General features: G+C 34.0%; 1 pseudogene; it reads left to right on the plus strand.

Annotated features, from left to right (window-relative positions):
• The first annotated feature begins 39,761 nt into the window (after positions 1 to 39,761).
• Positions 39,762 to 55,490, plus strand: LOC109389324 (serine/threonine-protein phosphatase 2A regulatory subunit B'' subunit gamma-like; annotated as a pseudogene).
• The last annotated feature ends 6,805 nt before the right edge of the window (positions 55,491 to 62,295 follow it).

Raw genomic sequence — 62,295 nt, forward strand, 5'->3', positions numbered from 1 at the left:
CCTATAAGATCTGATGTGCTTTTCATTCCCTCACCTCATCTCTCAGTATTCTTCTCCCAATTAACTTAGACTCTCTGGCTTTCTGGCATATCAAGGACCCACCAGATATCTCTGCTTTAGGTCTTCCTTCCGATCTGCCAAACCCTCCCTTCTTGGAATGTTCTTTCCTGAGTTATCCATATAATTTCTTCATCCCTTATTAATTTTTGCCTTTTCTTAAATGTTATCTCCAGAGTGAGACCTTACCTGTCCATTTTATTCAAAATTGCAAAATACCATAGATTTGACCCCATTTACCCTCATCTAACCACCCCTTGACTCTGGGTGGTGAACACACAATGTGATATATAGATAGTGTATTACAGAATTATACACTTGAAACATATAATTTTACTAACCTATGTCACTTCAATAAATTAATAATTTTTTTAAAAATAGCATGTAAAAAAATCCAACATCCATTCCTGATTAAAATATCTAAGCAAAGTAAAATTAGAGGAGAACTTCCTCAACCTGATAAAGGCTTTTCTGAAAAAAAAAAAAAAAAAAAAACAGTGACAAAAAGAAAACAAAAAAAACTATAGTTAACATCATACTTAATTTTGAAACATTGAATGCTTTCCCCAATCAGAAATGAGCCAAGTATGCCTGCTCTTACCACTCATGTTTAGCAAGGTACTGGTTGATCTTGTCAGTGCTATCAAACAAACAAAAAAATAAATAAACATTCATGTTGGAAAATAAGAATTTAATCTGTCTTTAATTACAGGCAAATTGAGCATTATATAGAAAATCTGTTGGGATCTACTAAGAAGTTACTAGAATTAATAAATGAACTTAGCAAAGTTTCAGGAATTAATACATAAAATCAATTATACCTCTATATAATAGTGACAATCAAAATTCAAATTAAAAAATAATTCCAATTACGAAAGCACCAAAAAATATGGAATACTTAAGACTCTATTTGACAAAAGATAGGAAAGACCTGAATTCTGAAAAATTACAAAACATTTTTGAAAGAATTAAAGAAGACCTAAATTAATGGTGAGATATACATATTGATAGATTGGAGGACTGAGTCAATTTAAGATATAAATTTTTCTTAGATTGGTATATAGATTCAATGCAATTTCACTCAAATTAGCAGGAAACTTTTTGGTAGAATTTCTCAAACTGATTTTAAAATGAATCTAAAAAAGCAAAGTACACATATTAATTAAAATAAGTTTGAAAATTAAAAACAAAGATGGGAAACTAAGATTTATTATAAAAGTACAATAGTTAAACAGTGTGATGTTGGTACCAAGATAGATAAATAAAAAATGGAATAGAATTCAATCACACATATATGTATATGATCAGCTGATTTTAAGCAAAGGTATAAAGGCAGTTCAGTGGAGACAGGATAGTCTCTTAAAAATATTGCTGAAATAATTGGTTTATGCAAATTCAATGTGCAAGGGGAAAAAAAAGACATTTGTCGATGCCTGGCACCATATTCAAAATACAAATCAAAATCAATCTTAGACCTAAATAGAAAGCCTAAAATTATAAGAAAAAAATGAAATTATATATCTATATAAAACTATATAAGTGTTCACAGCTAAAAACTGATTACAACCCCATGTCTATCAATAGGTGGCTAGGCAAATGAACTGTTTTATATGCATACAATGGAATACTAGTCAGTAATAAAAATATTGAACTATTTATACAAACTATAATTTGGACCTAAATCAAGGTAATTATGCGATTGAAAGAAGCAAGAAAAAAGAGTGCATACTGTATGATTCTATTTAAATTTCTAGGAAATGTAAAATAATCTATAGACAAAAAACAAATCAGAAGTCACCTAGAGATAGGGTACATTATGATGTAGGGAAGGAAGGATAGAAGGATTAGGAAGTTTCTTGAGGAAATTTTGGAATGATGAATATGTGTAGTCTCTTGATTGTGGTGATGTTTCCATGAGTATGTACACATGTCAGTATTTATCAAATTTAGACTTTAAATATGTGGAATTTATGTAAAATATATCTCCATAAACTATTGTAATTGGAACACATTTGGTGTTTGGAGCATATCAGTTTTTGAACTTTAATTTTTGCATGTTAAGAAACATAAGGTTATCATTACAGAATGGGGAATGACACATGCAGACACCTGAGTATTGCTTCCCAAATTGTGCCCAGCAAGGCAAAATTTTGCTCTAATATGTAGCACTTTTAAATAGTGCATTTGTTAAAAAGACTGTAGGTATCAGATGTGTTCTCATATGATCACACCTCATATGGTACAATCTAGATAAACTAGATAGAAGACGAATGGGTGCGTGGATGGATGGATGGGTGGATGAATAGCTAAATCTATAGTTGAATGTAAGAATGGGGGAATAATTTATAGACATCTAGATAAATAAACCAATAAATGCAAATGTTAGTCTAACCTTGAAGTTTACATTCTTGGGTGTTTACATAATCCAGGTTAAACCAAAGTGTTTTTTTTTTTAATTCCATTGTCATATGGATTTCATTTACAACTGAGAACCCACAAGAGAAATGCAAATGTGATTAAGCTAACCATGTACAACACTTCTGTTTTTATCTTTCTACACATTACCTTTCCTGCAAAATTTTTTTAAATGATGCTATTACTTTAATCGCTTCCATTTGCTTTCTGAATTTTCATTGTGCCAGTTATTCGATTCCACTTATATGATGAAATTTCTGGGCCTCATGGCTATTTTAATGTGATGCCTTTTATAATGTAATTGAGAGAAGTCTCCAATGAATAAAATAAATGGTTTCAAAGGGTTCTTAAGCCCTCACCAGACATCAGCTAAAATGTTAAGAGTGCTTCCAAATCCCACTGGTACTATATTTTCTAACCATGAAAGAAATGTCATTATTGTAAATTCCCAGCTTTTGTCTGAAAATCTTGTATTATATCCCTTGAGTGCCAGTTCAGTTAATTAATTCAAACAATTTCCTCTCTAATCTCTAAAACATTTTCATATTTAAGACATTAAATGAGGTACTTAAGGGGCTCACTCATTGTTGGTCATTAATATGCCAGGGAATTAGAAAAATTACTCTTAGTCTTCAGTAACATGAATAATGTCTTTTTTTTTTTTTCCTTCCAGTGGTTCTGACCTGGACAAGGTTAAAAGCATCGTTTCTCTGTAACTGAATTAAGAAAGTCCTATTTTCCACTTGCTTTAGTTTTAACACATATATGCAAATATTCTTCCTTTTCCTCCAGCAATAACTTTGATATGTAGCTTGATAGGTTATGCCAATTTAGAGATTAAATTAGTTAATAATAACTTTGAAATTAATGATTAGTTTAGAAGAAGAATAACTGCATTTTCCTTGAAACAGTACATAGGTCAGTGCAGTCGGCAATGTGATGGCTCCAGTGACTCTGACACTAATTGGTGATTGTGTTACATGTTAAGATAAAGAATCAGCATGAACAAATTCTCAGGAGGTTTGCAGGAAGAGAAAGCTATTTGTTCAAAAACTTACTTTCCTCTATTTGAACGATTGGTTTAATTTCATAAAAGGCCGGTACATGACCTTCAAGACAAAATTTCATAGCATTTCATGCCATTGACTCTGGATTATCAAAATGAAACAAAGCACAGAAAACAACTTTTTCTTTAAAACAAAATTAACCATCTATTTGTCTAATTGTTCAATCTCCTAAATTAACTGTCTATGGGGGAACAAAAAGGTGAGATAAAAAAGAAAACCATGTTTATAATTGCTCATGATGCTTTGTGTTTATATAGCTCTTACTGAGTCTTCTAAATAATTTTATAGCCATAAATTTAATATTAATGTACACACACACACACACTCCTGGTAAGTGTGATTTAAAGTGTTAAAGAAGCAGCTAGATATTTGGGGTAGAGTAGCAGTATTATGCACAGCAAATTGTACATAGGATAATTGAACCAGAAAATAGTCAATTCAAATAAATTCTAGTGCAGGAACATATTGGGTTGTCAGAAAAGTCATGACACATGTTTGCGACAGATGGCACTGGTTCATTTTTGGAAGTACTAGAGTAATTCGCATCTATGTTATTGCTATGTCATTTCACAGCTGACAGTTCTAGCTTCATTCTAAAGAAAACTGAGCGATTTGGTTGAGTTTTGGAGATTTTACAACAAGTTGAAAATGGAAGACCAAGCAGTGCATTTTTGCCATACTTTACTGGTTTACTTCCATAAAGGGAAGAACGCGCATCAAGCTTGTAAAAAGTTGCATGAAGTTTACGGTGACAATGCTCTACAAGAACATCAGTGCCAACGATGGTTCACGAAATTCCGTGCTGGTGATTTTGATCTCAATGATGCCTCTCGGTCAGGGAGGCCCACCGAGGTTGACGACAACAAAAGAGAGGCACTGATCAAGTCAAACCCACGTTACACAACATGAGAGATTGCAGAAACATTAAACACACATCATTCAAGGGTTCATGACCACCTGAAGAAGCTGGGATATGTAAGCAAGCTTGATATTTGGGTCCCGCATGAATTTAAAGAAGTTCATTTGATGGCGTATATAAGCATCTGCAATATGCTCACTAAACATGAGGAAAATGATCCTTTTTTGAAGCGACTGATAACTGGTAATGAGAAATGGATTGTTTCCAACAATGTGGTATGCAGACAGTCTTGGTCCCGACGTGATGATTCGCCTGAAACGACATCGAAAGCAGACATTCATCAGAGGAAGGTTATGCTCTCAGTGTGGTGGGATTTTAAAGGTGTCATGTTTTTCGAGCTCCTACCAAGGAACCAATCAATTTGAAAGTGTACTGTCGGCAATTGGACAGTTTGAATGAATCCATCATCCAGAAACGTCCAGAGCTTGTTAATTGTAAAGGAGTTGTGTCCCATCGCGACAATGCGAGACCACACTCAAGTTTGATTACCCATCTAAAATGATTGGAGCTTGGATGGGATGTGTTGCCATACTCACCATATTCACCTGACCTTGTGCTGTCAGACTTCCACTTGTTTCACTCTCTTCAAAACTCCTTGTGTGGTATAACATTCAATTCAGATGAGGCTGTAAATCAGCATCTTGTTCAGTTTTTCCCAAATAAAGACAGATCCTTTTATGAACGAGGAATTATGAAGCTCACTGAAAGATGGCAAAGATTATCAAACAAAATGGGCACTATATCATTGCTTGATCTTTGTTCTTTATATAAATAAATGACTTTTGAAAACATAGACAAAATGTGTCATGACATTTCTGACAACTCAGTATCATTGGTCATCTTTTCTCTATCAATTGGAAGTAGTCATGTTTGGCTCTAAACAAAAACTTCCTATTATATTTTTTTCATTTGTAATTTTTAAAGGCTTATTCATTTACACTAGTCATGGCTCAATGTTTTTCTCATCAAAATATTAAAATTTGAAATCTAACATGCATCATTTAATTTTTTATTTGAAACATTTACTCACCTATATATTGTCTTTATTATAGCATTGCTACGGTGAAAATTATGTTTGGGTAAAACAGTGATGTTTTTAGGAGTTTCAAATATGTTGTTTAATCTGTTTCTCATTAGATAATTGGGCTGTTTTATTTAACAATATTACATTATAAGTCACAATTTTCAAAAATTGTTTGAAATATATATTTTTTATTCTCGCCATATATAATTTGTTTTTGTAACTTTTAAGCCTTATACAGATATAAGGATCTCAATTATATTTTCTATTGTCAAACAGTTTTTACATTAAAAAAATATGTATTTTTAAGATTCTCTTCTTTTAGTCGCTAAGAGTAAAGATTAGTGCTAATAATATTTCAATAAAAAACTGGAGCTGTATTTTCCCATTAACTAAAGTAAATCGAATATTTATAAATCAAACATATAAAAAAACCTCATCAGTGTAATCTATTTAAAGGAAAAATTTGAATAACTTTTTAAAAATAAAACTTCTATGTATTTTTTGGTGAAGCTCCTATCTAAATCAAGATATTTAAAAAAATATTTTCCTAAATATTATTCAAATAGGTATAGCCACAAGAGTCTTCATTTAGATGGATGAGCAGTGAAGTCACAATGTCATGAAAGCTTGAAATGTTTTGTGTTGATTTGGAGAAGACAGACATCTGAATGATAAGTTGCCTATTTGCATCTGTGTTACCCTATCTGAGCAACCTATAATTTTCCATCTTATTTTTGCTTTGCTTCTTCCTCCTCAGTTCATGCACTGTTTTATTCTAAAACTGACAATAAAAAAGAACAATGGGATGTTCAAAAAGACTAACAACCATTAAATAATGTAAGGAGTGTGAACCTAAAAACAAAAGGCCAAAGGGAAAGGCAACAGCTTTTATTTGAGATCCAAAAGAATAGCTATTTGGGAAGCGCTGATAAGGCAGAATCCCATATTGTGTTCCATTTAGGAGGTGAAGGCCAGGGTTTTTTTGTAAAAGGGAAGGGGGGGAATAATTACATAAATAGAAGGAAGAAATTTCTAGTAGTGTTAATAAGTCAAGGAAGGGATTTCTATAGGTGCAAGTAAGCTAAGTTCTTAAACTGTATGTAGAAGTGCTAATTCTAAAGAATGTCTTTAATATTCAGTCTGGTAGTTAGATGTCTGCTTTCTTGTAGCTTTTCAGAAAGCTGTTTGGAATATAATATTGCTTTGACCCAGCCAAACGTTATTTTGCCCAGTTTAAACATTCTAAAGGTTTGCAGAGTAACATATGCAAGGCAGTTCCTCTGGGATAGTAGATCTGAGTCCATTTTGAAGTGACTCCATTTATATTATTTTTCACAGGAGAAAGAAATAAAAATAGAAAAGATAAATACAAATTCAAAATGACAGAATTTTCTAAATGTTTTACTGATAGGGATAATAATCAAAATTTAGTTGAACACATTTTAGCATACTGTTCTTCAATAATGAATTAATAGTTTGTTAGATGAATTTCTTAATTATTTAATTTGCATATTTTAATATTCTGTGTGTAATTCTTATTACTTTTAATTTCAAATTAATTATTAATACTACTTATCTAAACTGTACAAGTGTATAAGAAAAACATGGATACTTTCACTGTCACCTCTCTCAACACCCTAATCACCACCTTTTAGGTGGCTTTAACAGCTGCATAATATAACATAGTAGACAGAGTAAATATACTTTATTTATCCATATTGTATTGGGGGTTTTTTTGGTTTTTTTAAATTTGGGAATTGGGGGATGGGAACAGCACTGGGGAATTGGGGGAAGGGGAACAGACAAGTTGCTGTCCTTTTATTCTTCAGTGTAGTTATGAAGGATGTTGCTTCACTGGCCCAAGTTGGCACCATCATTGTGCTCTTCCTGGGTGAGGCAGATCAGTCGCCGGCTTCTGGATAGCTGCTCACTGTGGCTGCTGGCTACAGACGGTAGCCCTTGGCAACCCACTGCAGCAGGGGTTGCAGCCTATGCCGTTCCCAGTGACTCAGGGCAGCCCAGCTCCAAGTTGAGCTGTTGTTCAGCATCTTAGCTGTAGAGGGCGCAGCGTCACTGGCCCTCATATGTGGGATCCGAACCAGGGCCCTCTGGAGTCCCAAGCCAGCTCTTAACCACCGCACCACTCGGCTGGCCCCCCATAGTGTATTGTTCTTAATGCTATTAGATCATGCCAGAATCATTCCCAATAAAATTGTAATAATTCACAGTATCCCTAGCAATGTAGGAAAATATTTAATTTCCCCATTTTCCTGATTTCCTAACAGTAGTAGGTGGCATTGATCATCATGTTTTGTTTGTTGACTTTTGTTTTTGTTTTGTTTTATCCTTAGAATATGAAAATAATGTCCTTTTTTATAGGGTTTATTTGCTCTTTTTAGCCACTAATGAAGTATCTTTTTTTTTAATTTATTGATTATTTGGATTTTTTCTTTTGTGAAACATCAAATTATTTTTCTTTCATTTGTATATATTATATTTCTAAGATTCACCATCATATATAGTATATTTTTTCAATGTTCTTCAGAGAAATAGAACTAATAGGATATATGTGAAGAAGAGATATTTATTTGAGGGAATTGGCTCATATGATTATGGGAGCAGACAAGTCTGAAATTTGTAAGACAGGTTGGCTGGCTGCAAATTGAGATAAGAGCTGAATTTGCAGTATTGAGTCTGAAAACCGTGGGATAGGCCAGCAGGCTGGAAACTCAGGCATGATTTCTACATTACAGTCTTGAGGAATTATCCTTTTTTCTCTGGGTAATCTCAGTTTTTAAAGACTTTAACTGATTGAATGAAGTGCACCCACATTATGGAAGGTACTCTGTTTTACTTAAATAGACTGTAAATGTTAATCACACCTACAAAACTCCTGTACAGTAATATCTAGCATAGTGTTTGACAAAACAGTTGGGCAAGTTGACACAAAAAATTAACCATTATATTTGTATGTCTCTCATCCATTCATTTTGACTGCTGTGTAATAGTCCACTGACTGAATCTTCCAGTTTATTCTTCATCAATTTTTTGCATTTAGGTTGTTTCTGTTTTTGCTACTGTGCATAGTGTTTCTATATATATTCTTGTATGTTTATTCTCTAATAGGTATTACCATATTTCTTTGCTAACTAGCACATTTTTAAAAGGAGGAGGTGTGAGTTAGGGCCCTATAAAATGGCATGACCTGTTAAGAACTTATTCTAATTAAGACAGTATGGAAAGGCACTAAAAGAGATAAATGATTCACTGACTAGAAATGAGAGCCCATATACATGTTGTATTTTAATGACATGTCAGATAAACTGGGAACGTAAGGACTTTCAGTAAATAGAAATGAAAAAAAGATTGTTATCCATATAAAGAAATGAATTGAATTTCAATTTCCTATCTTCAGGAAAAACACACTAAAGAAAATTAAAAGATAAGTTAAAACTGACAATAGATTCTCATGATACACAATTCAAAATATTATCAAGATATATAAAAATACACTCAACAAATTAGTAAGAAGAGCACAACTCAAAAGTACTATGGATAAGGAACATAGTTAAGCATTTCCCAAAGGAAACACATATAAAGCAATGCTAAACATTAAGATTCACTAAAATTACATCAAAATCTCAAAATCACACCCCACACAAATAACATTCTATCATCATTAAATTGTTCATTTTTATAATGTGGTATGTCTTTATCTCATCAATTGATAGAAAATCACTATTATCAAGAATGCTGCTCTTTGCTTGCTATATGTTTTACACATATTTTTCTAGCATATTTATCTTTTTCCCTTTTATCGTTTCCTATAGATTATAATTTTGGTGGTCACTATGATTGAGTTTTGATATTTGATGTAGCCAACATGTCTGTAGTTTTCTCTGTCATCCAGTGTTACACAAATATCCAATTTTAATTATAATAGACTCAAAAACCACCAACTATCTTATTAAATGATGAAATTTTGAATATATGTATTCAATAAAATCTGGTATAAATATTCAGGATGACAACTTTCTTTATTCAATACTGACTTTTTGTTCGGGGTAAGTGAAGACATATGCAGATATATGTAGGTAAGCTACATTCTCATTGAAATTTTAGAAAACATCATTTCACAGATGATGAAATTACTATGTGTTAAGGCACTATTTTAATTATAGCTGTGTTCTGTCATCTGGGGTTTACTGTTCAGAAATACTGTGACTTACTTTGGTGGATCAATTGGAAATTCCAAATATACCCCAGATATCAGCTGAGTTGATTATCTTTGAGATAGAAATAAATTGTCATTAAACTTTTATTGCAGCATATTGAAAAATGCATTACCCTCTACAGGACTTCTCAAAATCCTAAGAGGCATATGTTCTTATAAACATGTATGTCTCATAAATCTTGCTTTTGCTAGATTAATTCAATTAGGCAATCATATACCATTACATTTGGGGTGTTCTTGTGCTCCACCATTTACCCAACTATAAAACTTTGCCCTTTAATTTTTATGTGCGCACTCATACACACACACATACACACATATGCACACACATACACAACCATGTTTAGGTCAACTGTATGTACAGTGTGTTGTAGGGAATGTCAGAAGACAAAGAGAGAGGCAGAGTATATATTATCTCAATTTAAAATGCCATATTCTGATCATTGCCTTCTATTTTCCAGCTCATTGCCTCTAATAGCCCATTTTAAACAACCCTTAAAATAAATCTAGACCTTCCTCAATCCTTAGTTTCTTTCTGGTTTTAACTCTCTATGGCTTGCTTTATACTCTTACTTCAACTCTTACCCACCTTACCTCATAAATAAAATGATCATAATGACCTTTATCATAATGACCTTATGTAAAGCTCTCACATCTTTTGTAGCTTCATAGTACTTACTGGGTTAAATCACAATCCTGGGTGAAGCTAAAATTTTACACTCTCCTTATATGTACTTATACAGGTAAACATAGGTGAGAAAAGCATGTGGATTGCATTCATCTTAAATTCATGATCAAAAACCTCATTTGAGCCTTACGTAGCTGGCAATTAGATGACACTGAACTTAGGTGTTCATATTTCTTCTTTCCTAGTTAATTATTTCATAATTTATCCTCTTTCCTCAAACTTCAGTACTTTATTCCCCATCATCACATCAAATTGGTGACATTGCTGGTTATTTCATTGAATCTCTCATCACAACATCTATCTACTTTTAGTCCATTTCCTTTTTTTGAACTATCCTTTCTAAGGCCAATCACTTTACCTATACAGTACATCTTAATATTTCTTATTTATTCAAATAGTTCCAGTAAACTTTCATTTCCTCCTTCACCTTTAATATTTTACTTTGCTAGATAATTCCTGTAAGGATAAACTTACTAACATTTTTCAACCTTAAAAATTTGGAAATCTTTCCAGTTATGACCAATATGGAGTATATGGACTCATTCTTAAATTCTTTCTGTTACTGATTATAAAAGATAATCATAATCTAGAGACAGTGGCTTACAAAATTTGAACAACTGGCAAGTCTGCAGTCAGTGAAGCAAAGGAAGGAAAGGAGGAAAGTCAGTGATTCATTATGTTAATCCAGGCTTTCTGCAGCAGAGGATTTTGCAGAAAATCATGGAACAGGAAGTACAAACAAGAGGAGGGATTTCCAGTCACAACTGTTGTTCTGGGTGGAGGAAACAAAAAGATGGGAGCTGCCTTGATGCTTTGGATCCTCTCTGGGTAAGGATCCAAAGAAGGGGGTTTGCAGAAAAGTAACCCCATAAATCTGTATAAGAATTCTCATAGTTTCTTGGCTCTCCCTATTCTTGTACACACAAAATGAAATTCTAAGAGGCTTAACACCGAGTAGCCATTTATATGTCTAAATGCCTCCCAGAGATTTCAGAGGTTGCACAAGGCTGAAAATATATTGAGGTTCATGCAGGTCTGAAATAGAGACAACCTCTTCTCAAATGCACATGGGGCATTTTCCAGAATAGATAACGTATTGGCCATCAACAAAGTTTTGACAATTTTCAAAAATTGAATTTTTACAGGGTCTGTTCTCTGACCACTTGTGAAATTTAATTAGAACTCAATTTAAAATTTGCTAGTGGGGCCAGCCAAGTGGCGTGTTGGTTAAGAGCTGGCTTGGGATGCCAGCTCTGTGCAGCAGGGCCCTGGTTTGGATCCCACATGAGGGCCAGTGACACTGCTCTCTACAGCTAAGATGGTGAACAACAGCTCAACCTGGAGCTGGAATGCCATGAATCGCAGGCGACGGCGTAGGCTGCAGCCCCTGCTGCAGTGGGCTGCCATAAGCTGCCGTGAGTGGCCAGCAGCCAGTGTGAGCTGCCAAGAGCCACTGTGAGCAGCTATCCGGAGGCCGGCAACCGATCTGCCTCACCCGGGAAGAGCGCAATGATAATACCAACATGGGCCAGTGAAGTAACGTCCTCAACAACTAGACTGAAGAATAAAAGGACAGCAACTTGTCTGTTCCCCTTTCCCCAATTCCCCAGCACTGTTCCCATCCTCCCAATTCCCCAATAAAAATCTTAAAATAAAGAAAAAATTTGCTAGAAAATGAATTTTAAAATCCAAAAAAAAAAATCAGATTAGATATTAGAAAATATTAGACAACAGCTGAAGAATAATGAAAATACAATATGACAAAACTTGTAAAATGTAGTTGAACTAGTGCTAGGAGGGAATTCATAGCTTTAAGTGAATATATTATAAAATAAGAATTGTTTAAAATAAATTATCTAAGCTGCCAATTCAGAGAACTAGAAAGATAAATAAAATTAAACCCCAAATAAATAGAAGACAAAAATAAAGTAACAACAGTAACAACAAATGAATGAATCAGTTTAAAGTAAAATGAAGAAATCTACAAAGCCATGTTAGAATATTCATAAAGCCGTAAGAAACCCAATTATAAGAAAAAGGAAAATATGAATTGTAAATATTGAAAATTTAGAAAAAAAGATAAACTCACTACAAAAACATTGTAACAGAATTGTCTCATAAAGAAATAGAAAATATAAATAACATATATCTGCTAAAACAATTAATCCATAATTATAAATCTTCACAAAAAGAAAACTTCAGGCCACAATGGCTTCAGTAGGGAATCCATTCAGATACTAAAGGATAAATTAATATAATGTTGTACAAAGCTTTCCAGAGCATACAAAAAATGAGAACAATTATGAAACTAGCATACATTTGATACCAAAACCTTAAATAGACATTAAAAGAAATAAAACTAAGATCATACACTTCTCATGAGTCTTGATACAAATATCATCAACAAACTATTAATAAACAGAATAAAGAGATAAATAAAGAGGATAATATGCCATGAGAAAGTTACATATATTCTAAGACTGAAAATGATTTTACACTTCAAAAGTCATTTAATGTGATTTTTTTTTAAGTAAGGAGAATACATGATTTTCTCCACCTATGCAAAAAATACTATCTCATATTTGTAGATGGTGTGATTGTGTATGTGGAAAATCCAAAAGAATCAAAAACACTTAGAAATAATAAGTAAATTTTGTACTATTTGTGGATATAAGGTTAATATTTTTAAATGGATTTCTACAAAATAGCTAATAAAATTAGAAAGTGAATCTTAAAATATAAATGTACAATAGAGTCAAATGTATTTAATATCTAACCATAAGTATAATGCAAACTGTGCAAACTTCATACTGAATAAAACATTAATATGAGAAATCGATGATCTAAACAAAAACAGGAATCTACCATTTTTTTTCTTCAAAAAGACAGTATAATTAAGGTATTATTTCTACCCAAACAGCTCTATTGATACTATGTGATATCAATCAAAATTCTACATCTGTGTGTGTGTGTGGTGTGTGTAAATTGACCACCTGGTCAATGTTTAATATGGAAATTCAAAAGACCTAGAATTTTCCCAATATTATTGCTAGGTTAATTTTCTATTTCCTACTTTGCATGACAAATAAAACTAATTTGATCTGGCTCACAAATTCAATTTTTTTATTAAATTATTTTTTATTATGAAATACACATTTTTTAGAATTAGTTTCAGTTGTACAACACAGTACAATAGTTATACAAATTCAATTCTTAAGAGGTAAGATGTAAAACTTTTAAATAAATATTCCTGCGAATACCTTCATGGCGTTTTTTGTTTGTTTGTTTTTTTAAAATTTAATTTAATTTTTTATTATTAGTTTTAGGTATACAAAACAATGCAATAGTTATCCTTTTCACCCCTCACAAAGTGACAACCCGCCTTCCTCCAGCCCCAATATCATACATATCTATTACAATTCCATTGATTCCATTACCACACTATACTCCACATCCCATGACTATATATGTATAATTTTAGTTGACATATAATCGTATTCAGCAGCAGCTTCAGATGTACAGTGCGGTGGTTAGGCCTCTACACAGTCCATGAAGTGGTCTCCCTAACAAGACATGAGTCCATCTGGCCCCCTAAAAAATATTTACAACATTATTGATTATATTCCCCAGACTGTCTTTTCTATCCCTGAGGCCATATTGTAGTTACCAATTTATGTTGTCTCGTCCCTTCCCCTTCTCCTTCACCCCCACCCCCTCCCAACTAGCAACCATCAGTTTTTCCTCTGTGTCTCTGAGACTATTTCTATTTACATTTCTCATTTATTCAGTTCTTTAGATTCCACATATAAGTGAGATCATATGGTATTTGTCTTTCTCTGACTGACTTATTTCACTTAGCATAATGTTCTCTGGGTTCATCCATATCATTGTAAATGGTACGATTTCCTTCTTTATAGCTGAGTAATACTTCATTGTGTAAATGTACTACAGTTTCTTAATCCAGTCGTCTACCCATGGGCATTTCGATTGTTTCCAAGTCTTGGCTATTGTAAATAGTGCTGCAGTGAACATAGGGGTGCATATATTTTTTCAAATTAATGTCTTGGTTTTTTCTGGATAAATACCTAAGAGTGGAATTGCTGGGTCATAAGGTAGTTCCATTTCCAGCTTTTTGAGATATCTCCATACTGATTTCCATAGTGGCTGCACCAATCTGCAGTCCCACCAACAGTGCACCAGGGTTCCCTTTTCCCCACAATCTCGCCAGCACTTGTTTGTTGATTTATTGATGATAGCCATTCTGACTGGAGTGAAGTGATGTCTCATTGTGGTTTTTGTTTGCATTTCCCTAATGATTAGTGAGTTTGAACATCTTTTCATATGCCTGTTGGCCATCTGTATGTCCTCTTTAGAGAAATGTCTCTTCATATCCTCTGCCCACTTTTTAATTGGGTTGTTTGCTTTTTTGGTGTTGAGTTGCATGAGTGTTTTATAAATTTTGGACATTAACCCCTTATCAGATATATCGTTGACAAATATCTTCTCCCATTCAGTACGCTTCTTTTTTGTTTTATTGATGGTCTTCTTTGTTGTGAAAAAACTTAAGTTTGATGTAGTCCCATATGTTCATTTTTTTTTTTTACTTCCCTTGCCCGTGGGGATGTATCAGTAAAACTATTGCTCAGGGTAATGTCTGCAAATACCTTCATGGTTTTGATATAGACAAATATTTTTTTCAACAAAACACAAAAATCAATAACAAAAAAATTGTGATAAATTAGCCTTCAGTAAAATGAAGCACAACTGTTCATCAAAAGTCACCATTATGGTAGTTAAGATAAATGTAAATAACAGGCAGGGAAAACATACTAGCAGTACATATATCTGAGGGAGATCTCATGTGCAAAATATATGAAAAATCTAATGCAATTATTAAAAAAAATACAGTCAACCCCATTAAAAATAGACAAAAGTCTTGAACAGACAGTTTGTAAATGTGGATTTCAAAATGGCCAATGGAGAAACATAAAATGTTCCACATCATTATTTATATGAGAAATGCAGCCACCAGAATGGCTCAGTCTGAAAAGTGACATTACTAAGTGCTGATGAGGATGTGAAGCAGATGGAATACTCTTATGTTGTTAGCAGGAGTTAAACTGCTACAACCATTTTGGAAAACTGTGGATATACCTACCGAGGCTAAACATATTTATTCCCTAACACCTGCAAGTTTATTTGAAAATATATTTTAAAAAATAGAAAGTATTAATATCCATGAAAAGATAAGTGCAGGAACCTTCATAGCAGTTTTACTAATAGTTATTTCAAATTGGAAACAACCCAAGCATCCATCAATAGCATAATGTGTGAATAATTTGTGATAGAGTCATAAAATGGAAACCAAACATTTGTGATACTACACAATGAAAACAAATGAACCATGGCTACAAAATCATTTATGAATTTACAAAAATATCCGATATACTTGTTATTAAATTTTATAGTCCTGTGTTTCGTGTCTGTGCTTCAGAACACAGTTTCCTGCCATGTTCCTCAGACTTGGCCTTATGCCTTCTCTCCTGAGGTATTTTTGGAACTTTGGCTTCTTCCAAATCTAACATATAGAGCAACTCAACTCCCTAAATTCCCAAACTCATACCCAGGCCCACAATTTCTTATCCAAATTCATGATTCTCAAGAGAGAAAATGAAAATCCCTTTGTTTAATGATATCTACCTTCCTCAAAGTGAAGTTGCCTAACTGTTATATAATCATGGCTTAATTTAATTTCAAAATATACATAGCTATACACCCCCTCCCCCAGCCTTGCCATCTGCTGGGGTATGTGCATGTCTTCTTGAGAAAATTGTTTCCTTAATTTTTATTCATGGAAATTCATGAAGCAAATCTCTCTTTAAGTTTTGCAATGCAAGGCATAATCGAACTATAACTCAGTGTATATATTTGTTGTATGTAATATATGAGAGGAAGTATGCTGGAGTCAAAAGATTAATTAGGATACTAATTGTTTATAAACTTGAGGTGTAGACTATCTAGATTATCATATACATAATAGGAGCAGAAAGAAAAGGAGTAATAAGTGCTACTAAGATTAGGTAAATTCAAATGATTAGTTTTATAGAGGACTATTTACCCCACTTCTATAATTTAGTAAGAGTCAAGATGGGAGCATATGGAAAGAATGAAAGCATTCCTGTTATTTTCATATCTTGCCTTCTCTAGAGATACATGTGAACCTTTTAACCTTTGAAGTCATCAGTTACAAAGATAGCATGTTAACACCAGATGCCATATCAAAGACATCTTTTCAGGCATATCTAGAGCACATTTTCATAAAACATCAATTTAGGTTCTATCAGTTACCTCTACTCCTGAGAGATTTCATCAGTCACAATGTGTTAGATCATATGACTATACACAAAATGATTGATATTATGCAGATAGAACACATCCAAATATATAGGTTTCATTAGAACAATTTTAAATGACCCATGAGCATTTCATATGGACCTCAAATGCCAAGCATTTTAACATTATTCTACAAATAGGTTTTAACTCAGAGAGAGTTAAATAAACAAAACATAGCACATTAAAGGGTCAAATTAAAAAGAATTTTCTCTCAAAAAATGTATGGCTTTATGAAGTTTACTTAAATAAGCACCAAAGTACAGAATATTTAAACTTTTAATGATTTAAAAATAACACTTCATTTCAAATGATCATACATGTATCATTAAGTACAGAGTGCTCAGTTACCAGAATCAATTCAAAGGAGCCAATATCAGTGGCAATGAAGGAGAAGTCATATTGAAGGGGCTTTGTGAGAATATTCTTATGAAATTCATTTTATTATTCCTGTACATAAAACCCATGAAGACTGCTTCTCTAATTCCTTAATTATCTCTCAATCTCCTGTTTTCATTATCTTTTGAGATGTCAGAGAATCTAGTACCTGTAAGAAATATACGCAAAATTACTTAAGAAAAGAGGTTCTTTGTTTAAGAATATCAAACCTATTAAAAAATCATATTGAGATTTCACAGAAACTAGAAATCCATACAAGAAGGCTTTCCATCTCCTCTTTTCTGAGGCTGCTCCATCCCCCTTTCTGCAGACCACCTACCTTCGTCTGTGGTTTTCTGTGAGTTCGTCTTACACATTGTTTGAGATTGTTGTGAGATAGACGTTTGTCTCAGGACTATATGACTTTATGGATCCAGTGCTCATCAGAGTTTGGCAAGTTCACGTTCTTAAATGTTATTTGCTAGGGGAAAAAATGTAATTGATGTAACTTGTTTCAAAGGTATATAGAGCTTCAGAGCAAGTTTTCTAAGAAATGGTTAAGGTGGTGCAAAATGATGGTCATTTTTAATACCCACGACCCAAATATGTTTCATCTTGGTAGAGCTGTGAAAGGTCTAATTTTGGCCTAATTTTTCTGGTCCCAGAATTTTTATCCATTTTATGTATACATCAGCTTAATTTATCATACCATTCCTTTTTATAGCTCTTTTCCTGAGTATTTGTTAGAAAAGATTTGATTTTTAGATTCATGATTTTTAATCACTATCAACAATTGTTGAGCATTCTTTTAATTAGCAAATTAATTATACATTGGATTTATAACTATGGTTTACTATTACCATAATCATAATTATATTTTGCTTCATGGCAGCCCTCAAATATTCCTGTGGAAAAGCATAATTTAGTGAGGTATCTTATTACAATTCAGATCCAAAAATTTTTTGCTCAACTTATGTTAATGTTATGTCTAATTTTTCAACTACTAATTTTGACAAAATCAGCTAGATAAAAATAAACCCCAAACAAAATGTCATATGCTATGTAAAATGTTAATGGCATAATATAGTTACCAGGTATTTATAGTATTTGTGTTTCAAAGTCTATCAGTTACTTCCATTTGTACTTAATTTTATCATTCATTTGACAATTGCACACTCATTTATGACCTTGCAGCATTATTGGGTGACTCTTCAGGGGTTTTAGCCTTGTTTGCAATGCTGTAATGAGTTGTGAATGATCCTATTAAAGAGAGATGATGGAAGTTTCATTATAAGATGTCAGACCCTGATGAAGAGTTGTAAATAGACAGCCAGGAAAGGGAAGAGCAAATGGGAGATTTTATGACAGAAAACTCATCATTAAAATACTCACAAAAAGACCAGTATCTGGATGCATGATACACGAAAAGCTCTGATGAGAGAGCTAATAGCACTTTCCAGGTAATATTGTGCTCTTTTTCTTTAATTTTCCCTCTTCCCTTTGCCCAACAATAGAGGGACCAGAAATAGCTTTTGAGTGATGAAAGGAAGAAATGAGAGGAAAGCCATTACACTCCCCTGTTTCTCAGTGCCTAACAACACTGAGTCAGGTCAGCTGGTCAAAGGAGAGACCATGAAGTGAATGAGAGGGTACGTTTTTAATTTAAATAATAATGGATAAAATGTCTGCCTTTGATTCACCTCCTCTTTCTGCTCCTTCCTTTTTTTCTTTTCTATTTTACTAGCATCTCAAATGATGTTTGAATGTGTTAGGAACTAAGCTTCCCTACTTGTTAAATGCAAATGACTCCACGAAGAATTTTACTCTTTTATGACCTACCTGCTTCAACTAGTCCCTAGTACACCTAACCATTTTTCAAAATTCAGATTTATGAACTTGAAGCGCCTGAGTAAGAAAGATCCTTGCACCCTGGGGAGGCAATTTCTGACAACCTGATTCTAAATGTAGGACAAGGGTAGAAAAAGAGTACCCTTGAGTACAAAAGAGGTCTCCAGTACGCTTGGGACACTTGGATGATTCTCTCCTGGGCTGTACTGGTACCTCAGATGTGAAATATTATGACCAGTTATTGACACTTCATCCCTTTTACCACATCAGACTTTTCTATGTTGCTAAAGCAGCCAATAATCACATCAGAACTTCTCTTTCAAGCTCTCCTTGAGACTTATGGCAAGCAATAAGGGAAACCTTCCAGAATGGACCCATACTTCTTGAATCATGGGGAAAAAAATCTGAATATAAAAATTAGACTTTAGCTTGACACAAATAATTATTATAGAGATCATAAACCTAAGATCAATATACCAAATCTATGGTACAACATTGTTAAAAATTTTAGCAAATATTTTAAAACAAGAATGTTTTGCATAAAAAAATTGGATTTGGAGATTATCGTGAAACTGTGTTCTTAACAGGCCTACACTCCTATTTGTCAAGAATCAAAAGGGACTGAGTATACCTGTACCTTTTATATGAGCATTTGCTCTCTTTGCCATAGTCCCTAGACTGTCATTATAATTTTTTTTTACAAAGTGTATTTATAGGCGTATTAATCATGGTTCTCCAGAGAAACAAAACCAATATATATGTAAAGAGATTTATTGTAAGGAATTGGCTCATGCAATTATGGAGGCTGAGAAATTCCAAAATCTACAGTTGACAAACTAGAGACTTGGGACAGCCAGTGCTGTAAATTTCAGTCTTAAAGCTGGCAGGCTCAAAATCCAAGAAAAGCTGACTTTTCATTTCAAGTCCAAAAGCAGGAAAAAACCAATGCCCCACCCACAGCAGTTAAGCAGAAATTCCCTGTTACTCAGCCTTTTTGTTCTATCCATATCTTCCACTGACTGGATGAGATACATTCATATTAAAGAGGGCACTCTGCTTTGCTCAGTCTGCTAATTCAAATATTACTCTCATCCAGCAATACCCTTGCACCACACATAATGCTTGACCAAATGTCTGGATACCGTAGTTAACCATCACAATAGGCCTGATCCAGAGTTTACAGTCTCATAAATCTTTGGAGGTATGGCTGGTAATAAGCTCATTCAGGTATAAAGGAGTGACTCAGGCTAAGTCTCAATTCTTGAGGAGCTTATGTTCTAATTAGGTAGTAAATGGAAAATTCATAAGTATAGTAATGTGTAAGCAATACACTTTCTAAATGCATTTGGCCTTATTACAGCTTTCCCAGCCAAGTCTCTGAAAAGTGCGGCATGCCAACCTCATAGCTGCGTAGTGTTAGTCACCATGTTTTCTTGTTGTTTTGCTTTGGGATTGCTTGATTGCTCCATAGCCAATCTTTGGCAACCCTGATAGAAATCTCGTAAATGTCATACTTGAAAGTTTCAGGACATACAATGGTCATATCTAAGTCAGTACCTACCACTGATGGTCCCTTCCAGAATTTATATTCAGTAGAACTTCCAAATCCGGCAATTACAACATGGATAGCAAGGACTCCTGTCAAAACCCAACCATTAACAAAAAACAGCAACACTTTCTGCTCCAATCCTCCAGGAAAATGGGGGAAAAAGAGTGGACCCAGCTCATCTTGTACCAAAAATATCAGGTCAAAATAATAGAGTTTATATATCCAAACAAATGCCTTCATCTAAGAAAATCCCTTAACATGGAGAAGAGACTCTATGATAATACGAACTGGAACCTTATAATTAAGATAAGAGAAAGCAAATTTAAAACAAGTTTCCAATAAATTTATTGAACCTAAAATTTTAATCTGAAAATATATGTTTCACAGAAACACTAGCTTATTTCTGTCTTCTTATGTTAACAGTATAAAGTATTTAGTTTTAAGTATTTTTCATGAAAATTAAGTTTATACATTAGACAGAAATCATAGAATAAAAATGCTAAATTATTTTAACTATTAAATGTATTTTTGCCTTGGGAAGTTTAAGAAAATACTTAGTTTATTTTCTTCATCACTATAGTATTGAAAAATATGCCTAATATCCAGATTATATTGCATTATATTGAGAGATAGTGGTTTTAAAATCTCATATTTTTAAAGTCTGTTTAATATGCTTAACAACATTTGTCTTGGTTGCTCATAGTCAGTTTTTTTCAAGATCTGAGAGTCATTGCCCAAGGTGCCTGGCTTAATTAAAATCTCTTTTGTTTTTTGTTGTACTTGTTTATAAAAATTATATCTAACTTATATAACCACCATAGGAAGATTTTTATTTTTATTTTTTTTGAGCCAAGCATCGTGAATCATTTCCATCCAAAATGACACTACAAACATTATTAAAATAAAAAAGACTGTCATTTTATGTAAGTGTAAAGCATTAGTCATATGTAGAAACACTTGCATTGTTATGTTCCAACTTGAGAGAAACCTGGTGAGATTCCATGTTCCTCAAAGTAATGAGTTTTATAGTTAGAGAAGATGAAACTTTTGTGAGTTTAAAAAATATTGTGTTCCATATGTTTCTTTTTTTTTTTTTATTGGGGAATTGGGGGGATGGGAACAGTGCTGGGGAATTGGGGAAAGGGGAACAGACAAGTTGCTGTCGTTTTGTTCTTCAATCTAGTTGTGGAGGACGTTGCTTCACTGGCCCAAGTTGGCACCATCATTGCGCTCTTCTCTGGCGAGGCAGATCAGTCGCCGGCTTCTGGACGGCCGCTCACTGCGGCTGCTGGCCGCTCACGCTGGCTGCTGGCTACATACGGTAGCCCATGGCAACCCACTGCCACAGGGGCTGCAGCCTACGCCGTCGCCAGCGACTCACGGCAGCCCAGCTCCAGGTTGAGCTGTTGTTCAGCATCTTAGCTGTAGAGGGCAGTGTCACTGGCCCTCATATGTGGGATCCGAACCGGGGTCCTCTGGCATCCCAAGCGAGTTCTTAACCATCGCACCACTCGGCCGGCCCCATATGTTTCTTACTACACCTAAATAGTGGATGTGTTGAAAACCAAGATCCAAAAAAAATTGGATTCCTAGATTCTCGATTTTTCAGGCCACAAACACAGCTGTTGGGATTGGATATTCTTGTCCCCCACTGTTCATTAATGTCAATTTTAGCATCGTGGTAGAAACCTTAGTGTACATTTATACCCATTGTTCTCTCCTGAGCACATGGAGGATGATGCTTGCTTTTATTTATGTGGATCAAATAACTGGTTCTGGCCAATGCAATATATGTAAAAATAGTGTGTCCTTCTGGGCCAAAGTGTTTGACAATATAAGAGCCTCCAGCAGCCACAGAGGCCACATATCTCAGATGGTTCAATTTCAAGGTAACAGAGCTCTCCTATCTGTATATCTGAGTCACTATGTATAACAGAGGCCCCATTGACCTAAGATGGAGATGTTATGTGAACAAGAAATAAATCTTTTTTGGGTTAAACTGCTGGTATTCAGGGGATAAATTGTTACTGTGGAATTATCTATACTAATACAAGTGTGTTTGCTGTATTAGCACTGTTTAAGCATTTAATAAACAGCAAAAGAAATAGCAGCTCTCCTATTGAACATTAAAGATGATTCTATCTACTTTTTCCATGAAAATCCAAATAGTCTATGTCAGTGGAGATTTCTCTTTTGCACCATATTTTCTGTTTTCTAAAATTAGTCTCATAATGATTACTAAGAGAGTGGCCTCTTTAGTCAATGTTATTTTGAATTTATTAGTTTATTTGGGGTCTTTTGGGATTTTATGTTTTATTTTGTTTTTATATCAAATGGGGAAGAAATGTTCATTGCTGTTTTTATTTAAATAATTTTATCTACCTGTTAGGTTGTAAATATACATTTGTGTACCCAGAGCATTATCTTATAAAATATTTTTTCAATATTTAGCCTTTTAATAGAGTCACTGACCCATACTGTGTTTTATAGATCGCTTTACCATGAACAGTCTGACAATCTAGAAGATCTAGATTTTGAATCCTATCTCTCTTCAATGTTAACTACTTTTCTTTTAGAGTTTTCCTTTTTTCCAGGTTTTTCTTTTTTCCTAGGTTCCATGCACCATAGACTCTGATCTTGTTCCTTTCTCTATATGTATCTGAGTCTCCAAGCTTAGCCACCAGTTTCTGCATCTTTTTTTTTCCTTTTAGTCCTTTATGCTATTACCTAATGATAATTTATTTTGTAGGTTTTATGATTGGTATTTTCAAAATAATATTTCTTATAAGAGAATAAATGATGCCTGCAAGGTTATAGATGTTCTAGACCATTTCAGTTAAACTAAGATGGAAGCACATCTACTTGTTAATCAATAAAACAATGCAAATGTATCTTTTTTTGTGATCCATGTATATTTCTCAATAGCTTGTTTCAGCTACCGAAGAGAAATATTTTATTCCTTGTTTTCCAGGACTGGTTGTTTACTCAAGTTAAAAATGACAACTGCTTGAAATATTTCTGAAATCTAAGTAAACCTAAAAGGAAAGGATATTATGCATTCATAATGATGAAGTAATACTTCCCTGATATCATTTACTTACATTCCTCCAGGGAGCCCTTAAATTTGACACTTCATCATAAAACAAGGCAATATATGTGTAAAGCAAGCTTTGTGTTTGAATCAAAGCAATATATTTTGAAAGCTGTGTTAAAGTTGTTTATAAAGCGATGTGGTTATATGGCATAGTCTTTATTCTTAGAAAATTAACTGAAGTGACAGTAGAAGAAAGGAGATGGCAGTAAAGGAGTTCTTGTTGGAAATAGACAGTTATAGTTTAAACTTAATATATCATTTATCAAATTAAATTGATTAATTTCTCTTCTTTCTGTCATATTTTACTTAAGGAAACTACTTTATTTTATAATAAGAGTGTCAATTAGGACAACTCATGAAAGATTGTCAAAATTTTGTTAAGTTAAAATGAAGTTGCAGCTAAAATGGTGCCTTAGTCTGAATTTATGTCCTGGTAGAAAACAATCTAGTCATGCAGTGTCACAGAATTTTAGTGCTTGAGGGGAAAACTAAGAGGTCATCTGTATAACTCTTCACTGAGGCATTGAGGAGACTGAGGTTCAGAAAAGTAAAATGATCTACCCATGCTGTACAATTACTGACTAACTTTTAGCCTTTTGAAACTTTAGTGCTTCTTTTATTGTTTTTTTCTTTGCATTTTATAATTTATTAGTCATCCTCAGATGTTTTTCCTCTTGATGTTGCATACTGTTGGAAATCGGTGTTTTAGTTCTAAGACAAGACACAACATTTGTGTATGCAGTTATGATTATTTTAAATTCTAATGGAATTTTAATAGTATCATCTTTACAACTGGGAAAAGACCTAATCATTTCTTTTTCTACTAAACTCAGGGAAATTTTATCTCCTAGAAAACTGATGCCTGGGCCCTGTGGCTGAGGTGCCTAGTGATTAAAGGTTTTTAGAAAGATTATCTGCCCAAACATTGCTTTCTTGGAAACACACACTTAGGAGGGAGTTGGGCAATAAAGTGCATGCAACGTAGCTTTCCTCTAGGTATTCAGGAAAATATTTTCCTAAAGCTGCGTAGATAGCCTTCTTTACAATGAAGCTTGGATAGTTGGCATGAGCTGGGCAATAATTAAGGTCATTGTTTTCAGTACTATTCCAAGTATTGCTTTGCGTTTACCTAGTTCATATTTCATACTTTGGATTTTCATATGTTACTTATTTTGAATAGGTAGTTTATGGCTTAAAGTAGTACTTTGAACATCACTAACTTCAGACGTTTGTTTGGCCTTTACAGTATATGCAAGGTTTGAGGGAAAACTGGTCACTTGACCAAAATCTTTGTGGTAACTAGAAATGTTTTTTGTTTGTTTTTTTTTTTAGAGACTGTGGTCAAGAGAATATGGGAAAGATGGTGGGTGTTTTAAAAAGAATAGAAGTGATATAATGTCTAGGAAAATATTTGAGTTCCTGGGAAGTTCAGCAATCTGGCATTTTAAGTTCTTGTCAGCCTGCCTTCATGATTTTGTACACACTATATAAGGCTTCTAGAAATTTCTAATAGGCAGCAATAAGAATCCCTACAACCAGTGCAAGGAATGCAAATAAGGTTCATGATTCATTGAGAACAGGATTAAAGCAATTTAATTGAATCTATTATCCTGTGGATGTTAATAGGACAAATGCTGAGAAGTGAAGATTGGGGGACAAAAGGAAAAAAAAGAGGAAAGGTTATAGGTTTTAGGTTTTAGGGAGTTACAAATGAGGGCAATAGTATGAAAGCTGATAGCTCCATTTTGTTTGTGAGAACTCAGTGGTGGCTGTGCATATCGAGTTCCTTCAGCTGGCATGATTATCCACTGGGAATAAAGAGGGAGTTAATGTGTTACTAAATTGTCTCTGGTCTATTCATTCCAGCTCAGTGATGTGTGGGCATTGCATCAGCAGGTACCTAGGATTATCATCATCTTAAAATTATAATGGGAAAAGGAAATTTAAAATAAATTAAAATATTATTTTGTAATGTTTGGAAAAGGTTATGGCTGCACGAATTGTATTCTGCTTGGGGAACTAAGTAAAACCTTATAAATAGTCACCATATAGCCCTTTCTCTCATTTATTACCTACATCTAAGCAATCCCTAAGCCCAATTGATTCTTCTTTCTTAAATATTGATTCACATTGTCACTCACCACCAACTATATTCCCAGGACTGCTGACCTAATTCCCACTGCTGCAGTTCCTTATCAACTCTTGCCTTCAAACTATCTCACTGCTTTTCCCCTTCTCTCCAAGTCATTCTTTATATTTCCTCTAACATGTGATGTTGCTCATTAACATCCAAGATTGATTCTTCATCATGAAGGTCAGTGATTCTCAAATTTTAGTGTACATGAGATTCACCAAAGAATCTTATATTCTGGCTGAGACTAAAGATTCAAAATTATGTGTTGTATAAACAAAGCCACATTTAAGTTTGATATTAAAGGACAAATAGGTGTGAGCTGGGTAGAAAAAGCATAGAAGGCTATTCTAGGCATAAAATATATTCTTTGAAAGAAAAGAGGTGTTCTTTTTAAATTAGGATTTTAATAGGCCTATAACAGATTTTTTACGTCTAACCATAATTAGCAAACATCTAATAAAACTTTATACATATATATCTGTGTGTGTGTGTGTATATATATATATATATATATATATATATATATATATATATTATAAGACAACAAATTAAAGAAATTCATTTAAATTATTTAACTAGTGCAAGAAGACTATACCTGCGGACATCTTGCAACATGTCATATTTTTCAAAAGATTTACCATTATCTGAAGTACATTTTACCTCATTTTAAATTGCTAATCTCAAAACAATATTAATTGGGACTTCTTATGCGACTGTCATCTGACCAGTTTCCCTGTGTAAACGACTATAAAAGTGAATCAATTATAAGTTATGAAATAGCTGTTTTCAGATTTTTAACAAGAAGCAGCACAGGATTGTGATCCCTAATAGAAGTAAAACAAATGAGGCAAGTGTTGGAAGTCAGTCCTCCACAAGTGTCACATTTCTGCACATTCTGTCAACAGAGATACTGACAACTGTTGTTCCAATCCTCCTTTACATGTACATTTGTATAACGAACAGCCTTGGAACCGAGAGATAGTATTTTCCTTCTGGGCAAAGATAGGGCAGTTTTGTTTACAGACCCAATATAAAAGATTGGGGTGTGCTAGGCTCAGGGTTCTTCAGCTGTAAAACTCACTGTGTGTGTAGCATCTGCCTCTACCCACCTCTGAGTCACACCCATAAGACTTTGGAGGTGAGGAAAACTCACATGAACATTAAGTTCCTTGTGCCTTCTGTACCATGAATAATAAAGTCTTTTGACTTTGACCTGAGAGTCTAGTGTCTTCCCCCAGCAATCATGAAACTATGGCAGATTAACTGATTAGCTTGCAAGTAGGGTGAGTCCGAGACGCAACACAGTTTTGGACAGTAAGTCCCATAGTTACTCCGGCTTTATGTCAAAGTCCTGTCCAGACAGTTGTACAAGAAAGGCAAGATCAAAACATGATAACTTTATCATGAGAGAAAGATATTAAGGTTAGAGGTTATTGAATCAGCTGGGCTTTGTGAATAAAGTAGCTGAAAGAGAAGATTTCTTAAAAAATAGTTCCAGAAATTTTATAGGGATTCCCTTGAAATTCCCATCATAAACTAAGCTGCTCATGTTTAGGGCAAGGCTACAAGAAGCCAAACCAGAACAATTTACCACATAAACATTTGCCACAGTAAGAACAACTATTGGAAACTTTTACATTGAACAACTACTAGAGCTCACATGTAGTTGTGAGATATTTGATATTCCACTAATGTGTGTTAGACCAATCTCTTTGGAATGCCAAAAGTTCTGTATATGCCCAGAAATGCAGGACCTTGAGAATAGGGCTAATCTATACCTAGAATAAGGACTACTCTAGATCTATCCAAACATAGCTTAAAAGCATGCCTACAGAGGATCATTTGATCTGCAAGTAAATTATTGGGTCTTCGGAAAAGTCATGATGCATGTTTGCAACAGATGGCACTAGTTCATTTTTGGAAGTACTAGAGTCATTCGCATCTATGTTATTGCTATGTCATTTGACAGCTGACAGTTCTAGCTTCATCTAAAAAAAATTGAGTGATTTGGTTGAGTTTTGGAGATTTTACAAGTTGAAGATAGAAGACTAAACTGCATTTTTGCCATATTTTACTGTTTTACTTCCATAAAGGGAAGAACGCGTGTCAAATTTGTGCAAAGTTGCATAAAGTTTACGGTGACAGTTCTCTACAAGAACATCAGTGCCAATGATGGTTCACGAAATTCTGTGTTGGTGATTTTGATCTCAATGACGCTTCTTGGTCAGGGAGGTGCACTGACGTTGATGACGACAAAATAGTCATTGATCGAGAAAAACCCATGTTACACGACACGAGCAATTGCAGAAACATTGAACATCCATCATTCAAATGTTCATGACCACCTGAAGAAGCTGAGATATGTAAACAAGATTGATATTTGGGTTCCGCATGAACTCAAAGAAGTTCATTTGACGGCGCATATAAACATCTGCAATATGCTCATTAAACATGAGGAAAACGATCCTTTTTTGAGGCCACTGATAACTGGTGATGAGAAGTGGATTGTTTACAATAATATGGTGCTCAAATGGTCTTGGTCCCGATGTGATGATTCACCTCAAACGACATCGAAAGCAGACATTCATCAGAGGAAGGTTATGCTCTCAGTGTGGTGAGATTTTTGAAGGTGTCATGTTTTTCTAGCTCCTACCAAGGAACCAATCAATTCAAATGTGTATCATCGGCAATTGGACAGTTTGAATAAATCCATCATCCAGAAACATCCAGCGCTTGTTATTGATCACCCATCAAAAATGATTGGAGCTTGGATGGGATGTGTTGCCACATCCACCATACTCACCTGACCTTACCCCATCAGACTTCCACTTGTTTCGCTTTCTTCAAAACTCCTTGTGTGATATAATGTTCAATTCAGATGAGGCTGTAAATCAGCACCTTGTTCAGTTTTTCCCAAATAAAGACAGGTCCTTCTATGAACAAGGAATTATGAAGCTCACTGAAAGATGGCAAAAGGTTATTGAACAAAACGGGCAATATATCATTGATTGATCTTTGTTCTTTATATAAATAAATGACCTTTGAAAAACGACAAAATATGTCATGACTTTTCCAAAGACCCAATAATTTAATACTCCAACAAGAAAACAAAAGCTTGAAAACCAAAAATTATAGCATCCATCTTGTCTGAAAGTTTGTTGGACAATGGCAGAAGCAGAAAGAATGAACCATGACCAGGATAAATATTATTAAATAGAAACAGACTAGAAATGTCAAATATTTTATTTTATTGTTTTATTTAATTTTTCAAAGATTTTTATTAAAATATGAGTAACATACAACATTCAGATGTGCACAATAGTTATTCAACATTTATATACCTAAAGAAGTGATCACCATGGTAAGTCCAGCAACCATCTGACACAGTACCACGCTATCACAATATTATTTATTATATTCCCTAGGCTGTACTTGTATCCCATGACTTATTTGTTTTATACCTGGAAATTTGAACCTCTTATTCCCCTTTTTTCCTGCTCCCTTTTTAATAATTGTTCCATTGCAATTGACATTTAACATTCAGTATTATTTTATATTAGTTTCAGATATACAGCATAGTGGTTAGACTTTTATATAATTTAAGAAGTGATCCCCCTGACGAGTCTAGTACTCACCTGGCACTATACATAATTATTTCCATATTATTGACTATATTCCATATGCTGTACTTTACATCCCCATGACTATTTTGTAACTAGCAATTTGTATTCCTTAATCCCTTCACCTCTCCTACCCTGACACCTAGATCCCCTTCCATCTATCACCCCAATAAATCTAGTACACATCTGCACCATACATAGATACTACAATATTATTGACTATGTTTTTTTATACTCTACCCTACATCCCATGACTACTGTGTAACGACCAATTTGTACTTCTTAAACCCTTCCCCTTTTTCACCCACTCCCCCCCCCCACCAATCTGGCAGCTATCAAAATGTTCTCTGTATCTATGAGTTTGTTTCTGTTTATTTTGTTCCTTAGATTCCACTAATAAGTGAAATCATATGACATTTGTCCTTCTCTGTATGACTTACTACACTCAGCACAATACCCTCCATGTTGCAGATGGCAAGATTTCATTCTTTTTTTATGGCTGAGTAATATTCCATTGCATATACATACTACCTCCTCTTCATCCATTTATCCATTCAGGGATAGTCAGGTTGCCTTCATGTCTTGGATATTGTAAATAATACTTCAATGAATATATGGATACATACATTTCCTCAAAGTAGCGTTTTGGATTTCTTCTGATAAATACCCAGAAGTGGGATTACTAGGTCCTTCTTTGTCTCTGATTATAGTCTTTATTTGAAAGTTTATTTTGTCTGGTATAAGTATTGCTACTCTGGCGTTCTTTAATTTTCTAAATTTTTGAGTTTTCATTTCCATTTTCATGAAATATATTTTCCATCCCTTTACTTTCCGTTTCTGTGTGTCTTTCAATCTGAATTGAGTCTTTTGTAGGCAGCATATGTAAGGGTCTTGTTTTTTTATCCATTCAGCCACCCTATGGAAAATTTAATCCATTTACATTGAAAGTAATTGTTGATAGATATGTAGTTACTACTATTTTATTATTAATATATTTTTTTCATCTTAAAGAAGTCCTGCTAAGATTCCTTGTAATATTTGGTTTGGTGATGAGGCACTGCTTTAGCTCTTTTGTAGGTCCTTTCTTTTCATCACTATGGATCTTTTGTGCCAGTCTCTCTGACCTGCAAAATTTCTTCTGAGAAATCAGCCAGTAGTCTTATGAGCTCCTTTGTAGGCAATTAACTGCTTTGTTCTTGTTGCCTTTAAGAGTCTTTCTTTGTTTTGTTTTTTTAATTTTTATTGGGGAATTAGGGGATGGGAACAGCGCTAGGGAATTGGGGAAGGGGAACAGAAAAGTTGCTGTAGTTTTGTTCTTCAGTCTAGTTGTAGAGGACGTTTCTTCACTGGCCCAAGTTGGCACCATCATTGCGCTCTTCGCGAGTGAGGCAGATCAGTCACTGGCTTCTGCACGGCCACTCACGGCAGCTGCTGGCCGCTCACACTGGCTGCCGGCCACACATGGTAGCTTATGGCAACCCACTGCAGCAGAGGCTGCAGCCTACGCCATCACTGGCAACTCATGGCAGCCCAGCTCCAGGTCGAGCTGTTGCTCAGCATCTTAGCTGTAGAGGGCAGTGTCACTGGTCCTCATATGTGGGATCCGAACCAGGGCCCTCTGGCGTCCCAAGCCAGCTCTTAACCAATGCACCACTCGGCTGGCCCTCTTTCTTTGTTTTTAACCTTTGGCATTTTAATTATTATGTGTCTTGGTGTGGGTCTCTTACGGTTCATCTTATTTGGAACTCTCTGTGTTTCCTGGGCTTGACTATCCATTTTCTTCACCAGGTTAGGGAAGTTTTCCATCATTTTGTTTTCAAATAGATTTTCAATTCCTTGTTCTCTCTCCCCTCCTCCTTCTCCCTATGATGCAAATGTGGATATGCTTGATGTTGTCCCAGAGGCTCCTTAAACTACTTATTTTTTGGTATTCTTTTTTCTTTTTGCTATTCTGATTGGCTGTTTTCTGCTCCCTTGTCTTCTAAATCACTGATTCAGTCCTCTGCTTCATCTAATCGATTATAGATTCTCTCTAATGTATTCTTTATTTCAGTTGTTGTATTCTTTATTTCTGACATTTTTTGTGTTTTCTATTGCCATTTTTATGTTTCCTATATCTTTGTTTAAGTTCTCCCTGAGCTCATTGAACAACCTTATAACCAGTCTTTTGAACTCTCTCTGGTAGATTGCTTATCTCTGTTATGTTTAGTTCTTTTTTTGGAGCTTTGTTCTATTCTTTCATTTGGGACATGTTTCTTTGTCTCCCCATTTTGGCTGCCTTCCTGTGTTGTTTCTATGTATCAGGTAGAGCTGCTATGTCTCCCAGTATTAGTAAACTGGCATTATGTAGTAGGTGTCCTGTGGGGCTGGTGGTACAGTCTTCCTGGTCACCAGAGTGGGGTACTCCAGGTATGTCTCTTATGTGGGATGGGTGTGCCCTCCTATTATAGTTGAGCCTTGGTTGCTGTTTCCACATCAGTGGGAAGGATTGACCCTCAGGCTGATTGGTTGTGAGGACTGGCTGTGACTACAGTGCAAGGAGTTGTGTGGCTCAGGAACTGACCCTATGGAGCAGGATTCACTTTAGCTGAGCTCTGGTGCCCTTTCAGTGTGTCATCCCTGAAAAAAATCTTTGTTTTAATTTTTTAATGCAAATTGTTATTTGTTTACATTTAGCTATTTGGTTTTTGTATTATAAAGGAATTTTAGCATTTATTCTTTTAACGTATTATGGTACAAGAAATTTTATGTAACAGCTAATTACAAAACACAAGAACAGATACAAGGTACAAGAAATTTTATGTACCAGTAACAAATTTATGATATTTATGCATCATAGAAAGCCAAGAACTCTTCATCGTTTCAAGTTCATCATGAGTCCAACAAAACCGATTATTGTATTCCAGGGTATTAATTTCAATATGGATATCCTTATTAATTTCTAGAGTTACACTTTTAATTCATAAGCATAAATAAAATAATTAAAAACATTTATACAGATACAGAATTAGTACTACCCGTGTAAAATGCAAATCTTTATTTTTCCCTCACAAATTTGGGCAAAAAAGTGTGCATAATATACAACAAAATGCAGTTATCTCTTAAATGACATCATTTGATGTACCTAATAGCAGATTAGACTTTTCAAATGAAAAGATAAATAAGCTTTATTGAAGGGAAATAGAAATTATACAAATTGAACGTAAAGAGAAAAGGTATTGAAAAAAATGAACAATTACATGATTCATGGAACAGTATCAAGCAGTGAATGTGTTTATAATTGAAGTGTCAGAATAAGTGACTAGGGAGATTGAATCATAAAAATGTGAAAGGTAATAGTTAAACATTTTCTTCATAAAAATTATAGGTCCAAAGGTTCAAGAAGCTCAGTGAATCTCAAGCAGAATAAAGACATAAAATAATGTCAAATACATTATAATGAAATCACTGAAAATCAAAGATTAAAGAAAACCTAAAGGCAAACAGAAAAAGAAAATAAAAAATAATATATTGCATTCATTCCAGGAAGCAATGATAAGAATGATCACCATGTTCTCAGAAGAAATAATGACAATTTATAAAAATGTTCAAATACATTTATATTTATTTTTGTGCAGGAAATTGTAAAAAGTGTTTTTATACCATTTGAGAAGAGTAGGTTAGTCTCTTATTCCTTCAAAGAATGTCTTCAAAGAATGATAAATTTCTTTTATCAGGTTCTGTTCCTAAACTATTTCCATTAAGTCATTATTTTGGCTTAAGACATTGCAAGCTAAAATATATTTTAGTTAAATAGTTACATACATGAAAATTAATACCAGGAAATCTTTTTTAGTAATTTTGTCATTTTGATAGATTATATATTCAAATTTTTCATGGACAGACTAAGTAGGGAGAGAATATGGGAAAACATAAATTTTTGTAATAAGACAAGGTACATAATAACATATAGGGACAAATATTGATATTTTAATGCCTTCAACCTCAGAACAAATACTGAGCATAAAAATAAGCCAATTCCATGTTCAGCTTCTAAAACTTATCCTTAAGCTATTGTCAATTCCTTTCTATGGGCACACGTTTCCTACTGCTTAGATCTCCTGAGACACACACTTACAACTTTGTCCTCTTCAAGCTTATCATGAGTTTTATTCAACGTCTCTTCATTTTTGTTCTAATATTGAAGTTTCAGTTATAGAAAGTAAGTATGACTGCATAATTTTAGATTTCTGCCATTAGAACAGAGGGAATCTAAGGAAGACCGGGATATTTCTTGTATCCCTGAAGTGTGTGTGTGTGTATAAAATTACTTACTCAACCCATGCATTGAAATAAATAATGATAAATATTACAGGGTCATGAGCAGCCTGGAACAAAAGTTAATTCAAAGGACATCAACATTCAAATTGAACATGTATTGTATAAAAAAACACAATAAATGTGATTTAACTAAAGTAACAGATCAAGAATCAGGAGAAATGATAGCACATAACGGGGCATTACATAAAGCACTTGAACACATTTTTTCACATTTATGATTTTGATAAATACCAGCTGTAAGGTGAAAACAAATTGTGTTTGACTGAAAATGATTCTACTACCATAGAAACTACTTAAGCGTTATCATTTACAGTTGAACTATCTATATTCTGTGATTAGCAAATTCACTCCTGGGTAAATACATGATTAAAAATAATTGTACATGTGAACAGAAAATGTGTGTTAAAAAGTTCTTAGCATCAGCAACATTTTAAAAATGAAAATATATAACTTTTGTTCAGTGGAAATAATTGTAGATTCATGCATCATCGTGAATGAACATAAAATTGAAAACTAAGTCATAGAGGAATACGTGAGGAAAGGCTTAATTCATACAAAATGTCAAATAAAACTAAACTATATAAGGTTTAGGGATTCAAACAATGCCAAATTACCATAAAGAAAATCAAAGGAATGATTATCACGAAGTTAATGCAAGTATTTTCCTCTTGAGATTGGGAGAGTAATGTAACTGGAGGAGGAAGTGTGGGAGACTAAAAGAACATTAGTTTTTCTCATTTAAGCTGGGTACCAATTTACTACATGTTGTTTTATTGTTTGGATGTGTTTTGATGGGTAGTAGAGTGTGGTGCTTGAGAGCATGATATTAATTTTAAAGAAACTTAGTTAACATACTGATCGTACTACATATTAGCTTACTACTCTCAGCTAATTACTTAAACTTCACACCTCAGCTTCCTCACGTGGCTATCAATTGGGGATACTTCATGGAATTGTTGGGAGAATGAAATTATAGATATAGGTATTAAAACATGGCACAAAAAAAACACCTATTTTTTTAACTTAATTTTATTATTAGTTTCAGGTGTATGAAAACAACATAATGATTAGATATTTACACCCCACACAAAGTAATAACCCCCACCAAATCTACTACCCCTCTGACATCTTATATAGCTATTACAATACCATTGACTGTGTTCCTTACTCTGTACTTTATGTCCTGTGACCATATTACCATATACCATATATATATATATATATATATATATATATATATATATATATATATATGTATCTTTTGGAGACTACAATTCAAGTTATGTGGAGTGATTTTTTCCTTGTATTAATTTCAAACCTTTCTCAAATTACACATATCTTCTGGTGCACTGATGAGTCTTTGCCCATCCAAAAATTTATTTTCACCCATATAACTTATCATTAGTATGTATTGCATATAATCTCAAATATACTGTCATAGAAACTTATAATAGTCTAACAGAAATAACAATATAATAACTATAAAAAATTTTGATGTATTAAAAGGTATTTCATAAAATGGTATCACAATTTCAAATATTAATTTAAAACAGTTTTGAAAAAAAATGAGTTAATTTGTTTAACAAATATCTACTTATTTGAAAATATTTAGTTAGTGGTTATGGGAACATTTTTGAAAAGAAAAATAATGAATTTTATGATAAACATTTGTGTATCTACGACCATGATTTTAAGATACATTTTTAATAATTTATTTTAATTTTTGAGAAATAAAATATAACTGAAGAAGGTGTGGTTACTTTTATATTCATCCACATATCCCTGTTCCTCCCAAGAGGCAAATTCTGCCATTCTTTTGGTTGTATGATATATATATATATATATATATATATATATATATATATATATACACACACACACACACACACACACACACACACACATACATATATATAAATATACCAATATATATGGTACTCATATACCAATATATGGCATTTTTGTACATCTGATAAATTATATAATTATATTGCACTGCAAATATCTTTTTGCAGCACACTTTTTACTTTATATTATTTTTGAATATCTGTTCTCTAAGATGCATTAATATTCACTGCTATATAGTATACCAGGTTTTGTTTAAAGAATCCCAACTAAAAGATTTATAAATTTTTGTATTAAATTATATTTTAAGAAGTTTTCAATGTTTCTGTAATTTTTCACAAATCTAAACAATGCTAAAATGAGCACCATTAAACATATCTACTTGTAAACTTGTGTGGTTTCATGAGGAATAAAATGACTTCTACCTTTCAGAAGAAAATTACGTTCCAGTAATAAACATGAGAGTCCTTTTTTCTTAAAAATTAGAAATGACTGCACTTGGGGAAGCTGTTACATTAGCTCCAGTAGAGTCTTCCTGAATAGAAATCACAAAGAATTGGTAGGTTTACCAATTCCACCGAAAGATGAATGCTTTTTTCACTAAATTATGTCTTTCTAGTAAAATACATTTTTAGGTGGCACGTTTTTTTTGAAAATGGTATTGGCTTAATAATTCACTTTCATTCCCATCCTATTTATGTTTTTGCAGTGGTAAAATAGAGTCCATTTTCCTGATAAAGGAAGAGTAAAAACAGAATTTCTTTTTCTAACATTGAAATTACAGTCATTTCTATAAAAAAAAGTAAACATGCATAATTTTGTGAGAAACAAATCTTACTTTCATGTCCCTTGAGTAAGTATCTACACCCAAGATGTGTCTGCTACTCTTAAAAAAAAAAGTCATAAGCATGTGTTGCTTGAATGACATATCCTAACATATACACATAGATTATGAAGGAAACAGGCCAATAAATAACATTCCATAAAGTACAGTAAAAATTCTAGATTTTTGTGTGTGGTAGGGAATAGCTGGTCATTTAATATGGTATATTTTTTAAATTGGGGTGACATTGGTTAATAAAATTATATAGGTTTCAAGTGTACAATTCTATAGTACATCATCTGTATATTACATTGTGTGTTCGCCACCCAAAGTCTCCTGCCATCACCATATTTGACCCACGTTTATCCTTTTCTACCTCCCCTTCATCCCTTTCCCTTTGGTTGCCATTATACTGTTGTCTGTGTCTATGAGTTTTTGTTTGTTTTTCTTGTTCATTTGTTGCTTTCAGTTTTATAACCAACATATAAGTGAAATCATATGGTTCTATTTTTGTCTTGTAGCCAAACCATACTTGGAACAAGTCTCAAAAATCTAAGATTCTAGGAGCCAGTTTTGCCTATGTAAATTTTCTTACCTACACATTCTGAAAATCAGAATAGAATTTGATGACTCAGAATAGGAACTCTAATAATAGTTCATTTATTAGTCTGAACTTTTTTCCATAGGATAAGAAAAAGTATTCCAAAAGAAGTACATTTTCCATTTAAACAGTTTCTTTAAATGTGAAAGTGAAATTAGACTTCTGGATATGGTGGAATAATAACCAGTGCTAGATTTGCACTCCAATCATACCTTAATAAAAATGGACAAAATAAATGGACCAACTATTTTATACATTGGTCAACAGTAGACAAAGGATCATTATCCCTGAGACAAGGGAAACAATGTTGCTTCTATTCTTTCAGAGAGACAGAGAGAGGGAGAGAGAGAGAGAGAGAGAGAGAGAGAGAGAGAGAGAGAGAGCAAAGCTGAGTGTGGTGCTTTCACTGAACTGAGAAGATAGAATTCAGAACTTGGGTGGAGGGAGGCTCAGAAAGCTGGAATTTGTAGGTAGAGTACTAGAAAGGAGAAAGCCATATTATGAAAGAGCTCTGTATAGGGAACACTTTGAGTCTCTAGATGCTAAAGAACATATGTGTTGTTTGAGATTCCACAAGACTAGACAAAGAGCAAGTAATTACAATATAAAAGGAACAATTTCTGGAGCTCATCAAGACCAGGGAAGACATTTAAGTTCTGATTATACAGAACAGAGAATGAAAGTTTTGCTTGATATACAAGAAATATCAATATGATCTCTTAAACTAATAGAATAAAGGAGAAAAATAATACGATTGTATCAATAGATGCAGGTCAAGCATTTCCTCAAAATTCAACACCCATTTATGAGAAACTTCCTCAGCCTGATGAAGAGCCTCTATAAAAGTCATACAGCTAATGTCATACTTAATGGTGAAAGATAAAATGTTCCACTTCTAAGATCAGAAACAAGATAAGATATTCATTCTGACAACTTCTATTCAACACTGTATTGGAAGTCCTTAAAAAGGCAATGAGTCAAGAAAATGAGATCTATACAGACTGGCAAGGAAGAAACAAAACTGTTTCCATTTGCAGTTATTTACATAGAACATCACAAACTCAAACAAAGCTAGTGGAGCAAATGAATGAATTTAGCTGTATTTCTAAAAAGAGCAACATCCAACTGGAAAATAATTTTACAAAAATACCAATTTCAATATCATCAAAGATGCTAAAAAAATGTTTGGGAAGTTGTTTAGTAAAATACATGCATGATATGTACACTGAAAGTTATAAAACATTACTGAGAGAATAAGAAGTCCTAAATAAATTAAGAAATAGCCCATGTTTATGAATTGAAAAATTCAGTACAAAGATATCAGTTATTTCCAAATCGATCTATAAATTCAGTTCAGTCTTAATGAAAATTCTAGTACTTTCTGTTTTCTTGAAGAAATTAAAAAGCTGATTCTAAAACTTATGTGGAAATACAAAATACCTAGAATGGCTAAAATGATTTTGGTAAGTGGAACAAAGTAGGAAGATATTTGCCTGATTTCCAAATTTATTACAAAGCTGAAGTAATCAAGATAGTGTAGTATTGGCATAAATATATACATACAGAATAGAGTCCAGTACTAGAAGCATGCAAATACGTTTAATTCTTTTTTTACAAACACCCAGTAATTGAATGGGGGAAAGAAGTCTTTTCATTAGTACTGAAACAATTAGCTGTCTGTAAGAGAAAAAGAAATACTATCTTTTAACAAACACACAAAAATCTTGAAATTATTTTTAGGCCAAAATATAAAATTAAATGTTTAAAATATATTGAAAAATAAGATAGGAAAATCTTCATGGCCAGGAAGTAGGCAGATTTCTTAGACAAGATAAAAAGAAAAGCAAACTTCAAGAAAGACAAAATTTATAAATTGAGCTTAATTAAATAAAGTCACTTTTCTCTTCAAAAATGCTTTCATAAAAATGAAAAGGCAAACCTCAGACTTGGATAAAATATTCAAATATATATATCTGACAATTTATATCCAGGGTACATTAAGGCCTTTTGCAATTCAGTCTCAATTCAAAAACCCAATTACAAATGTGCAAAATGTTTGGAAAAAACACTGCACAAAAGATATGAAACTGACCAATAAGCAAATTAACCTATGCTCAGTATAATTAGTTACTAGGGAAATGCAAATTAAAACTACAAGTAGATACAATCTCACCATAATGGCTAAATTTAAGTGATGAGCAATATTAAGTTTTGCAAGGCTGTGGATGGATCAAGTGATCCATATCATTCATATGAATGTAAAATTGTACAATCGCCTTAGAAAATAGTTTGCTAGTATTTTGTAAAGTTAGATATATATTTAAAGTATGATCCAGCAATACCATGTTTTGGTATTTACACAAGAGAAATGAAAACATGTATCAACAGACACACTTCTTTATGAATGCTTGTAGGATTTATTTATTTATTTATTTATTTATTTATTTATTTATTTATTCTTTTTTTAACAGGCTTTATTTATAATAGCCTCAAATTGGAAGAGATATAAACACTCATGAAAAGGTGACTGGATAAACAAATGTTGATACCTCTATACAATAGAATACTTATCAAAAAGAAATAAACTACTGATACATGGAACAGTCAGAATAAATACGAAATTCTGAAACAATCATTGTCTCAAAACCAAAATTATATTTCAAAGTCTAAGTTTGACTTGATTGAATTGTGAATTTGCATATATTTGTTTACTTAATGCCTTTTTTAGTTCATTACTGCGTTTAATTTATGAGCGATGACATGGTAACAAATAAAATGATAAATATCAGACCTATATAATTATGAAAAAAGAATAGCACAGATTTCAAACAGTTTTTAAAAATCTTCAGTTTATTTACTTTTATTCCTTATTAAACATGAGATAACCAGAGTTCTCCATGATATTCTGAAACCGGTAAGCTTTAGAGCAAATAGGACTGCAAAATGTTAAAACACACACATTAAAATGATAATTACCAGCTTGTTAAAAACAGTGCAGTAAGGTTTCAATTTAGTCTACAATTTTGCTCTATAAAATGGCACTTAAACTACCTCAAAAGCACTGATGACTGTATTTAATATACCAATGAATTTCGAGAGCAAAAATATTTAAATTAACCATGCAAATTACTCCACTACAGTCACCTAGGACATTTCTTAAAATATAAAAGTGTGCTATCTATGGACCTATTTACCCATGCTTCCTTTTATTCTTTAAGTTTGGAAAGTACAATAAAGTGAAGCTTCATAAAATGGACATTTTCAATAAAAGTTATGTTATGAAGAATCACCATGAAACTAATAGTGACCCATACTCTTGAAAGTTAAAATGTTAAGTAGTGCTATGAAATAACTCAATAATAGAAACAATTCAAGTGTAGATTTAAAGTAGCATCTATTAAAAAAGATTATAAACACTAGATCTTTTTTTGCTTTTCTATTGACTTGTTATATACTGTATTTTAACCACATTATGCTGGCATCTATCAGTTTCAGATTTGTAGAAGCAGAGTCATATTACAAAATTTAAAACATTAATTAAACAATTTTGTGAAAATAATTGTATTAAATAGTTAAAATTAACATGCTTATTAGAGAAATTTAATAAAATGTCTAAAAAATTGGTTGCTTTTCTCAGTGTGGAAGTAATAAGCTGACTTGGATCAATAAAAGGTTATACGCAGTTTAAATATTACAGAGTATATTCCAATGTAGTAAGATCAAACAAATTCTAAGTTACTAAAATGTTTATATTCATGTTATAATTTTAAATTTTCTAGGGCTGTAATAATTACCATCTTGGGGAAAATGTAGATTTTACCCACAGAAGCATACTTAATAACAGTAAAAACACTGAGGGGTTCCCTCCACCCCACATCCATCTCCAGTTCAATCGACTATTTGCAAAGCATCTTGACATTGTTAGCTTTAGTTCTCAGGGAATACTAATTTTTGTCTCTCCTTCTTACACAGGCTTATTCTTTATATGGATTAGTATGATGCTGGCAATAAGGTATTTTGACAGCCCAAGAGGATATGGCTATATTGTTTTTCAGAATTTTATCATTATCCACAAATACTATGCATAGTGGAAACCACATATTGAAGTACAATTTTGTTCTTGCTACCCATGCATCTAACTTCCTATGTGATATAAATACATTGGCAGTGTAGCTTCCAAAATTATTTCTAGATCTCAGTGTTTATAGTCATTAGTCTATGAGGAGACTTTTTGTTTCTGGGAAGAATTGTACAGCTGGATAAAAAGATTGGGTTGTTGGAAAAGTCATGACGCATTTTTTGCAACAAAAAACATAGAAAAAAATACATCATGACTTTTCCACAACCCAATATAATAAAGAAATAACTCAAAGACTGATATGAACCAATGAAATTCTTTAGAACTCCCATTTAAGTCAACATTATTATTTTGGCACCAAGTGACACTGATGGTAAGGAAGCAATAGTTTATTTTTCAGATTTAAACCACTACCATTTTCTTTGATTTTCTAACTCATATGCAATAGTCTGAATGTTTGTGCCCCCAAAATTCACATGTTGACATTCTAATCCTCAAAGGTGATGGAATAAGTAGGTGGGGCCTTTGAGAGGTGATTAAATCATGAGGGTAGAGCCTCATAAATGGGATTAATCTCTATAAAAGAGTTTGCTGAGAGATCCCTTACCCTTATAACATGTGAGGACACAGTGAGTAGGTGCTGGCTATGAACCAAGAGGGCCTTCACCAGAATGCAACAGAATTTTTACAGACCTCAAGTTTCTTCAGATGTTGTCCAACTTGTATTTTACCATCTCTGCCAAAATTTGAACTAACCACAAGAGTCCCTCAGGAACTTCTCCTTACTGAAAATATGGACCAGAGTGCATGACAAGCATGGTCATTCGTAATTGTTGTCAGGCATATTTATTGAGTACTTGGCAACTTCCAAGTTGTGATTTTAAGTTAAGGTTTTAAATGGGAAATAACATGGTTGCAACTGGGTTTTACTTTTTAAGACTTTATTTTTCATAATAGTTTTATATTTGCAAAAGAATTGTGAATGTAGTACAGATTATTCTCATCTACCCCATATCTAGTTTCTGCTGTTAACATCTTACATTAGCATGGCACATTTATTATAATCAATCAACCAACATTGATACATTATTAACAAAAGTCCATTCTTTATCCAGATCCTTTATTTTCACCTAATATCCTTTTCTGTTCCAGGAACCCACCCAGGGATATATACTGGGTTGTTGGAAAAGTCATGATGCATGTTTGCGACAGATGGCACTAGTTCATTTTTGGAAGTACTAGAGTCATTCACATCTATGTTATTGCTATGTCTTTTGACAGCTGACAGTTCTAGCTTCATCTTAAAAAAATTGAGTGATTTGGTTTAGTTTTGGAGATTTTACAACAAGTTGAAGATGGAAGACTAAACTGCATTTTTGCCATGTTTTATTGTTTTACTTCCATAAAAGGAAGAACGTGTGTCAAACTTGTGAAAAATTGCATAAAGTTTACGGTGACAATGCTCTAGAAGAATGTCAGTGCCAATGATAGTTCACGAAATTCTGTGCTGGTGATTTTGATCTCAACGACGCTCCTCGGTCAGGGAGGCCCACTGAGGTTGATGACAACAAAATAAAGGCATTGATCAAGTCAAACCCACGTTACATGACACGAGTGATTGCAGAAACATTGAACATCCATCATTCAAATGTTCACGACTACCTGAAGAAGCTGGGATATGTAAGCAAGCTCGATATTTGGGTTCCGCATGAACTCAAAGAAGTTCATTTGATGGCATGTATAAACATCTGCAATATGCTCATTAAACATGAGGAAAACGATCCTTTTTTGAAGCGACTGATAACTGGTGATGAGAAGTGGATTGTTTACAACAATGTGGTGCGCAAACAGTCTTGGTCCCGATGTGATGATTCACTTCAAACATCGAAAGCAAACGTTAATCAGAGGAAGATTATGCTTTCAATGTGGTGGGATTTTAATGGTGCTGTGTTTTTCAAGCTCCTACCAAGGAACCAAACAATCAACTCAAATGTGTACTGTCGGCAATTGGACAGTTTGAATGAATCCATCATCCAGAAATGTCCAGAGCTTGTTAATTGTAAAGGAGTTGTGTTCCATCGCGACAACGCAAGAACACACACAAGTTTGATCACCCGTGAAAAATGATTGGAGCTTGCATGGGATGTGTTGCCACACCCACCATACTCGCTTGACCTTGTGCCGTCAGACTTGCACTTGTTTCACTTTCTTCAAAACTCCTTGCAAGGTATAATGTTCAATTCAGATGAGGCTGTAAATAAGCACCTTGTTCAGTTTTTCGCAAATAGAGACAGGTCCTTCTATGAACGAGCAATTATGAAGCTCACTGAAAGATGGCAAAATGTTGAACAAAACGGGCAATATATCATTGATTGATCTTTGTTCTTTATATAAATAAATGACCCTTGAAAAACCTAGACAAAATAATCATGACTTTTTCGACAACCCAATATTTAGTTTTTATGCCTCCTTAGGCTACCTTAGGCTGTGCTATTTTACACAAAGTTTTTTTGTTTTTCATGATTTTGACAGTTTGGAATGTTAATGATCAGTAATTTTGTAGGATGACACTCTGTTGGAATTTCTAATGTTATTCTCGTGATTAATCTAGGTTTATGTTATTTAGGGAGGAGGATCACAGAGGCAAAGTGCTGTTTTATCACATATTAAGAGAACATGCTATCCACATGATATGTAACTATTGACATTGACCTTGATCACCTGGCCGAGGTAATATTTGTCAGGTTTCTTCCCTTTAAAGTTACTCATCTCCACTTTCCATTCTGTACTCTTCAGATGGAAGTCACTAAGTATGGAAGTCACTGAAGTATGGAAGTCCATACTTCAGAAGTGAGAATTTATGCTTCCCTTCCTTTAGGGTGGAGTGCCTATGTAAATTATTTGCAGTTTTTCTGCACTGAAGATTTATCTTTGTACATTTATTAAATCATTCAGTCATTTATATCAGTATAAATCGCTCATCCTATCTTTATGTAGGTTTTAAATTATATCCTTTTCCTTTTTCCTGAAAAACTTCTTTTAATATTTTTTTGAAGGGAAGGTCTTCTGTTGATGAATTCCTTCAGTTTTGGTTTGTCTGAGTACGTATTTCTTCTTTACTTTTGATAGATAACTTTGTTAGATAAAGAATAATAGGGGAGCCAGCTGAATGGCTCAGTTGGTTAAGAGCTCGCTCAAGAATCCGAGCTCTTAGCAACAGCAGTTCGAGTGCTGGCCTGAGCTGAGCTGCCGCTGAGCTGCCAACAGGTGGCAGGATGGCTCAGCTTAAAAAAAATAAATAAAATAATAGGGACTTCCACCCACGCGGTTGAGTGGCCTTCCCAGCCTTTACAGGGTTTGGCAGTGTTTGACATCTGAGTTGGTAACGAGTGGAGCAGTTAGTAAACAAATGCAGGAGCTGATTCACGAGAGTCAATCATAGACTTTCCAGTTCTTCGCTGTGTGGGGTGGGGAGTTTACCGACGCCCAATACCGGTCCAAACAAACAAAAAAAAAGGTGAACAAGAATTAAAAGATGAAGAAATGTATTTATTTACCCAATAGTACTCAGAATGGAAAGGAAGTAGGAAAAAACCACCAATGAATTCTATAAGACCATTATCCAGTTTTATCATAGGCTGCCAGCTAAAGATGAAGTCTTATTACAGAAATTAAGAGACGAATCCAGAGCCATCTTTCTGCAAAGGAAAAGTAGAGAACTGTTAGATAATGAAGAATTACAGAACTTACGGTTTTTGCCGGACAAGCACCATACACCATCTATGAATGGAGAGGAAGCAATGATTAATTATGAAAATTTGTTGAAGGTTTGTACAAAAGCTGGACCAAAGTGCAAGTAATTTTTCACAGCAAAAGTTTTTGCTAAACTCCTTCGTATGGATTTTTATGGAAGAATTTCTATCATGCAGTTCTTTAATTATGTCAAGCAAAGTGGCTTTATCAAACAAGTTTGATGAACATATAACATATAAACTTAGTTGATATGATGTTGCAGGACAAGGATACCTTTGGGAAGCTGATTTGGAACTACAATACTGGAAGTTTCCCTACTTTGCCACAATTAGACGGGCTGGAAAAAATCTTTGTACTCTTTTTTTTTTTTTTAAAGATTTTTATTGGTGAGCTGGGGGGATGGGAACAGTGCTGGGGAATTGGGGGAAGGGGAACAGACAAGTTGCTGTCCTTTTGTTCTTCAGTCTAGTTGTGGAGGATGTTGCTTCACTGGCCCAAGTTGGCACCATCATTGCGCTCTTCCCGGGCGAGGCAGATCAGTCGCCGGCTTCTGGACGGCCGCTCACTGCGGCTGCTGGCCGCTCACGCTGGCTGCTGGCTGCTGGCCGCTCACGCTGGCTGCTGGCTACACACGGTAGCCCATGGTAACCCACTGCCACAGGGACTGCAGCCCACGCTGTCGCCAGCGACTCACAGCAGCCCAGCTCCAGGTTGAGCTGTTGTTCAGCATCTTAGCTGTAGAGGGCAGTGTCACTGGCCCTCATATGTGGGATCCAAACCGGGGCCCTCTGGCATCCCAAGCGAGTTCTTAACCATCGCGCCACTCGGCCGGCCCTCTTTGTACTCTTTTTATGTTTGTACAGCAGTTAGGAAATTCTTCTTTTTACACCCTCTAAGAACAGGGAAGATAAAAATCCAAGATATTTTAGCATGCAGCTTCCTAGATGATTTATTGGAGAACTGTCCAAGGAGAGTCTAGAAACAAATTGGTTTCCTGCTCCTTCTGCCCTAAGGGTGTAGAGCCAGTATTGGAATCTTGATAAGGATCACAATGGCATGCTCAGTAAGGAGCTCGCCCACCACAGAACAGCAACTGGGACCAATATCTCCTTAGGCCCTGTTTTCCAGGAGTGTTTCACTTATGATGGAGAAAGGGTAATAAAAATGTAAGCTCCCACAATTTCCAAATACCTTTTTCTTGATGTGATATGGCATTTTTTTTAACAGTGTGTAACATTATCTTATGAATGATCTGATCAAATTATTTGAGATTTGGAGCCTTTAACTTGAAAGTAAATTTGCTTTACAACAGTACTTCCCTTATGGACTCAGGGAAAATAGAAATTTTTAATATTTTGTTCATTTCATTGTCAATGTACCTACTGTAAAAGAGTGTGGACTAGTACAATAAAAATCAGAAAAACTGGCAATTTCTATTGACTATGTTTATATAAATGGTTCATCCATTAAATTACCAGGTCAGATACGCCATGATTTAAGTATTCTGTGTATGCCATGATTTAAATCTAAAAATTAGGTTGTATTACACTCTATAAGTGGCTATATTAGCAGCTAAAGATTGGCTAACATGTACTTATCCTTTTATTGCAAAATACTTGAGAAGAAAGCTCTAAATAGTATTTTTATTTATTTTTTAAGTTAAATTTATTGGGGTGACAATGGTTAGTAAAATTACATAGGTCCAAGTGTACAATTCTATAATCATCATCTATATATCACATTGTGTGTTCACCACCCAGAGTCAGTTCTCCTTCCCTCACCATATGTCTAAGTTACCATTCTTGATATTAAAAACGTGTTAAGACTCATAAATTTTCCAAACTAATCGTGCTTAAGAAATGGTCATATTATTAGAAGAGAATCAGGGTTCTAGTTTTTATCACTGAGCTTTAATAACAGTTTTCTAAACAATAGCATTTATTAAACAAAGGAAAGGGGGGGAAAGCACAAAAATTGTTTTCTGACCCCCACAGCTGTCTAAACCAGACACCAAGGATCTTATACTGATATCATCTGGCGTATAAAGAAAATGAGACGTTACAACTATGCATAGAGTTAGACCATGATGAGGCTGCATCTCTCTAACTCTTCACCCAGCAATTTATCCAGAAAGGAATTCTTAATCTTAGCCTAAAAAACTTTTTTCAAAGAATTTAAAGTTTTTTTAAAGTTTAAGTTCTCTCAAGTATTTTACTTCTTTAAACTATGCAAAAAAAGGTAACCTGTGACCATATTTAAAACTTTTAAATATTTTGAAACAGCTATTTAGATATACTGTTCTATTCATTCTAGATAAACCTTTTTTTTTTTCAAAATGACCACACTGAAGTGAAGATATAAATTTAATGGCATTGTATGATAGTTTCGTCACTGTCCTGTCCATTTCAAAAGCATAATGAAAGAAAATTATAGTTTAAAACAGCAACTCTCATAAAATGAACTGTGTACCCAAAACTGTCCTGTACAGATTAACGGCTACATAGAATTCCTAGAAACAAACATTGAGCATACAAATGGATTTCTCATTTCATATTAAGAATAACTTGCCACCTTTGATAGCAGAACAGCTTCAAATCATGACATACTCACTTGAAAAGTTAATTCCAAATAAGGCCTCAAAGCACACCATTTTCTTTTCTGTAGGACCTCTTTGGATTTTGTTCTTGCATTAGAAAACTGAAAAGAACCTGCAGCTCTGCAATATATTTTCAAATTGCTTGACATCAAGAACAAAGGATATCTGAATGTCTTTTCCCTTTATTACTTCTTTAAGGTAAGTCTCATTTGTGTAAATGAGTCATTATTCCTTAAGTCATGTTTTACCATTTGGTTTATGTTACCTACTCAGGGACAATTTTATCTAACTTGTGATGTCTAAATTTAACAAAAGAGTTTGCATAACAGATCTCAGAAGGAAATCAAGTCTGCTTTTAGTTTTGTTTTTCTATTTTTCAAAAGTATAAATGGGCTAAATCAATCCTGATTTGATTTAGACGTGGAATACTACAAAAGTGTAAATATATGTCAGGGTCTGTACTAACCAGTGGAGATACAAACGTGCATGAGAAATTCTGTGTTCCCGGTGATCAAAAAAAAAATGTGTACAATAAAATCCTACAGAAGCTTTAAGTAAACAGTTCAGAAAAGGTAGCTCCTTTCCATAGGAGTTTTGTGGAAATGACTGAGGTAGTTATAGATTCTTTTAATTGCTGTGTTGTAAAAAATAAATAAAAACAATTTAAAAGCTGGAAAGAAAGAATAATAGGTAAGTAATTTTTTTTTCAATACTTTAAATATTTTATTGAATATTTTTTTCTTGTATGGTTTCCCACTAGAAGTCCAATGTAATTCTGATCCTTGTTCCTCTAGAGCAGCGGTTCTCAACCTGTGGGTCGCGAGTCCTTTGGGGGTCGAACGAACGACCTTTCCACAGGGGTTGCCGGGTACTCGTATATGGGCGTATCTGCATGTGGCCCTGGAGATGGATAGATGAGTGGTGTCTCGGTTCCGAAGACCATCGAAAATATGTGTTTTCCGATGGTCTTAGGCGACCCCTGTGAAAGGTTGAGAACTGCTGCTCTAGAGGTAAGGTGATTTCCCCCCCCACTGACTTCTTTCAAGAAGTTTGTCTTTGGTTTTCTGCAGTTTGAATATGAAATGTCTGTGTGTAGGTATTTTTTTCTTTGTTTTGTTGGTTGGTTAGGTTTCTGTTTTGTTTCTGTTTTTTTATTCTGCTTGGTGTTCTTTGCATTTCCTGCCTCTATGGTTTTGTGTCTGTTATGGTGAAAAATTCTTGGCCATTATTACTTCATATATCTCTTCTGTTCTCTTTTTTATGCTTCCAGTATTACTATTACGTATACAGAAATTGTCCCACAGTTCTTGGATATTCAATTCTCGTTTACTTTTTCATTCTTTTTTCTCCTTGCATTTAAAAATAACAATAATAATAGAAAAAAATTTGAAAAATATCTCCAAAATTCAAAGTTGGCATAAGTAATTCAGTGTGTTAAGAAAATATAAAATTACACATGTAAATAAGTGGTAGGATGTATTGTCAATGGTGATAAAATAACATACATACATAAAATAACAACAATGAATCTGTTATTAAGATTGATGGCAATGACATATGCCTACAAAAGATAATGACGTTTTTTTGACATAAAGTATGTTGGCAAGTTTCTACTTTTATATATCTGTTCCTTCATTCTACAAAATACTATTGGACATGTAGTAAAGTACAGGTAATTCAATCAGGCTAAGGATAAATATATAAAAACTCAATCGCTACCTCCAACTTTGAATAACTCAAATCTACAGAAAAAGAGACTCAAAAAGGTAATAAAAATAATAAAAATGTGAAAGTGAAATCAAGTATCTATTGTAGAACATAGAAAAAAGATCACTTAAGAGTGCCAGGGAATTCAGAGACAACTTAGCAGAAAAGAGAGGTGTTGAATTTCTGAATGAATCAGAAGTTTGCCACATGGACAAAATGATAAGAAGATATTATACTCATAGGATTTGGGTTTGTTAAGAATGAGAAATTGTAGCACAATTACGAACTATAAATTATGTAGGATTTCTGGACCATAGAATATGATGGGAGTTACATAAAGTGAATCAGACATGTAAAAAGTGGCCAAGTCAAGCAGGACTTTTTAGACAGCGTATTTGAGGACATTCAGTATGAGTGTTACTGAATACAAGTACATTTCTGGAGACTCCAGTGATGTGGTCCTAGTATAATTATTTTTGTAAGACGACCAAAGTTTCTTGAAGACAACTTTGAAGTTAACTTGAAGAAAGATAGAGGCATGACATTTTTGATCTACTAAGAAAGCTAGTTGTCAAACAAGAGGGATAATAATCAATAGAGCATGATGTCTGTCTCTCAAAACTTTGACAGGTTTTAGGGATTCTAAGTACCCTGTACACCAAAACACCTCTGAAATTCTTTCCACTCAGTCTTTCTTGCTCCAGAAAAAAATCTTACTCAGTCTTCCTTGCTCCAGAAAAAAAATCTTAGCTTCAAGAAAGCATTCCCTTCATTGTGAGGAAATTTTCATTTCTCCTCAAGCCCTCTCCTCATCAGCTAAAGCTGACTCCTGAATAATTGTCAGTTTCAGAACAGAATGGCCACCAAAAAGTGGCAGCCCTGCACTGATGGCACCTGATGACAGAACTTGTGGAACAAAAAGTATGCTTCTAAATAGTAAACTGCATATGTACCAGAGGGTAGTTATTAAGCCCAACAAAGCACAACAGGCTACAAGCTCAATGAGTTTTCTGAGATGCTGAAGTGTGAAGTACAAAAGTATTCACATTAAATCACATGGTCTCTAGGATCTTTTGCAGGAGATTAATTAAAAAAGAAGACTGATTGAATTAACTTACTTGACCAACAATAACAATCCAGAAAACCCTATTTAACACTATAAAAAGGCAATATTTTGAAGCAAATTAATTTTTGTAATTATCTGAATACGTTTTTAAGAAAACTACCAGCAATAAGTAACTTTAACAACTATAATAGTTTCAATGAAACTTTTTTCCATATCTATAATCTAATGAACAAAAACCCTCCTGTTCTCTATGCTTTAATCACTGATGCATCTAAATGTGGAAAATCCATTTTGATATTTTAATGATAAAATCAAATGTATGCAGCATACAAAGCAGTTTGGGTTGAACCATTTTATTATATACAGATGTTTGGCACCAATTTGGAGGTTTTTTTTTTTTTTTGTAATACAGAACAATTTTATAGTTCATTGCTGCACATTCCATTAAACCATAAAATAATAATTCAATTAAACCATCAAACACTATATTGTGATCATTTCAATTATGTTTTAACAATCTCATTAGTATAATTAGTCTTAGATAACAAACATGATTGGGCCCTTATAAGATAAGAGATTTAATTGGCTTATTTCCATAATTGTAGCTATTCTATTTAACTTTTCATTTTTCTGTTTTGAAAACAAAGTTGTTTTATTTTCACAGAATAAATGTTTTGAATTATATATGAGAAGTAAAATTATGCTAAAACTTAAGCATTGGTTTTCATTTATTCCTAATATCAAACCCAATGGCCCCCCTTTAATTTTAATTACTGATCCATGCTACTGATACACATTTTGCCTGTGGCATTCCTAGGCAATTCAGCTGTGTCTACCTTTGAAGTTTTCATCTTTATGAGGAAAAAAGGAAAATATTTCTCCTTAGATGGGTATTAAATTAATAAAATTATATTATAACTTTCTAAATATGTGATATTTTGAATTTAATTTTTAAATTACTTTTTTGATTTTGCTAGCTCTAGAAATTTAGGATTTAACTGTGAGGAATTCTGATTGCTAGAGTTAAGACAAAGTCCTTATTAGAAGCTGGCTGGCCAGATTCAATGTCACTGGAGGTTTTTAGTAATGCTCTCTGAAATGAATGTTGAGTCAATCACTAAGAAGATAGGGATTCAGGAAATGGCTTCCGGAGACTGTTTCATCTGTAAACATTAAAAGAGACCTGGAGGAAGTGACTCATGATGTATGAGAACATCATATTAAAAAGTATAACTCAGGAACCCCAGCAATAGGTTGGTGCTAAGGAATATGTGGTGTACTGTATATCCCAAAGCGGTACTTTTGGGACCAAAAATCACATATTTCCTTCCCACTTCCTAAGTGAAGGTATATATTTTCTTAAATACTGCCTCTGGAAACCAAGGGAGACTATCACATAGTTTCCCCTTCTTAACATTATTCTAACATGTCCCACCAAAACCTCTATCTTTCTAAATGCTTCAGAGCTTGACAAATAGTAATAAAAATATATACATATCTTTTGAGCTTTTACCATGCCCCAGAAACTGTTTTAAGTAGTTTACTTAGAAAATTGAATCTTAAAAATAAGCCCAAGTAATGGTTAACGACTCACTTCCGGAAACCCACTCTTGACTAGGCTAGATCCCTCTAGTTTGTTTTTTCACTCCCAATCCGTCATTATATTCACCACACTTTGTTTTTAATCACTAGTTTTATTTCCTTTACCCCTATATTTTATATACAGTGTGGGTAGGCGCAGTGTCTCTTCTTGTCATCATGTAATTCCAGCTCATAACAAATTGCTGTACTCATAAGATATTTGTATTGATTGGGTTATGTTATAAAGGGAGGTTTGAGTTAGCATTTAGAAAATTGGTACATTCTTTTTCAAGAACTCTAAGTTAAAGAACATAATTAGATGGTATAAATGAACCCCATGGTGACCCTTTAAAATGTGTGAAATTTAATAACTTTAACGTATGAAAACAAGAAAATCATTGTTAAAATGCCTCAATTCCAGTAAAATATCTAAACAATAAAGATTTAGTGACTTTCTAGCTCCCTTCTTTGGATTGAAAATACCTACAAGGGTATATCCGAATGAATTAACACACTGGGCATCTCCTCCAGTAGAGTTCCACAGGGCTTTTTTTCTGCCTGCAAGGGAAACCAGCATGCCTTAAAAACCTAAAATGTTCTCTGATCTTGTCTCAAGTGGTGGCTCAGATCCCTAAAGTTTGTTGTGCCAATCAACCTTTATGAACATGGGTTTCAGCACTGGAGGATGCCATTTTGAATACTTTACCAGCTGACTGTGCTTTGTGTAAACCATCATTATCTATACCCTGTCCTACTTCCCTTTCTGCTCTTCATTCTTGATGGGTTACATTCCCTGCAGTGGCAGAGGAACAAAGCACTTGCTTGAAGGGGTTTTTTCCCTCTCTGGTTTCTGTTTTCTGCTTTCATAATTTCCAGCTGTTTCCTAATATTTCTCCTGTATGTATGAAAAAGACCAAAACCTGAGAGGTACGCAAAAATAATTCAAGGTATATTCCTCTGAATTTAAAAAGCCAGATGTTCCAGGAAACCCTTTTACTGGGAAGTATGACAAAAAGCCTTTCATGTATACAAGTTTGATTTATAGCTTTAGATAACAGTAAATGCAGCTTGGCCCATGGCTCAAAAAAGTGATTCTTGAATTGTTATAAAATTTGCAAATTACAACTTCAACTTTATTGTTAAATAATTGTCAATATGCAGTGCATTTTATATAAGTTTTATAATATATAGTAATCAACTTATTTCAGTTGTTTGGGAGATACTATGTACTTAATAAGGGTGACCTGAAGAAATTAGCTCCCATGTAAGACCAACTGAGGGTAAAGCAAAGTGAAATAAAAAAATTTAATTCTACATATTTAACTTGGATATGGTACTAATGAATGAAAAACAAAGTATTTAATTTAAAAGTGCATTAACTACTAGACAATAAGCTAACAACTCATTTCATGATCAAAAAAATCTATTTCTGAATAATTAAAAGGAATACTAGGTTAATATGATTGATAGTTAATAAGATTATTTGCATTTTAAAATCTATATAAAATGAATATTATTGCTTATGAGGTCCTGAATTAATTTTCCTTTGTATTTGAGAAAGTTTTCTCTCTCTGTTTCCTAATGGACTGTTGGATTTATAAATGAGTCAGTTTCAACATTTTATCCTTAGCAGTTCCTAAAGTCATGAGAATGTATGCACACGTCTTGCAATTATAATTTTGAGATGTGTGTACTATTAATATGTGTAAAAATAAGTACTTATAAGTATGTATTATGTACTTAATGTTGGAAACAGTTTACTCATGTTAAATCCTTTTGTCCTCATAATAGCCTTATAGAATATATACAACTCTTATTACTGTTTTATAGATGAGAAAACTGAGATGAAAGAGGTTACATAATTTGAGGTCACTCAACTAGTATGAGTGGAGCTGAGATTCAAATCAAGGATTATAGTTCAACGAAGTATGCACTTAATCAGTACTCCATAATACAAGCTGTATATACATGACATGAATCAAGCACATGAGAATTTTTTTGTAATTAAAGTTATTGGGGTAACATTGATTAAAGCATTATATAAGTTTCAGGTGTACAACTTTATATACAACATCTGTGTAGTCCTTCTGTGCTCTCCTTTTGTCACCATGTATCTGACCCCCTTTACCGTCTTGGGTATCTCCCATTCTCCTATCCCTCTGATAAACACATTGTGTTGTTTGTATCTATGAGTTTGTTTGTTCATTTGTTGCTTTCTGTTTTATATCCTACATATGAGTGAAATCATATGGTTCTTTTCCCTTTCTGTCTCATTTATTTCACTTAGCATCATACTCTCAAGTCAGTCATAGGACATTTAGGTTGTTTCCATGTCTTGGCTATTGTGAATAATGGTGCAATGAACATTTTTTCAGATTTCGTGGGTAGATACCAAGAATAAAGACTGCTGAGTCATATAGTAGCTCTATTCTTAATTTTTTGAGGACCCTCCATACTGTTTTCCATAGCAGCTGTACCAAGTTACATTCTCACCAGCAGTGTATGAGAGTTCCCTTTTCTCCACGTCCTCTCCAATACTTATTTCTTTTCTTATTGATAATAGTCATTCTAAAAGGTGTGAGGTGATACCTCATTGTGGTTTTGATTTGCATTTTCCTAATAACTAGTGAAGTTGAACATCTTTTCATACATCTGTTGGCCATCTGTATGCCTTCTGCAGGAGAACATCTATTCAGGTCCTCTGCCCATTTTTTAATTGCATTGTTTCTGTTTTTGTTGTTGAGTCATAAGTTCTTTATATATTTTTTTGGATATTAGCCCCTTATCAGAGGTATCATTTGCAAATATCTTCTTTCATTTGATTGGTTGCCTTTTTGTTTTGTTGTTGGTTTCTTTAGCTGTGCAAAAGCTTTTTAGTTTGATGTAGACCTCATTCATTTATTTTTGCTTTTACTTCCCTTGCCTTTGGCGTCAAGTTCACAAAAATCCCCTGTGAGCAAGGTTCATAAGTTTAAGGAATATGAGAGTTTTTTAAATGTATTTTGGTTGTCTCAAAATATATTAAGCATCAGGGAGTCTTCTTCTTTTAAAGGTTTACATCTTCTCCTAAGCTAACCACTAATCCATAACAAATATTTCTTTCAACTGAAAAACATTTATTAGTATGCCTTTAAAGAAAACTATTTCTAAACCTGTAGGAAAATGTGCAGTACTTGTTTTCAGAGTTAATATATTTTTGCTTGTAGGAAATGCTTTTAGGAAATTGTTCAATTCTTGCCCTTAGAATCAATTTTTTTTCCTAAAGTATAAACTATAATGGAGTAAATATTAAAATATTGCTTATAGTCTTAGGTAAATCATTTCTTAATATTTGCTGTACTGCATACTATCTGAATGATAGCAGGTATATCAATAATAAAAGTAAGACTAAAATAATTTTCAAGTAGGGATATGCCATTTCTGTTTTATACTGTTGCAGAATATATCATCAAAAACTTAGTGGCTTTAAACAACAAAAATTCTTTATTTCTCAGGTTTTGTTGTATTGACCAGGTTCACACTGTGTCTCATGGGGGGGTCAGGATGCTGAAAAGTTAAACATGGCCTTACTCATGGCCTTACTAAACATGATTGGCAGATGGGATTGCCTCCAGGTGGGAGATCCACAAGAATCATTGTCAGTGGCTTTAGTAATCCTGCACATGGGCCTCTCTATGACTTCTTAGACTTCCGCACCTCATAATTGTTCAGTTCCAAGAAGGAGCATTCGAAGTATACAAACACCCACATGTAAACTCTTATCCAGCTTTCACATATGTCGGACTTGTTCATGTTCCTTGGCCACAGCAAGTATCACATGGCCAAATCCAGAATCAATGTGGGTGGGGACTACAAATGGACATGGATATAGGGAGGTATGGTTTACTGAGTGCCATCAAAGTAATAACCACCACATTTTATATATGTGTGTGTGTGTGTCTGTGTGTGTGTGTGTGTGTGTGTGTGTGTGTATATGTATAATATTAATCCCCACCTAATTTGTCATCTCTGTATCAGTGAGTGGCAAGTTCAGCTGAAAATCTAGCTCCTGCCATCTTTGTAGATTCAAAGCTAGCATTATACAGCTAGCCTTAGTATGAGAGCATTGTAGCATATTTATTTTTCTCATTGAAGTCTTTGCATGTTGTATTTTAGGGCTTAACTTGGAACGCCCCAATTTTCCTTAGAATCTAATATATTCCCTCTCTGTTGTTTGAATGCACTAGGATTTTGTCTTTACTCTCTTCTGACTTTTATCAGATTATCTTAAATTTTTTCCCTCTTTTGGATTCAAGCCTAATTCTAGAACCTAAGTCTAGTTACCTATGTGCTGACCTCTGTAGAAAAGTATCACAAATAATGGCTATTTGCTTCACTAGAATTCTAGCAAAAATTCAGTCATAAATTTATGTACTTAACCAACTCTGAAGGATCCTATTATCTAATGAGGGAATCTGACAAGTCATTATGATTTTTTAAGAACAAATTTTAACATCTACGTGTTTCCTAGAGTCTATACCTTGCCAAACTGGCTGCACTTTCTGTGTCCATCTACAAACATCTAGGTAAATATCCCCAAACCTGTACTTCCCTTGTCATTTATTTTATTGTTATACCACAGCTCTTGCCTATCCCCTGCTCGTTTTAATCAGTTTTGACAAATTTGTGCATATCCCAACTTTAACTATGTTCCAAATAAGAATAAGGACATATTTATAAACCCCCAAAGTTTGCTCATATCCCTTACCAGTTAGTTCTCACCTGTTACATTCTCAGGGAACCATCTATCTGATTTCTGTCACTATGGACTAGATTCAGTGGAGTGTTGGTAAATGTTTAGAAACTGTCTATTGAAAAAGTATTTTGTAAACTTTCCCAATTTCGATAGCAGTGTAAATACTGCTACTATGGCACCGTGGCTGATTTTTAGGCTACCAAGGTTACATCACTGAATGCAGAGTTGGGAAGAAACATGCATTAGCGCACAATTAAACACATTTCAAATACAATATAAATAAATAAATAGATAGATAGATAAATAAATAAATAAATTCAGCATAGATAAGAAGTAATACGTTTCGAGTATTTAAAATACATTACTCAATTTTAAGTCTATATAATTCAATTTTTAATAGTTGCTGTGTTCACCTGGCTCATAGATATGCTGAAAATTTCACAGCAGACTATTGTGAGCTCATATGAGCCAGCTCCACCACAGCATAACAAGATTTGCCTGTTCTGTGAAAAAGAAATGCCATATAAATGGAATTATTCTGGCTTGTTTTTCGTTTTGTTTTCTTTTGTATCTGGTTTCTTTTGCACAAACAATGTATTTAAGATTAATACGTATTATTACATGTAGCAGTAGTTTATTGCTATATAATATTCCACTCTGTGACTAGGAACAGTTTGTTTAATCATTTACCCCTGGATAGACATTTGTATTGTTTTCAGGTTTGGCTCTTACTAATAAAGCTACGAACATTTGTGTAGAGTTTTGTGTAGACTTATATTTTTATTTCTCTTGGGTAAGCTCCCAGGTATGTGATTACTGGGTCATAGGGTAAGTGTATGTTCAGCTTTATAAGAAACTGCCTAAATGTCTTCCAAGCAGTTTTACAATTGTATCTTTCTACCCAAAATGAATGAGCGTTTGAGTTGAATCGCATCCTTGCCAACACTTGGTATTGTCAGTCTTTGTATTTTATCCATTCTAATGAGTACCTAGTGGTATTTCACTGTGGTTTAATTGGATTTACACTAATAACTAATATCTTTGAATAGCTTTCCATGTACTTATTAGTAACTTTTATATTTTATATAATAAAGTAACTTTTTGATATTTTTTCCCATTACACATCCTTTGTCAGGTTTATGTGCTGTGTGTTTCCTATTTTGATAGCCATTGCTCAGTAATTCTATGGGACAAAGAAATGCTATATAGTTGGTTGCATGAATAAAGAGAACAAATTGGACTGATTACTCTCCAGAGGTCCCTTCAGAAACAAGTACTAGACTCAATTATATGAACTGAACTGAGAGCCCAAAGGCTTACGAGCCAGATGGGAGCACACACTGGGGATACCTAGACTTGTCACACTTGCTGATGTAGGCCTTACTTGAGAGGTCCCTACAATTGTAAACATGCTTTCTTTCCACTGGCATCACCTGTGCCCCAGGACTATACTTCTTGTGTGGAAGTCAGACATTAACTTGCCTCCATCCAGAAAATACAGTGACTTTGTTCTCAGATGTAGTCTTGGGACTTCTTCATTTGTTTAAGAAGACAACACCAGTAGATAGCTTGGCCCTCAAAGACAACTGTAGAAATCTCACCAAAATGAGGCTACCCTTGGTTACTCAAGGGACCTTTCCAAAAAGAAAAATGACTCATTATTTATAACCAATCTGCAGGCAATTATCCTTACTCCAATTAGAAAAGTCTCCGTTTTAGGGAAAGGTGGTTCAAGCTTTGTTCCTAAAGTGTGATCAATGACTCCACCTTGGATCTGAAAGACGTTCACATCAGCCTTGACTCACTGTCCAGTGTTGTTATGGTTAACAGAATTGCCCCAGATTTCCTTCTTGCAAGCCGAAGTAGAGTTTTTATAATCACTAATATATCCTGCTGTATCTTGGCCTTAATACATGGCCCAAGTGGAAAGGTAGTACAGAAGTTTAAGGAGAAAACCACCCATCATTCTTAGGTAGACAATGATGGTTTATGGGAATTGTTCTGTGTCCTGGACTCTGGGTGGCCTGTTTGGTCGGTGGTGCATACTGGTTTCATCCTGCTGCTCATTCAGTAGATAAGTGCTTCAATTAAATGCTGGATTTGATGTCATCCTTTGTTGGTCAGATTAATCACCAGAAAATTCACGAATAGCCAAAAGGATACAGAAACAAGGGGTGGATATACTTGAGAAAATCAATTTTCCCAGGGTCTCTTGCACGTTCTCTATATCTTGCAAACAGAGGAACTGACTGCCGTTAGCCCTAGGCTACCTTTACAAGGTTATTTGTATTGCAGATGGTATTGGAAGATAGAAATAATATCTTCTTCTGAAGCAAAGGTAGGCATTCTTACTGTCCAGTGTAAAAATAATAATAATAAAAACGTTTCCTTCTGAAGCAAAGTACCTGTCGGCTTATTGCCCACTGTAAAAGATTTGAATTCCCTAAGCTTAGAGCACCTCTCCTGTACTATAAGTCACTGCATATGTGGGTGTCAGCTGGCCCTCTTCACGTTACTTTGTAGGAGTTGGGGCACAGGCAGCCGACGCAAAAATGCTAATAGTCTGGCTACTGTTTTTGTTGTAATAAACTACCCTGGATCTCTTACCCGTATCTGTGGCAGGCTCACTTGTTAGTTTGTAAGAAGGGTAAAATCTCAGACTTCCCACTTCTGACAGTGTCTACATCCAGCAAAATCCAGATAAAAGAATGGCCATACCTGTATTATTTGTTAAAGATCAGACTCTGGAAACAAAGTATCTATTAAAAGGAGAATAGATTTAAAATTTGTTGTAGTATATCTATACAGTGGATACTATAGAACTAGAACTACAATACATGGCTATGAGAAAAAAAGAACTGACATACCCAACAACATGGCTCAATCTCATAGAAATTACGATTGTGTGATAGAAGCCAGACACCGAGGAGTACATATAGAATGATTCATCTACATTGCATACACGAATGAGTAAAATTTATTAGTAGTGACAGATGTCAGGATAGTGTTTATTGAGGCGGGAGGTATTGGCTCAGAAGGAGCATGAGGCAAGATTCTGGAGAAGCAGGAAACTATCTGTATTTTGTTCTGAGATATAGTTTCACAGACATATACATATGGGGAAATGCATTGGCTATGATTAGGAATAGTGTACTGTTGTCTTTTTACTGTTATGTATGGTACACCTTAACTAAAATATGTTAAAAATATTTAAACTTTAGAATAACTTTTTAAATAAACTCTGGCCCATAATATTGATGAAATACTTAATAGTGCAGGAAACTTGAGAAAAGTTATTTTGCTGAGTTAAACATGGTATCTCTTGTCTGACAATATCTCTGATCTTCCTCCTCAAAAAAAAAGAAAGAAAACAAAGAAATTATGAAATTCCAAGTAATAGTTTGCCTAAGACTTCATTGGTAGGTGATTTAAATTAGTTTGAATAAAGAAAATGATTCTTTAGAGCAACTATAATATAGAATTTCTAAGAGATAAGTGTATATCTTTTCTCCCTAATTATCTATTACTTATTTGTCTATTTTAATTACTATATTTAAAGTTAACTTTAGCTTAGATCCAAGTGATTTTATTGTCAAAGCTTAGATTCAATGCATTATTTTTTAACTATCCTTTATATGTCTACTTTTTACTGATCAAGACTGATATTGAAAACTTAGAGATAGACTCTGCTACTATTTTCCAATAAAAGAAACCAGGATTCTAGGACTGAAGTAAGGGATACATAAGATGACCCTGGAGTACTTTTTAATGCCATAAAGCAAGGAAGTGTTTAAAAGGGGAAAAAAAAATGAAAGATTAACAATGATGGGTCTATTAGTCTGCTGTGGCTGCCATAAGAAAATATCACAGACTGAGTGGCTTATATACCAGAAATTTATTTTCTCACAGTTCTTGAGACTGGAAGTTAAAGATCTAGGCGCCATCAGGGTTGGTTTCCGGTGAGGCCTCTCTTCTTGGGTTATACACAGTCAACTTGTCACTGTGTCCTCACATGGCCTTCGCTCTGTATGTGTGTGGAGAGAGAGAGAGAGGGGCATAGACAGAGACAGACTGAGAAAGTGCTTTCTGGTATCTCTTTCTGTTCTTCTAAAGATGCCATCCTATTAGATTAGGGAGGGCTTCAACATAGAAATTTGGGGAGACAGAATTCAGTCTACAGAAAAGAGACACAGAAACCAACAGAATGGGTTCCCAAAGGCCAAAGGTGGAGCAAAGTGAGCAACAAAATAGAGCAGTATTGGACTATAACTCAGAGTTTAAGATAAATATCAAGGAATCCATACGATGTAAATAACAGAATAAATAAATAAATGTGGAGTATAGACAATTCTAATAATTTATATAGAGGAATTCTGAACAATCTATGTAGATACTCTGCCTACAGGAGAGGAGCATTCTCCTCACTCCTAATGCATGGACTGTGCCTGGTGATTTCCTTCCAAAGGTTACAGCATAGCGGAGGGAGGGGTCACTTTAGAGTGGAGAAAACTGACAAACACAATCTCAGTAATGTGATCAAGATCAAAATCAACAGTGATCAGTCATGTTGGTACTAGGTTCTCTAGATATACTATGATGAAAATGGTTCTTTACCCCTCTGATCTCCTCCCCAAAACATGTAACCCTACTCTAATCATGAGAAAAATATTAGACCAGTTCCAATAGAGGGACACTTTACAAAACACCTAGCCAGTACTCTTTGAAACAGTCAAGGTCATTAAACCCAAGGAAAGTCTGAGAAACTCACAGCCAGGAGAGCCTTAAAAAGCATAACAACTAAACCTAATACGGTATACTGGATGAGACGCTGGAACGTTAAAAAGGACATTAGGTAAAAAACAAGGCTATCTCAATAAACTGTGGACCTTACTTAATAGTAATGTATCAATATTGGCTCAACTGTGACAAATATACAATACTAATTAATTATCCAGGAAACCACATATGAATACAGGAATGGGAACTCTGTACTATCTTTGCAACTTTTCTGTAAGTCTAAACCTATTTGAAATAAAAGGTTTATTTAGATCAGAAAAAAATTGCTGTGCATCCCCAGAGAGAGGAAGAGAAAGAGAGAGAGAGAGAGAGAGAGAGAGAGAGAGAGAGAGAGAGAGAGAGAGAGAGAGAGGAGGAGAGAGAGCGAGGAGGAGGAGGGAGGGAGGGAAGAATGGTTTATCTGACTTCTGAGACATGCCTATTACCAGTTTTAAACTTTTCGCAATTTTCCATATTTTTTATGTTGTTTTATCTCACCTTTTCCATTACTCTTTAATAATATTTTCAAGCCCCTTAGGAACACAATCATTATCTAATTAATTTGTATGTAGTGATAAGTCATCCATGGATGATTTTCTCTTAGCAACTCTTCATTATTGGTGTTTAAACACTATTTCATACTGTGTTTGTAGACAATATTTGTTATAAGGAAAAAAATAAACTGGGTTCATAATAGACCCCAGGATTGTGTTGTAATAAGTACCAGAATACTATATACATTTTATAGAATTATTATTTTAAGAGATTAATAACTTTTCTTAAGAATTCAAATAAAAATGACTTGATATTTAATGTCTGAATATATTATTACAGCAAACAAAAAATTAGGTCATGACCACAATACTTTATAAATTGGGAATTAAAAAAATACTTTTAAATTATTGTTGCTTAATTTGAAAAAACAAAGCAAAACAAAAAAACCACTCCTATAAGTCTGACTCCAAATTATCATAGTGCAGAAAGGCAGTAATAATTT

This window comes from Hipposideros armiger, unplaced genomic scaffold (assembly GCF_001890085.2).
Source record: "Hipposideros armiger isolate ML-2016 unplaced genomic scaffold, ASM189008v1 scaffold_229, whole genome shotgun sequence".
Classification (NCBI taxonomy): Eukaryota; Metazoa; Chordata; class Mammalia; order Chiroptera; family Hipposideridae; genus Hipposideros; species Hipposideros armiger.